Here is a 72,089-nt window from a genome sequence, read left to right as displayed (position 1 = left end):
AGATTTAAACACCAATGGAAAGGTCTTTTAACTTCTCTGAATTCCTCATTAAAATGCTGGTGTGATTTTCTGCAGCCACCTCAGCTAAGAGTAGCAGTCCAACAAAGAAGCACTGGAAGAGATTGGCATTGTATAATTCCCTTTGAAATGTGGCAAAGAGAGGAATAAATTTGGATCCCCCATCAAGAAAACTCGGAGCAGGAAAAGTATTTTCACCACTACCTGTTGCGGGAAGGGATTCTGTGATGACAGCTCTCCAGCAAGGAGCTGGTGGTGAGAATTCAACAAAAGACTGTAGTCTCAAAATGCTGCATGTATTTGTGGGTGCTGTTGTCTTCTTAAAAAACAACAACAACAAAACTTGCTTAAATGCAACATTTTCCCTAGCTGGGCCTTCCCCTTTTTAACACATGAGCTAGTCTGCCTTTGCCATCTGGTCAGATCTCTGGGAGCTGCAGAGAAAGGAGGGTAGGAGTGTCAGGGCCGTATATCTATGTGTATGATTATGAACAGGTTTATTTCAATTAAGGAATAATGAAAACCAATGGCCTGAAACTGAAGCCAGACAAAGTCATATTGGAAATAAGACACAAGTTTTTAAAAGGGAAAAGACTAACTTTTGGAAAATACCACTGTGGGGAATGTTGGTGTCTCCATCTCTGGACATCTTCAAATCAAACCAGGGCCCCAGTGCCAGATCGGTGTGCTGCACTCACAGAAGTCAGCCAAGCTCAACCTGCTGAGCCCAGCACAGGAGTAACTGTGTATGATTTAAAGACCCATGAAGTCAGACCATGTGATCCAGATCTAGCACATTCTCCTCACTTTTTGGATATGAGAAGCTTTTTAAGGAAAATAAGTGTATTTAGATACGTGCCAGCTTGAGATTGACAGGCTAGACTTTTACATCTGCTTGCTTTTACTAGATGTGTAGTGACATATTTAAGAGGTATAATAAATAGTTTTATTTCAAGTCTCCTAAAGTGTATGAGCTTCTGAAAACAGTTTCCCAAGGCTAGCATGCACCTGATTTGTAGAAGTGTTCTGAGGCAAATATAGTCAATTTGGTCATATTTTTATCACCTATTGTCGACTGCAACAGATTTCCTACATGGTCCTTGTGAAGCAATAGTACATCTACCACATGAAGAAGGCCCGAATCTGTTCTTGGATGCACAGTGTAGGACTGTGTGACACATTCAGGTGAACTGAAAGGGGTGGGACCATCTGCTGAGTATTAGGATGAAATTTTTAGTCACACAGACAGTTAATATTTCTTTCTCACACATGACCAGAAATATTTTACCTTTAGAAAATACCATCTGTTTTCAAAAGCTAAAAATAAAAAATCAGAGTTTGATATTCTCACAATGATTAGCCTGACATGAGTCCATGGTGGTACTGGATGGGCCAGATTTGGATGCAGTGTGGGTGACAGCTGTAAAAATCAGCCCTGGTACCAGAGAAAATACTTAAAGAGAGAAGAAAAAGAAAGTTGAAACCAACTGGAATTAGAAATATTGTTTCCCTAACATCCCTTGAAAAGAAATACCTGCCTATATCCCTATCTTGGAGGTGAAGTTTAAAAGTGTGTTCGATTTTATTTTGTTTAGAATATCTGGGATTCTGTTGTTGCTGTGTCTGAAAATCTGCATTAGATATTTTGTTGCATTTCAAAATCCATCAAACTTTCTAGATATTGCACAAATCTGCTTAGCTATACAAAGCTTTTTTAAAAGGATTAAATAATTTGATTATCTCTTGACTTTGGAAGGGCCATAAGATTTGCTTTCATTTAATAGAGATCTTAGGGTAAAAATGATAATTTTGTTATAGAATTAGGGAAGGGAATCAAATTGTGGTTAAGATGAATGTTCATGTTGACAGGTAGACATTGGGCCTGAAAAACCTTGTACTGCTTGTGAAATGGTGGTTTGGGTTGTTGCTGTTGTTGGTTTTTGGTTTGTTCATTTTTTTTTTTGTGGAGGAAAGAGTTAAGTTGCATCAGTGCTTATGATAAAAAACATCATATGTGGTAAATTATCACTGTGCAGTAAATAACCAAAGGGGAAGAAATCTGCAAGGCTCCACTCAGAATTTTTTTGGCCTTTATATATATTTCTGTCACAGAAGAAGTTGAAGCTGGTTGGGAAGCTGTGCTGGTAGGACATGTATGTGGAGGGGTAACCACTGGTGTGAGTCCAATAGATGCATCAGTCACAAGGGAAGGAGAATCCAACTGTGCAGCTGACGACATTAACCAAAGAGACTTTGGAAAAGAAAGGTCATCAAACTGTAACACTAAAAGGCACTGTAGTAAGAGTTTAAGAGCAGGTGTAGAGCAGAACGAGTGTAAGTGTATGCAGCTGAACGTCTGCTCATATAATTTTGTTCCACCTTCCCATTCAGATTCAGTAGCACAAAGCATTCACCATATCCTGGCCTAAAATACTGTGAAGAGCTCCTGTGCTTTGCTGAGCATTTGTGACCGGTTGTCTTAGAGGCTGAGCACATTTCAGTGGGGGATGAAGAGGTCCCTGTATACATTGGCCATGTATCAGCTGAAGTTTGTAAAACACTTTGGAATCCTTTGGGCTGTAAGTCCACATAATGTCAGGCCATTATCATGTTTGCTAGGAAAGCTAGATTTGCTGCCAAAAATGACAAAGTCCCCTTTAAACTTTGAAAGACTGTAGCTAGACTCTCCATTAAAATAGGGCAAGAACGAAGTAAAATGGGACTAACCAGTAATTTTTGTGTTGCCTTGGCACTGCCTCTTCTCCCTGTAGGCAGTGTTGATCCTATTCCTTTTCACCTTCTTCCTCTGGGTTCTCCAAAGTCCATGGCTATAATCATGAGGTGGACTTGGCAGCAGTGTATAGGACCTGGAATGTGTTTTTCCAGCAGCCGTGTCTGGCTTTGTGGCTGACTTCTTTGGCTGACGCCGCGGCTGGCTCTGCTGGCAGACACATCTTCTTTGGGGGCTGTTTTGGGTTCACAGGGCTGTCAGCTTACTTTCTGTTCTGCCCTGGATGCTTTTTTACTTGAGTCACACTTCCTTTCTTTTTTATTTCTTTCTTTTTTTTTTTTTTTTTGAGGACTATGTTTGTGGACAAACTTTCTATTATGGAAACACGTGATACAGCAAAAATCTTTCCATATTTCAGTGTTCTTGTAATTGTTTCCCTGGGAACCAAGTGTAAATGTGCACATTTACTCAGCTGCTACTGTACACGTGGTCATTTCCAAATAAAGCTGCTCAGCTTGGGACCTTCTTTAGCAATTTCTGTCACTGGTAATGTGGCAAATCTCAATTTCCATGACAAATAGTGCCCTATTGTGCCCTTCACTGAGATAAGGCCTGGATCTGCAAAGATATTTAGGTGACTAACCTTTATGTAGGTGCTTCATTTTCACTGACTCCTATTAAGTGCATTGCTTTTAAGGATGTGGGCATTAAGCCATGCAGACAGCTGCCACCAGCAGGTCGTGGTGGTGATGCCATCTTGTTGGGATGGATTCTCTCTCACAGTCCTGGATTTCCACCTTTTTACTCCTTTGTTGACTTGTTGCTCTGCTGAAGTTTTGATAGATTTCTGTGAGTAGTTTCACCAGGAGATGAGATAGTAAACTGAAAGACCCTCACTGGATCCTGATGAGAGTTCTCCACATTTTTTTTAAACTTTTTCTGATATTTTGAAATATATTTTCCATGATCAATTTTCTTCTTCTCTCTCACATCTTTCTTCCTCCTTTTCTTCTCACTTTTCTTTTTTTTACTTTCTAGATTCATTCCTCCTGGGATGGCCTGGAAAGTAAGAAAAAGAAAAGCTAAAAAGTAAGAACACTGTGAATACAAAAAATGCTTCAATTTGACAAAGAGGTTTCCGCTTTTTAGATATGCTTTGAATAGAGAATGTTGGTAGCTGCAATCTTAGTAAGTGGACTGAGGCAATAATTCTCAACCTATTTTCAAATTGTTTTTTGGAAAAAGGGGTTTCCCTTTCTGTGTTAGATACTCTTATTTTGCATTTTGGTGTCTGTACCCCTCTGCTGAATCTGTGAGCATGTACTCTAGGCTGTATCAGCACGCCAGCAAAGTTCCTTTGGCTTGTACCCACTGTTGGCTGTGGACCCTGGTTCCCAGCTGTAGAGGCACTTGTTTACTACTGGGCTTTTATTTTCTCAAATGAGACAGCTGTTGATATAATCTCCTTTCCTGCACTGTTGAGTAGCTAATTGACTAGCATGGAAGTCAACCCCCCTAAGGACTTCCGTAAGACCTTTGACACAGCCCCCCACAACATCCTTTTCTCTAAATTTGAGATATATGGATTTGATTGGTGGACTGTTTGATGGATGAGAAATTGGTTGGATGGTCACATTCAGGATGTAGTGGTCAACAGCTCAACGTCCAGGTGAAAATCAGTGAGGAATGGTGTCCCATGGGGGTCTGTACTGGGACCAGGACTGTTTCTTATCTCCATCAATGATATGGACATCTGGATTGAGTGCACCCTCAGCGAGTTTTCAGATGAACACCAGGCTGAGTGGCTGGGGGTGTTGGTGGATGAGAGGCTGGACATGAGCTGGCAACATGCACTTGTACCCTGTTGTACCCTGGGCTGCATCAAAAGAAGTATGACCAGCAGGTCAAGGGAACTGATTGTCTCCCTCTGCTCTGCTCCTGTGGGACCTCACCTGGAGTACCAAATCCAGCTCTGGGGCCTCCAACATAAGAAGGACCTGCTGGAGTGACTCCAGATCCAGGGCCGTGAAGACAGTCAGAAGACTGGAGCACATCTCCTAGGAAGACAGGCTGAGAGAGTTGGGGTTGTTAAGGCTGGAGGAGATAAGACACTGGGGAAACCTTATAGTGCCTTCCAGTACCTAAAGGAGCCCTACAAGAGAGCTGGAGAGGGACTTTTTACAAGGGCCTGTGGTAATAGCACAAGGTGGAATTGCTTTAAATTGAACGAGGGTCAATTTAGACTAGATATAAGGAAGGTATTTTTTACAGTGAGCATAGTGATGCACTGGAACAAGTTGCCCAGGGAGGTGGTACATGCCCTATCCCTTAAAATATTCAAGGCCAGGCTGGATGGCTCTGAGCAACCTGGTCTAGTAAAAGATGTCCCTGCTTATTGCAGGGGAACTAGATGACCTTCAAAAGTCCTTTCCAACCCAAACCGTTTCTTCCAACCCATTCTGTGTTCCTTATGTCCTTTATTTGGCTGAGCTTGGGTCTAATTATTTCCAAAGCAGATTTTTTTTTGAGGGGAATTTTCCCTGGAGTTCACCTAGAGTACATTTTTATCTTTTGCACCTTCTAATCCATCTCTAAAACACAGAAGCAAGACTAAGGGAATTAGTAAATAATGATAGGGCTTTGTGTAAGAGGAGTGGGAATATCAAGTTCCTCTTTTGCAAATAAATGGGAACTCCAGCTTTTTGACAAGGAACAAACTTTTGTTCTTACAACAGCAAGGCTGAGTAGCAAAGAAGTACAAAAGAACATTTCTGAAGCTGCATAGGAAAAGAAGAATCCCTGAATTCTGGATTACAAATGCAGAAGATACTGGTTTCCTGTTAGTAGTTCCAACTTTGTGTCCTAAACAATTGCGTAGGAACAATTTTGTTTGTTGGTTTGTTTTAAATGTGCAGTGCTACTTGTTTTATTATTTTGAAAAATATCTGACAGACAATATCTTCAGGAAGTGTTTATGAGGAAAGTTTCATAAGAGTGGTATTTTGTTTGCTCTAACATTTTAGACAAGTAGAGTTAATTGAGGTAAATGGTTATTTCAATTCATTGAATGACCACTTGTCTTTTGCATTTTGATTTATAAATATCATAAAGGAAGATATTATCAAGCAATAATGGCTGTCAAGCTCTCTTGCCAGCCCCAAATAGATATTTAATTTTTTCAGTGATTTCTCCAGTTTAGTCTCTAAGTTATTAGGAACAAGAAGACTCCTGCTGCTTTTCTTCAGATACTTATCTGTAATTAACAGAGCTCAATGTTAAGAACTTCCCCTAATATATTTATTTTCTGATTTTTAGTTACACCTTGTTCTAGCCTGGTTATTTCTTCCCTTGCTTGCTGTTTACACTCTTCAGATACTTGAAAGTGTTTAACATACGGGTTTTGTACATCGCGCCGCCAATCAAACATCATTCCTTTAATATCTCTTCATAAATCAAACCCTCCAGCTGTTCAATTATTTTTATGGTTTTTTTATTTTTTCCACATACCCATATTTTTGTTGCCTTTTTCTGGTATTAAAGTACCCAGAATTGTGCAGAGATTCCTGCATATAATCCCTCCAGAGGGAGGCTGAATCATTCACCATTCACTGGTACGGTATCTGTGACCACATACACAGCTAACTATGGACTTCAATTTGGGTTGCTCCCTTACCTCTGATAATTTAGTGCTTTGTAACATGTCTTTAATTCTGGTTAAATGAGAACAACATTTTGGTCTGTTTGAAAGCCTGAATTAATAAATTTATGGTATTTAGACATTTCAGAAGAGATGCTGTAAATTAATGATCACAGATTTTCATAATGACCGACTGCAAATAAGGACTGAATGTGATACTGCAATATCAGAGAGGGAGATCTAAATGCAGCAAATGTTTTAACATGGCACGTAGGAAAGAGATGTAGTATTCACATACACTGAAGGATAATTGGTAGTATTAATGATTCAGGAAAATATGTCTGGAAGGATCTAAGACATCACCTCATCCATTATCCTACCTAGGGGTAGGATGCACTATAGCTCTGTTGCTCCTGATGAGTTCATCTTTCCTATTATTATGTGTGTCCACTAGAGAGGCTGTAATCTACAGAAAATCTATTTCAGTATTTACAGAGTAATCCCACTAGAAGGCTTTTTCTATTTTTCAACCTGCATAATACTGATGTTTGATTAAAAGTTGCCCTTTTGCTTCTTGAAATGACAAAATTGATGAAATATGGGGCTGGGACCTGGGTCCACCTGTTCCTTGCAACAAAAAAAGAAGACATGAAAGAGATATCATTACTGTGTGGCCTGTCATTATTAATCTACTTCTGTAGTCACAAAATATTTGAGCAGCCATAATCAGTGCTCTTGAGAATGACTGTCTGGGAGTGAGATGCTGACAAGAAGAAGCACTATTAATTCAGCAAAAAGGCGTTATCCATGCCAGAGACCCAGATGCTGATAAAGCTGATTGCAGTAGTGCTGTGCTGATTTGCAGCATCTGAAGGTCTGTGATTTATGCAGACTGAGTTTGTTTGAAAAATACAGAACTGTGGTATAATTTTTGCACCAGCTCTTTACATGAGTACCCAAAGTTTCCTCTGAACTAACTAAACTTCACTTGTAAAATACTATCAATTAAAAACTGTTCTAACAGATGAAAATAACAGGGCAAGATGCAAAGCCTGCAAAACTACCCCAGAAGTACTGTAAGAAGTTCTTTCTATTTAAGTTATATTTAGAATGCTATATTATTTGGGGGGAAGGAGGGGGTAAGTACTTTGCAAGTGATTTGTAGCTTTATTAATACTTCAATTCCACATTCTAGGTAGTGTCAGGAAATGCAGGGAGACATCATAGAGAAAATGCTACCCAAGTCTAGAAAGTGTTTAGTGGCCTGGGAAATTGGCCAAATTAGATATTCAAAGCAAAATATAGCACATCTTTCAAAAGTCTCAGAAGTATTCCGGTTTCCATATAAGTATTACCATTTACAGGAAATGTAGTACAGACATACACATGGGTCATTCTTATCCAAAACCAGACTCATTTGATGAATAAGTAACAGTTTTAAAGTATGTACTCAATTTCTCAGGTATGAGGTGTTGTTATTGTAGAAATCAGATGTTCAAATAATTACATGCCATACCCTCTTGCCCTTTGCTGCTCATAAATAACCTTATATTAATATCTTCTGTGTGGATGAGCCTGGGATTTTTTTTCCAGATTATGTTCCCAGAAAACATACAAGAAACACTTCATGCTTCAGAGAAGGGTGCAATAGGTAAAAGAAATTCTTTGGAATTTGTCCCTATCAAGTAGGAATAAGGTCATTAAATATGTCAAGAGTGCGAGCCAATACCCTTCCTGATGTTCCTTCTAAAAATAACAACACAGGAAATCTAGTAAAATGGCACAACTCCATAACAGAAAATCACAATACACTGCCACGTAACCATGTAGGACTTGGTTTACACTACCTCACCTTAAGCACTCAGCTGAAATGCCTAAACAATGAGAAAAGTTCTTCAGGAAGTTATCTACAGAATATGGAAAGTGATGGACACAAGTAGAAGGCAATATAGGTCTTCGAGTCTAAACTGTAGTGTTAGTAGTCAAAAATTCTGCTTCCTTCCCCAAATCAAACCTGAATATATATTTAAATTAGAAAAAGTAATGCAATTTACCAACTAAACTAAAATGCACATCTTAGTAGTCTGCTTTAATCACACAGACTGAAACACTCCCACAGCCCTTTCCCAGTCAGCCTCACTGCAGGATATTTTGGAGAAAGGGATGTACAACAGACCTAAAAAGCAGTAAAATTAGACTCTGGGAAAAAAAACGAGGAAAGAAAACTTCAGAATCAAGATTTTTTATGCAAAGTGTCCTGTATCTTATATGATCCTTTCTCATTTAAATTGGGATCTAGTCATGTTAGCGATGGAATTCCTGATTTTTAAAGACGGCCTTTAGAACAGTATAGAAAATTGTTTTTACACTACTCAAATTGTTTGAAACCCACAACTAAGGATGTATGTTTTTCTATATTCTGGATTGTATATGTACATATAAAGTATATAATAATCTGTTATATCTTTCAAATACATTTCTGGTTTTGTAAGCCCATGCTGCCATTGAATTCTCCTATCTCCAGCATGGCATAGGAGATAGGAAGGAAACTAATAGTTAAAGCATCTCCTTCAACTAGGAACTTTTTCAAGGATAACTGTATGTAGCAGTACGTACTTTACTAAACTCTAATGCTTCACAGTGTCTCTATTTTACTGAAGTTTTCTTTTCTAAAAGTGATATTTCCCTCTTGTAACTGACCCCATCTAAATGTGGGTAGTGTATGCCTAAGCTAGTCAGCTTCATTTCCGTTTATATTTGATGGAAAAAAATGGGCATCCCCAGCGATGCAAATGCATCTGTGCCTGTCTTTTCCTAGAACAGAACCACAGAGTGGTGCAGGTTAGAAGCAAACTCTAGAGTTCATTTAAGCCAGTTCCTGGCTCAAAGACAAGCCAGTTGCTCAGGGCTTGTCCAGCCTGCTGTTTGAAAATCTCCTGGGAAGCCTATTCCAGTGTTTGATCAGCCTTGTGGTAAAAAGTTTTCTCCTTTTATGTGATCAGAATTTCTGACACAACTGAGCTCCAACTGGCTTCTCTTACATCTTATTTTGTGCCTATGGGCCTCTGAGGAGAGGCTCCCTCTGTCTTTCATATTCCCTTTCATGAGCTAGCTACAGGCAACAGTAAGGTCCACTCGAGCCTTCTGCTCAGAAAACTGAAAAAACCCAGTTCATGCAGCCTCTTCTTGTGCATCCTGGGGATTGGTCTCCTGCTCATCCTTCTGGCCCTCCACTGGGCTCACCCCAGCATGTCCATGTCTTTGTGGTACTGAGCAGCCTAAAACTGGGTGCACTACTCCAGGTGCAGTCTCACAAGGGCAAATAGAGACAAACATTTTGACTTACAGAAACAGTATTAATTCTTGCCAATACAGTTCAGTTGACCTTCTTTGCTGCAAAGGGACACTGCCAATTTGCATTCAGCATATCGTCCATCAGGATGCGCCAGTCCTTTTCTGCCAAGCTTTTCCAGACGCTTGAGCCCCAGCCCTTATTGCTGCCTGGAGCTATTCCCTCACAGATACATAACTTTGTTTGTGCCTTAGCCCCCATGAGGTTCCTATCAGTGCAATTCCTTCAGCTTGTCCAGGTCCCTCTGAACTGCAGCCTGCGCTCCTCCATGGTGCCTGGTATCACCTGCAAAGAGGCTGAGTGTCTTCAGTCATTAGTTAAGGCTGAACAGTATCAGCCTTGCTGCGGTCAAGATGTACAACACCTTTTGTTCTTCTGTTGTCCATTGAGCCTGTCAGTTCATCATGGAGATTTATGGGATTGGCTGGGCGTGATTTGCCCTTGCTAGATCCCCTTCACCTTCTTGCTTTTCATGTGATCGGCAACGGCTTCCCAGATTATTTGCTCCATAAAGTGCCTAGGGGTTGAAGTGAGGCTATTTGACTTAAGTCACTCTGCCTGCCCCTTCTGAGGAGGGGTGTGATGTTGACTTTTTTTTCCTCTGAGTGCAGTGACCTTTCAAAGATGACAGCTCTTTTTGGAATGATGTCAGAAAGCTCCCTCAGCACCCTTAGATGCAGCTGATCTGCTCCCATGGGTTGCATGTGCTCAGTTTGCTGAAGTTGTCCCTGACCCTGCCTTCCTCTACTGCAGATTCCAAGTCATTCCCATAGACTCTGCTGGTAGCCTTCAGGGGCTGCAATGCCTGGGACATATCTTCCCATTGAAAAATGAGGAGAAAAAAAGAGACGGAGTACCTTTGCCTTTTTCAAGCCTGTTGTCACTCAGTCCCTTACTCCATTGAGCAACATGCCCACATTCACATTAATCTTTTCCCCAGTGGACATATTGCTCTTCAGTAAATATAAAGACAGACCAGGCTGATTAGCTTAGTCTTCATTAATTTTCAAAAGCCTAGAAAACAATGACATCAATCGTATTTCAGCTCCAAATAAACCTCTGTTTTGTGAAGGATTGTTGCCATTACCAACCTGCACTGGGCTCTTGGCATGTTTGCAGTGGTTGATAGCTGCCTTCAGCAGCCCGGCAGGCTAGTGCCACCACATTGCACCAGAAGCAAGGGCTTTGATCAAGCATCAAAACCAGGGGTTCCAGGCTTTTATTCTTTGTTGTGTTCTGACTTGAATAATGGTTTTAATTACTTGAAGAGTGATTCATGGCAGTGGAACACAGCTCCATCATCAGTGCGGTCTCAAGCAGTTACTGAGCCTGTGATGATGTGGATCGCCAGAAGTCTTCCAGCTCTTTGGAGGTTCCTGATGGTGTGCAGAGGGATATGTGCTTGGCTGACTTGTCACATACAGCAGTTTTGTAAGTTTAACTTTTGACATGAAGTGGTGTTAAGTCAAATAAAGGTGTCAAATATTACATTTCTCTTATGAACTAGCACTAAAGGAAGGTGGTACAGAAGGTGCCTCTAACATATTTAGAAGCACTTAAGGGAAGTAATTCTGATGCTGTTCTGCAGTGCTCTTCTTTTTGGGGCAGTACAGGCAGATGTTATCTTTAGTGGTTCTTCCAATGCCCAGTGCCTCTTGAATGTTGGATGTGCTCTTGGATGCCTGATTTAGCTCATGTTTTAGACATAAAGTTAATGGCAAAAATCAAAACATGTGACTTAATCTGAACAGAGCAAAAGACAGTTTCTACCTTAAAACTCCTAAAGAGAATGTTCTAAATAATATTTGGGGGACTACAGTGAGGGGTGTCACAACAATAGTGAGTGGAAAAAGAAGTATTATTTATGAAAACGCAAAAATAAATTGGTGAAAAAGAAGGAAGAGGTTATCTCATTAACCTCTCTGCTTGTGCAGTTCTTCCACAATATCTGTTGTAATAACTATTCTAGGAGATGCTTGCCTGCCAAAAGAGCGGTGCTAGCGGCGTTTCCATGGAGCGTGCAACATGCTGAGGGTCTGCGCAGCTTCCAGTGAGGGTGAGCAATGGATTCCTGGTAACTTTAATGGCTTTTCAATCCAGGTCTAAAGCCTACAGTTAGCCCAAGACAACAATTAATTAAGACCTTCCTGTGCTTAAAGGCCCAGGTAGTAGTAGGCAGTGCCAGATTAGCAAGGCAAAAATTACTTTATAGATCTTTAGGCTGCTGTAAAGCTATTATAAACTAATCTTGGCTACTTGTGACCCTGAAGAGTACATCTGGCAGCAAGAGAGGAATGTGGTATTGATACTACACCCTCCAGCTGAAGAAGAGAAGGTGGCACACAGCCACTATTCCTGCTTTGAATTACCAAGTATTTCCCCTGAGGAAAGACCATCAGGAGAGCAAGACTGCTGGGTCTCTGGCTCTTTTGCACTGCTGAAGTGGCAAAAAGCAGCTGAGACAGACCTGAGAATTGAAATTACACAGCTCATTTTGTTAACATTCTAATACATTTTCTTCCTGTTTCTGAGCTATATGGAAAATGACAAAACTTTTATTGGCTTTAATTGCACAATATGTTAAATTATAACTAAGCACTCTTCATACATTAATTGCCCACAGCTTTCTGATGACATTAAGGACATTGAATAATTGTACAGGAGATGTGCATCTCTCATGAAATGGTTGATCTTCAATAAGTTTATTTCTTGCAATCATTCTGTAATTATTTTACACTAACTATATTTAAATTTAGTAGCATAAATCACAGAATACTAAATTATTATTTAAAACAATATTTTAAAATTCTAAACTGTGTAAGCTAATCCTACAGAAATATGTCTTTAATAATCAACTGGTATTTTTAAAAAAATGCAATTAGAATCTTATTAAATCTGAATTAAAAGCTTACATGCAAAACAATTTAAAAATAGATATTGAAACCTAAGAATTCACACTCTTCGGTGTTTGCTCCTATTACAATGCACACTTAAGAATTTAATAATTTTTTCCAGGTGGACAAAAACAAAAAGGGTTCAAATTTGTAGCTAGTTTCAGATTTTAAAGTAAACAGGCTATTTAAATGGAAGGACATGGTTTGCTGTGTTGTACCCATATGGGAACATTTAATATTAAACACATCATAAAAATGAGGGAGATTAACATTTTTAAGCAGCTTTGCGCCATTTGAAGGGAGGTTTTATTTTTATTTCAGGCACTGAACTGAGCTTGGTTTTTCCAACATGCAAATTCTGAGTCAGCGATAGACACGGTGAAGCAAAAGTGAGGACGCGGTGAGCAGGCGCTCCTTTTCAAAAGGTAAATCAAAGTGAAAAAATCTGTAGAGAACACAGGCTACGAGGGCATAAAGCATATCTAATGTGGCCCAGTCACTGGAGTGATGCTAAGTTCAATGCAACTGCTCAAGCCTAAAGCCATGGTTTGCTCTCCTTGCTTCTGTAGAAGGGTCAAAGTCCCAGCTCTTAGTTATTAGGAAGCAAATTTTTGGTCAATACTTCCAAACTGGGCTATTGTGAGGTACTTCTCTTACCGCGCCACATAATATGTTTATGCATTGGGAGCTGTGCTTGGCATTTCTTGCATCACATCCACAGGACAAAAGCAGAATTAGACATAGAAGCAGAGGGATTCCTGCAGAGACAGCAGCAACAGCAGCGTGTGAATTCTTCCTGGTATTGCACAGAGATGTGTAATATAGGATCTGTAGCTGGAGGCTGTACTTTTGAGCTCAGATATTTGATAGCTGATAGTTTTGCATACTGAGAGCTATCAGGATAACATAACAGCTATATGATGGTCATAATTTTACTGACTTTCCGTCACCGCTAAATATTTTTCAGGCTTTATGGGAATTTTTTCCATCTTTACTATATATTTAATGAGCACAGAAGTCTATCAAATGTCCATTGTTCTCAAAGGATTGCCTTTGGGAACTCAAGGGATGCTTGCTTGTTTTTTTTTTGTGGAAGGAAGATAATTAACTTATTGGAAGAAAACCAGGCACATTGTATACTTACAGTGTTTCCAACAGTTTGTGGTGGGTTTTCTGAAACATAAATTTTCTTCTCAGCTGCAGGATTGGATCATTGACTCCTGATGAAAATAGTGAAGTGACTGGAACATGGTTTTCTTTCTCTAGAAGGTTGTAATAACAAGACTGTATCATCATCTCTATGGCTTGTCTGTCTCACTTGATGTCTGAGGAAAGGGATGGTCTTGTGGCAATAAGAGGGAGGCATTATGAAGAAACACAGAGTGTCATTTGATCTTTCACATCCATCATGTAACAGCATATCCTCTGCACCTCTCTATGCCACCCTATGTGTAAAAGCCTGTAAATGTGTGCCAATGACTGGATGTCAATCATCTTGGGGACTTATTTTTTGGTTTAGTTGCAGAAGAATTGCTGAGCTACTAAAGCATATGGGAAGAAGCAAGTAGAAATGCCTGGGAAGAGAAGGGTCTCCATGACGTGGGAATTCACAGTCCTGCTAGGAAAGGGTGTAGGCTGGCCAAGAGTGGATGCCTGGCAGATGCACAGACTGTTCTGTGAAAGAGACCTCTCGGTAGTTTGAAATACTGCCATACCCACACGAGTTCGTATGCAGAACTGCACTGGGAAGACACTCTGAAAGCCTGAACCAGAGAGCTCCTCCTTTGCTGGGGGAACACTTGCTTTCCATTCTGGTCCCATTTAAGTGTTCTGTAGAAACTGCTGAAGTGAGTTAAGTATTAGCATAGAAAAGACTTGTCTAACATAGTCCCTTGTGCTTTTCATTGCCTTTTTGAGCTGTAACAATGGGTGGGTTTGAGGAACCTAGAGGAACACTTACTTCTGCTTTATAGAGGACTTACTTTCTAAGAAAGGATTCGTAAAAAGTGGTTTTCAGTCTTCTGTCTGGCCTCAGAATGCTGTTACCTTTATTAATGCAGATGCCCCAAGTGAAATATCTGCCTGCCTAGCAGCAGCTGATTAGGTTTAAGGACCTATTTGATCCTCCTTTCCACCTTTCAGAGCCTTTGATATATGCTCCAGATAAAGACTTAAAGCCCTACTGTTGTGCTCCTCCAGAGGTCAGGAAAGAGTCCTGTATCTAAATGGTTCACTAGATGATATGAATGTTCAGTTCTTATTCCTCGGTCTGTGGAAGCTCAAAGCCCCAAATATTGGATCAAGTCATCCTTATGGCAGTGCCATTGGGCAACCTTTGAAGAGTCTGCTCAAGGACCTCCAAATTGAATTTACTTTCCCTCTTTTCCAGATGTTCATAAACTCAAGTGACTACAAAAGAGTCTGGACAACCACCTTAGTCAGAGATGTCTCCTCTGTTTAATGCTGGGTAAGCAAAGTCCTGCTACAGGACCTCCTTGCTCCTCAAAATCTCAGCCTGAGTATGCCTCATGGTGTTTAGCTCTATTTGTTCCCTTTGCCCCTCTGCCCACTGTCCTGAGTGGTGGTAAATATCTTAAAGTCCCTGATGGTGCCTTCCTAGCTGGAAATAACTCTTTTCTGAAAGCCTCCTCTGGCTTTCTCTCTAAAGGATTAGCCACAAAATATGTGTATACGGGACTGGAGCCCAAATTCTACAGCCAGGCAAATGGTGGATGATTCTCATTCTGGAATATTTTATGCCAGGAGTCCTAGCAGAAATCTCAAATATTTATTCTTAAGAAGACAAGGTTTCTTAAGTTCATTAACTTACATTTCTCTGTAGTATCCATCTATATAACCTGTGACCCAAAACAATGACCAGAACTGAAAAAGTGGTGAAAGAGAGGAAGGTATTTATAGTTCATTATCATTATGATACAGAAAGATTTTAATTTAGTTAGATGGATGAGGCAAATGCATGTTACTTATAGGAGACAAAAATTCTAGTTGCTGCTTTATTGAAAGAAATATATGTGTATGTATCAGGCTCACTCTCAGTTTGGCAAACCTTGATTACTTTTAAAGTGTTTTCTGTATGATGGATGTTATCTGAATTTCTTAAATCTTTCACAGACCTTATGCTTAGAGCCTGGGTAAGTCAAAGGAGTGGATTTTCTTCGGCTGCAGGTCAGGTATTGTAGTTTTAGCACTGTGCTTATCATGCTCCTGTTTGCCCTTTCTCATCATCTTGCTGGCCCAGACCACTGGTGAACATGAGCTGCTTTTTCTCTTTTTGTGACCTTCTGATTTGCAGAGTTTTGTTATCCATAAACCGTAGTATGAGAGGGTTGTGAGAGAATGGGTTGGTCGCTTCACTCTCTCTTCATCATCTTACCCAGGGTGGATGGATCAGTATGACAAAGGCTATATAATGTCAGAACTTCTGAATTATTCAGGGTTTTCAGAGGCTTCCCTTTACTGTCTGAATTATTAATCTTGTTCATTTATGTCTTTAAAGAATGATGAAATTAAAAGTGGAGTATGAAAGCAGTGACATTCTTTTCATATTTTTCCAACTGCAGGTTTGATTCTGCTTCCTGATAGCTCTGTCTAAGTGTATATTTGTACTTCATCCTCAGAATTTCCTGTGGTTTGAAATTCTTTTGCTGACATGAAAACAGTTGTGATTTGAAAAACAGAACAGCTTTGAAACTGGTAATACATAAAGCAGTTGAACTTATTAATATGACTCAGAAACAGGATAGAAGTAAAAGGTGCCATTTCCTATGTGTAAATGGAAAACCTATGAAACTGAGGTCTGGGAATCTCTTGTGATTGCATTGGCAGACTGTGAAAGTAGCAGGATCCACTTATAGAGACTGACTTGAAGGACCTGAAGACAGATCCAGTGTCATCCCAGCAGTAAATCTATGTGAAGTTATTTTGTACAAGGAATTGCTATTTATGTAATGAAATAGCTCAATACTCCTTCAGAAACTGTCTCTTTGGAGCCTGTTGTTACCTTTAAAGGGACAGATGGCAGAAGGAGGAATATTCCCTCGCTTTTTAGTGGAACAGTCCTAGACATAAGAAACCTGTACTGAGTGTACATGGCAAGGTTTGGTAGTGGGAGGCTGCAGAGGTGGCTTCCGTGAGAAACTGCCAGAACTCCCCCCATGTCCAACAGAGCCAATGCCAGGCGGCTCCAGGACAGACCCACAGCTGGTCAAAGCTGAGCCCATCAGTGGTGGTGGCAGTGCCTCTGGGATAACAGACTTAAGAAGGGGGAAAAAAAACCTGTTCAACAATCTGGGAGAGAGGAGTGAGCATACGCGGGAGGAGCAGCTCTGCACACACCAAGGTCAGTGAAGAAGGAGGGGACAAGGTGTTCCAAGTGCTGGATCAGAGATTCTCCTGCAGCCTGTAGGGAAGGGCATAGTGAGGTAGCTCTTCCACTGCAGCCCATGGAGGGCCATGGGGGAGCAGAGATGCTCCTGCAGCCTGTGGAGGATCCCACACCAGAGCAGGTGGATGCCCAAAGGAGACCGTGACTCCACGGGAGGCCTGCACTGGAGCAGGGTCCTGGTAGGACCTGTGGACCTGTGGAGAGAGGACCCCACACTGGAGCAGCTTTGCTGGCAGGACTTGTGACCTCATGGGGGACCCACACTGTAGCAGCCTGTTCCTGAAGGACTGCACCTTGTGGAAGGTACTCATACTAGAGCAGTTAATGAAGAACTGTAGCCCACTGGAAGGACTCATGTTGGAGAAGATTGTGGAAGGATGTCTCCCATGGGAAGAACCCCACACTGGAGCAAATGAAGAGTATGAGGAGTCCTCCCTTTGATGTAACATATGATGAACTGACCACAACCCTCAGTCTTTGCCCCCCTGCACCACTATGGGGGAGGAAGTAGAAAAAATTGGGTGTGAAATTGAGCGCAGGAAGAAGGGAGAGGTGGGGAGAAGGTGTTTTAAATGTAGTTTTATTTCTCATTACCCTACTCTGACTTGATTGGTAATAAATTAATTTCCCCTAGCTGAGTCTGTTTTGTCCATTATAGTAACCGGTGAGTGATGCCTCCTTGCCCTTACCTCAATCCATGAGACTGTCATTATATTTTCTCTGTCCTGTCCAGCTGAGGAGGGAAAATGGTAGGGTGACTTTGGTAGGCACCTGACATCCAGCCAGGCTCAACCACTAGAAAATTGTATTACCTTGAATGTGGAAAGAATAAGCAGGTGGCAGGACCCCACAAAGACCTGAAATTTTCTCTGACCTCTGGTAAGTACCCCTTGGAAGCCCTTGTTCTCTGTCACAGACAGAGAAGAGATGGGACTGGAGACAGCTGAGGCCACGAGAAGCATCATAACTCAGAGCTCCTCCAGGAAGAGCTACCTCTTCTGCACTTGGGTCATGATGCACAGCCACTAAATGCTGATCTCTCTGGGGTTTGTTTTAGTGGGGAATGGGTATTTCCCTGTGTCTGTCATCTGCTTGGCACCCACACAGACATGCCTGGACTAAGTTGGTGATGAAGAAGCATAAGCTCCTCTCATTCTCCACTATCTTCCAGCTCCTCCACAAGTCCTCAGGGAGAGAAAGGGCAAAGGAGAAACCTAAGGTACTTAATGCTTTCTTTTCCCAAGATTTTAACAGTAAAACCAGTCACTCTCCAGGTACCCAGCCCCTTGAACTGGAAGACGGAAATGGGGAGCAGAATGAAGCCCCTATATCCAAGTGGAAATCATCAGCCACCTGCTATACCACTTAGACATGCACAAGCCTATGGGGCTGGATGGGATCCACCCAGAGGTACTGAGAAAGCTGATGGAAGAGCTCACCTGTCCACTTTCCATCATTTACCAGAAGCCCTGGCTCCCTGGGGAGGTCCCAGCTGACTGGAACTTAGCAAATGGGACACCCATCTACAAGATAGATTGGAAGGAGAATATAGGGATCTCTAGGACAGTCAGCCTCACCTCAGTGCTGGGGAAGGTCATGGGGGTGATCATCTTGAGTGCCATCACATGGCATGTGCAGAACAGCCAGAGGATCAGGCATAGCTAGCAGGGATTTGTGAAAGGCAGGTCCTGTTTGACTAACCTGATCTCCATTTATGACAAGGTGACCCACTTAGCTGAGGAGGGAAAGACTGTGGATATTGTATATCTGGACTTAAGTAAAGCCTTTTGCAGCATTTTTCACAGCATTCTTCTGGAGAAACTGGCTGCTCGTGGCTTGATGTGTACTGTTCAATGGATAAAATGGCTGGATGGCCAGGCCCAGACAGTGGTGGTGAATAATACGATACGGAGATAAATCCAGGTGGTGTACAGTCATAGGTGGTGTTCCCCAGGTCTCAGTATTGGGGCGAGTGCTCTTTAGTATCTTTATCAACAATTTGGACAAGAGGATCGAGTGCACCCTCAGTCAGTTCACAGGCAACCCCAAGCTGGGTAGGAGTGCTGATCTGCTGGATGGGAGAAAGGCTCTGCAGAGGAATCTGGACAGGCTGGAGAGATGGGCCAAAGCCAAGTGTGTGAGGTTCAAAGTACACAAGGCGAAGTGCTGGGTCCAGGGAGTGCTGGTTGACAGCTGCTGAACATGACCCAGCAGTGTGTCCAGGTGGCCAAGGAGGCCAATGGCATCTTGGCCTGTATCAGCAATAGTGTGGTCAGCAGGATCAGGGCAGTGATTGTCCCTCTGTAATTGGCACTGGTGAGGCCACACCTCAAGTGCTGTGTCCAGTTCTGGGTCCCCTCACTACAGTAAGGCCATTGAGGTGCTGGAGCAAGTCCAGAGAAGGGCAAAGAAGCTGGGAAAGGGTCTGGAGCACAAGTCCTCTGAGGAGTGGCTGAGGGAGCTGGGGTTGCTTAGCCTGGAGAAACGGAGATTCAGGGGGAACTGTATGGCTCAGTATAACTACCTGAAAGGAGGTTGTAGCCATGTGGATGTCGGTCTATTCTTCCAGATAACAAATGACAGGACAAATGGAAATAGCCTCAAGCTGCACCAAGGAAGGTTTAGGTTGGAAATTAGGAAAAATGTCTTTGCTGAAAGGGTTGTCAAATATTGGAACGGACTGCTGAGGGAAGTGGTTAAATCACCATCCCTGGAGGTATTTAAAAGATGTCTAGGTATGACTCTTTGGGACATGGTTTAGTGATGGGCTTGATTATCTTCAAGGTCTTTTTCAAGATAAACAATTCTGTGAGTCTATGATGCCATGATTTATGTCCAGAATGAAGCATTTCAGTATTGTGAAAGGAAACAGTGAATTGAAATGTAAACTTACAGCTGAATCCATTTGTTTCAAAACATATATTCACTGAAAAGTGCTTTTTAGGGGTGCTCCAAAGCTTAAAACATATTCAAGACATAAACATTTCCTAAATTTTAAACATTCCCCTTTTATGTGGGATCCTACAGAGCAGCAAATATGAAGACTCCTATTGTATTCTCACCTCTATTGGTGTCAGTCAAGTTCAAATCCATTGAACTTAAGGGATTTAAACTGATATAAAACTTGTTTGAGGACAGAAAAAGGCTTAAAGCTTAGTACTATGACAATCTAACTGAGAACCACAATACATTGAAACTGAGAGAAAATTCATGTTTTCAATAGTAAGGTACAAACATTGCAAAGGCAAACAGTGACAAACAGGCAATACTAATTAAGTTGTTAAATTTACAGAGAAAATGCAACTAACTCTCAGGGGAGTTAGGTTGCATGTTCTCCATTAATTGGAATACACACAGTTAAAACTAATAAACTAGCAAAGAAACAAACAAATAATTTATCAGTGCCATGACTATTTTGTGTATCATGGCAATCCCCCCAAAACTGTTTATTCCCTCACTGCTGCTGGCTTTTTACCTTCTGCATTATGTTCACAGCTTAATGAAAATTGCCTGCCCAGGTTTATTTCCCTAATGAAATGCATAAGGAATAGTAACACAAGTTTAGGACATGTATCGGTACAAAATATTAAAAATCACATCTTCTGCCCTCAGTGTCCACTTTTGTGCCTAAATATACATTATGTTGTTCTGTTACAGTGGCATCTGTTTTTCTGTGTCTTTGTTGTGCTCCACAAAATTTGTAGCATGGCGTTTGGTCGATGTCAGAGGATACACAGCTTTAATCATATAATTCTTTTGTGTTTGGATGATTCTAATTTTAAGATTGGATTAATCTCTCCCACCTTCCTTTTCTTGCTCTCTCTGTCTGTCCACCTTTGTTTCTTACCTGCTCCTTCATCCTTTTTCCTTCTGATGTTTTGTGTGTGATTTATTTATGCAAAATTTAACCTTAGAATCTCTGGTTTTTTCCCCAATGTGGTTTGGTACGGTGGGCGTAAAACTGGAAGATTTACATCTGTAGTTGTAGGTATGTGTCTGAGCTGAATAAAGTTTTTCTTAGTTTTCTTATTGAAAAAATGAGTTGAGTTTTCTTTAAATGGCCTCATACTTCTTATGGTAAACTTTTGCTGTTGGGGCATGGGGAAAGCTGGTGGTTTTGAACCATTCACTGTAACAAGAGGGTAGATATCTCTGTGTTCCTGTGTTGCCCCCATCAAGGGAATCTTTCTAGGTAGGGTTTCTCTCAGGGTAGCTTGTTGCAGCCTGGGGAAAGGTGACAACTGGGGAGAGTCAATCACGAGGAGGTCAGCGCCGTCTTTATCAAGTTGCCTCTGTGTTGGGGTGAAAATATTGTCATATACTGCCTTTAGAAGATCTTTAAACCTCATGTCCTGACGAGGCAAAGGGCTTCTGGTAATAATTCTGTTTTCCATCAGGGACCGTGCAGGTACTTTTCTTGTACTTGTCATTTCTTGGATGTTTGAAAAGGGAGGTTGCTGGTTTGCTGGTGTGGATGAGGATTTCTCATGGAGACATGGTTTTCTGGCCTCTGTCAAGTCTTCAAAATCATTCTGACTGTTCTGAGAGTCCAAAAGTGGCTGATAAATGGGCTCACATGGCATACTTTTGCTTGATGACTTAGGAGGCCCACAGTGGACCAACTCTCTGCCTGCAAACTTGGAAACTAAATAGAATATAGAACAAATCAGATCAGCTTCTCCTGGAATGGTATTTTCAAGAAAATAACATGCTAATATCACATCAGCTTCGTCCCATAATAAATCTGTATTTGTAAAGTCATAAATAAAAGTAAACCTTGACACAGAATGAAATTTTGCACTGATAATTTCAGGCAGATGGTGATCTGCAGGTAGGCAATTGTCAGTTTTTTGGTTGGGTGAACAGTCTTGAATGAGCCTCTCAGCACAAAGCTGTCTGGCTTAATTTTAGTGAGTACTACAGAATCAAGGAATAATAGAATAGTAGGGGTTGGAAGGAACCTTAAAGATCTTCTCATTCCAATCCCCATTCACCATTCTCTAGATCAGAGTTGCTCAGAGCTCCATCCTACTTGACCTTGAGTACTTAAAGGGTTGGAGCACCTACAGCTTCTCTGGACAACATACTCATTTATTCTTCTGGGGATATTTATCACATTGTTTTAAACATGGCACATAAGTAAATAGTTGTGGGGGTGCAATAACTTGAACAAGAATATATTCAGATATAGAGTTTGATTATTCAGTACTGTGCATCTTCTATATTTTTGAGACTGTGGAAAATGATGTCATGGATATGAGTACAACCCCTCACTGAGTATAGTGAAGTTGTGATACTTGCACCATGCTCACATTCATCCCGGGAATTTAAATAAATACCCTTTTTTACTCATAAATTTCTGTTCTTGGAAGTGCCTTAGAAGTACTAGTACTTCTAAGGGTGACTCAGAGATAAAATAACCTACACATGGACATGGAACAGTTACTTGTGATTAGTATCTGCAGAGCTTGCACTGGTCAGGTGTTTATCTGAAAATTATTTCACTTGATCAAGATTAAATCTATCACCAGATTTGGGCCTGGGAAAAAATTGCTCAAAATACTTGAAATTCAAAACAAAATGCAAAGATATTTCTATAGCATTTTCAGGGACTGTGTTCCCTTTTTTTCCTCAGACAGATACCCTTTTACCCTTTTGAACTGACATGTTGAGACTTATTTCAGAACAGTACCTTTTGAGAAGTTTTCTTGGTTTTCCAATGCAATTGTGATATCATCTTCTTGAATAGCATTTTGCATTGCCAGTGTTAGTACAGTAGAAAATGCCGTATTGCCATAATTTCTGAGGTTTTCCAGAGTGTCCTTTTCAGCCTTCTGGGAAATCTTAGTTTCTGACTCTTTATTCAGCTGTTTGTTGGGATTAATACTGTGTTTTTCTGCTTCATATTCCCTCTGTAAAATGATCAGACACCATTTGATTTGCAGGGAACAAAAAAAGCACCTCAAAATTTAAAAGAAATCCCTCTATAAGGTGTAATGGGAAATCTTGTTTTCACACAAGCCTTAGTTACACAGATCAACATTCCATCTGAACAGACCCTATGCCAGAGGTTCTTCCGGATACCCAGCTGTACATGGGCTGGCAGACCCTTCCCTTTACCACACAGGCTGTAGGGAGAAAGTTTTCATGAAAATCCACTGAATGCTAGAATGCCCATAGCACTTCCTTCGAGGCTTATGGCTCACGGAGTCTCCCAAGATGTGTAAGGAAGGTCAGGGTACCGCAGAGATCCTGCTGCAAAGCACAGACATTACAGAATGCTGTGAGCCACTCCCTGATCCAGAAGATTCATGTCATGCGACTGTTGCCGTTTGCTGTGAGGGCAAGTAGTCAGCATGAGACTAGAACACATCTGGGGAGGTTCTGCAGTGGAATTGCAGCAGGAAGATGTCCATGAAGCTGTGGTAACAGGACCATTCATCCCAACAGGAACATGGGCTTCAGGACTCACTGCTTGCTGCAGTGCTGCTTCCCTCACTCCTACAAGCATCTTCCGTGCACAAGGGATATGTTCTCATATGTAGGTCACTTGTAAATCAGCTATGATCCCAGTTTTCAGAGTCCTCACTGTGTAAGCCTCATGCACACTGAGTTTCAGTTATCAAAACCTTGTGAAAATGCAAGAGCTGCGAAATAAAATGTTAGATTTAAAACATATTTTTCACAAGGGGAGAACTTTGCAAAGCAAAGAATAGAAGAAATAAATCCCTTCCTACAGAACTAAGTCCTGTGATGAGCTGACTGCTCTGTGTGCTGCTTCTGTCATAGAACATCTCCTTTCAGGTCTGGCATGCCTGAAAAAGGAATTTCTGAAATGGAGTTTCTGAAACCAAGACAACTACCCACATGGATATTCCAGTGCAACATCCAGCTCTTTTTTGCTGCTTTCCATATAATCTCTGACAGGCCCACTTTGTCATTACACGGCTACCACTTCAAGGATTATCTGTAGTGAGTTTTGATCTTTTTACTGCCATCCCCACATAATACAAACTTCTTGCTTCCATTGGCAGAGAGGTAATTAATTTTACTATGGTGTATTCATCTTTTTCATGGTTTTCTCCTAATCTTTGCATTGCAAAGTACTGCCCTTGTGAAAAATATGTTTTTAATCTAACATGCCATTTTAAAATGTGGGTGCAATTTGTGGACAAAAGGCACTTTTGATAGCTTGAATGTATTTTGTGAGTTAGCAAAAATGTTTGGAAAAATTTTAAGGACCTCAAACCTCAGATTTGTGGGGTCACCGCATCCTTCCTACTTACCTGTAGTACCCAATCACAATTAGGGAAATTATTTTAAAATAAATTTTTTATTTATAAAAAGAAACAAAGTACGTTTAAGTTGACAACATATTGCTAAAACCACACTAGATCAATTGGGAATTTGAGATGTCATAAATATTTTAGGCTATGCAATCAAATAGTCTCCCAGGATTTTACACACTGCTAGTTAAGAAAACAAATTTTCATCTTACATTTTGCAAGCTGTCACCTTATATACAGTATATCGGAAAACTTGCCATGACTGGTTTTACTGCCGACCTCTTAAGAGCTAATTGGTTAAGCACCTGGGCAGGAAGCTTTTTGGCAGAAATGCTATTTTCTGCAAGGACCAGCTATAAAGTTCTGGATGGCAAATTGTAGTCATTAAGGCTCCCTCTTCTGCAGCAGAACACATAAAATGTAAATACATTGCTTGGAGAAACTACTATGCATAAAAGGACAGGCTGTGTTTTAAGTTTATCCAATGACTTATGGCTCAAATTTGAACATGGAAAGGATCTTATGCTTTTTTAAGGTTAAAGCTTTCAACAGACTTTTCTAATTGCAGCCAGAAAAATGAGAATCACATCTGTTTGCATCCAACAAAACTATTATTTGCATGTACAAACTTCTGTATACAAGGAGAGGGTGCAAATACAATGACTCACACTGTTTTTTCAAATGCAGGGGGTTTGTACATGAAAAGTAATTTCCACAGGCTTTTTCTTTCAGTTTTAGATTAGAATTTCTGCTGAAAAATTTTCCTCAGGAAATTGTATATTTCTTGGTATTGAAAAATGATGGCATATTCTGCTGCCTGGAATGGGTTGAATGCACTGTTTTGTGAATACATGTTTGAATTCCAAACAATGTCGTGGGCTGATTGTGTTGGTAGAATATTTTATTGCTTGTTATTCATAGGCATTATTATGAATGCAATTACTTTTCTGTTTGTGTTGATATTTGATATGCTTCATTCTTTTTGGACAGAATATTCAGAATAGCCAGATGCCAACTTTCTCTACAAGTCACTGAGAGGAAAGGAGGTTTCTAACTTGATCAAAAATACTGGAGTATTTTTTTACCATAAATTTGCTCCTTTATGGATATTAGCTCCCTGTAAATATCTCTTTTCATAGGCAGATAGAAATATGAAATAATCTTTATGGTCCTAGAAAGAAATAATGTAAATCAACAGCAATTAGTTTTCAGGTTTCTTCATTTTACCTGTGACTGTTACTTGTTACTTATCTGTTTCCATAATTTAGATTTGAATTTCCACTTATTTATATGCAAATTCTAATTTTTTTGCTTTAATTTTATACACACAAGCTGTCTTGTTGAGCTCAGTGAAACTATCCATATCCTTAAAGTTAAAGCAGATGCATACATTTGCAAGATCTGAAGAGCTGAAAGGATGTTATGTGATTTAAAGACAGATGACACACTGCTAGTAATAAATAGCAAATAGTTAGCTTTATACAGAATAGAGAGAATATCTATCAGTGCATTTTGAAATATCCTTGGCATAGTTTATAACACAAATATAAAATACCCATGCTGTTGCAATTAAGCTCTAGTAACATCAGGATCTCAACAAGAAGATGAATAAAAAGTGAGAAATTTCCCCCTTGCATTCAGTTAACAATCTTTACTCTTCTTCCTCAGTTTCAGCTCTCTGTGGCTGGGTGGTCAAAGAAGTGCATCACAGCCTGCCAAAGAGGTGGTTGAATTTGGCCTCTTTTAGACCAAAGCAGAGAATCCTTCCCGCAAGATAATCCCCTGCCAGCTGCCTCCTTCGAGAGCTGTGCCAGCACAGCATGGGCCAGTCTCCAGGGAAGCTGGGGGCTGCTCTTGGCTCTGCCTCTGCCCAAAAACGTCATGCCACCCGTGTGGGGCTCCGCCTTGGGATCGCATTCTTTTCTTTTCCCTATATACTTCACATATGCTTAGGGCTAAGTTTTGCCATTGTGCAAGTATGTGCATAAAGTAGCTCTAGCTGAAGAACAGGCCAGAGGATATTGGAAAAATAAGAGCATTGATTGAGTAAGAATGCCCAGCTTGATTTCTTAGCCAGCCTTCCTCTCTTTCTTCCCTTTTTTTGTGCAAATTCTTGCTGAGAAATATGAATATTATTGAATGTTGGAGAAACTGTTAAAAGGTGGTAGCACTAACAGTCATGATTTGAAAGAGCTCCTGGGGAGGAGTGATTGCAAAGGTTAATTATACAAAAGCCTGGAATAAGAAACAATCAAGAGACCAGTATTAACTGCAAAAAGTAGCAGAGCCTAACAACGAGCAAGGGAGAAATATTAATTTTCATAATAGAAAAGAATGTAAGAGGGAATAGAGGGAAAAAAATAAGAAACAAGTTTTGTAGCATGATTATCTGGGGAAAAACCAGTGAGATTACAGTCTGATAACAGAATGATCTCTAAACTGTGCTAGTAGCAGGCTTTGTGTTCATGAGTTTAAAGGTAGCATTTATGAACTTTGTACTGAGGGAAAAAGGGAAACAAACTTTTAATGACATGAAAAGATGGTATGAATTGGTCTGTTCTAATTTCCTAGTTTGTATGTCTTAGTAGCAGATACTGGAAGGTATTATTTGTGGTAGAATCCACTCTGCCAAATTTAGACATTTAGTTCGTGCCTGTATTTCAAGTTCTCAGCAAAGATGTCCTACTAAAAGTGAGTAGTTTCCCTGTGAAACCATCAAAGGGAGAATCTGTCTGCAAATTTAAGAACTTCCCACACTGATCATGCAAAAGTTTGCAGATCAGCATTGTTTTGTGGTGCAGAAGAAAGCACTACACACCTGGGAGTTATGTGGAAGGGGACATGGGGAAGGTGTAGAAATGGGGAGTTGGGATATGACACAACTGAACAGACCCCAAGGTGCATATCCAGTTTACATGCTTAGATGTGTCCCAGCTGGGTTTAGTCCAGCAAGGGAAGGGCAAAGTCCTGCTCCTGGGGAAGAGCAACCCCAGGCACCAGCATATGCTGGGGCCACCGGGCTGGAAAGCAGCTGGAGGTCCTGGTCAACACCAAGTTGGCCATGAGTCAGTAATATGGCCCTGCTGCAGAGAAGGCTGATGGTATCCTGGGCTGCAATAGGAGCAGTGTTGCCAGCAGGTCAAGGGAGGGGATGCTGCCCCTCTGCTCAGCCTTGGTGAGGCCACACCGGGAGTTCTGAGTCCAGGTCTGGCCTCCCCAGTACAAGAGAGACGTGGACATAATGTAGAGACTTCTGCACCACAGAGATGATTAAGAGAGTGGAGCACTCACAAGAGTTTCCCTCTGAACATCAAGAAACACTTTTTCACTGTGAGGGTGACCAAGCATGGTCACAAGGTACCCAGGGATGCTGGTGTTCATCCTTGGAGACCATCAAAAGCTGTCTGGACATGGTTCTGGGCAAGCATCTGTAGGTGGCCCTGCTTGAGCAGGGGGGTTAGATCAGACAGCTTCCAGAGATCCCTGCCAGACTCAGTCAGTCTGTGATGCTGTGATTTTGTGAAAGTCGTCACTGTTTTGAGCTGGAAACAGGTCATATTATTTTGAGTCACTACTGGTTTGGGTTTAAACCTTTAACTGAATAAATGTCAACACAGGGAAAGAAGATGTCACTCACTCCTTTGTTACACTCCCTCTCTTTTCCTCCTTGCTCTACCAAAAGTTTCAGTCTGCCTGGAAAATGTATTTACTAGGACTTCAAAACAATAATTTTTAGTGTATTGACTTACAATCAGAGCTGTTTTAAGGGTCTGTGCTTGAATTCAGCTTGACTCTCTGCCATAAGAGGGCATTTTGGATGTCAGGAGTGGCAGGAAGTATCACAGACCCTTAATCAGCTTGCAACTTTATGTACATGATCACTTCCCTCTTTCTCCCAGGTAGGATGCTGAAAGAGGTCATACAAAATGTGAAACACTATGACTTGCCTGGAAGGCTAGATTTCTGCTGGCTGTAAATCAGCTTGATATCCAGAGGTATTAGAAAGCTGGTCAATAGCCTTCACAATATGGGTCTTTCTGAGTGACTTATGATTTAGCAGATCCTGCTTAAAATTGTAATATGAAAAAATTCACATATGTGAAGAAAAGCCTCTTCTCCCTAAGCATGCACACACACACTCCCCAACTCATATTTTTGAGTTATGGCTCTGTCTGCAGACACTGCACAGACTGTTGCGACCTTGGGGCTGTGTGCTGGCATGGAGATCTGGATCTGCTCAAGCTCATCTGAATAATTTCTAGAGGAGTCAACTGGACCTTCTCAAAATACAGCTTCTCCAGGGCAAAGGCTTTGAATGGGAGGCTAATCGCTAATGTGTGTGTTTTTGTAGCTGAAACTTTTCCCATTGCACTTGTGTGTTAGAAGCTGGAATTTGGCTTCCTGTCTGCCTAGTTTCTGCCTGAAGCAAAATTTTTATGGCTGAGCTGTGAACCCCTTAGTGGAGACGGTTGTAAAAGAAAAGCTTACAGCCTTTTTGACTAATTGTGGCCTTACCAATGATTACCATAATTTTTTGAATTTATTTTTAAAATGTTTGTCCCCTCTGATCTCACTCCATGTCCCTGAGTGAGCTGGAGCTGGAGTGTGAGCATAGGATACAGGGGTAAAAGTATGAAAAAAAAAAAGATGCTGGGAAAAGATTTTACAACTTTCACAGCTTCCTACTCACCTCCCCAGACTTTGGATTAAACCCTCACAGACCAGTCAGAAAGGAAAAGGATGGCGAAGTCACTGAGATGCTAATGCTCCTTTTCCCAATGGAAAAGTAATCTTATATGTAAAACAAAATAATTCTCAATCCCATTACAACCAGCAGCTCATTTTAAAAATTCATTAGTCATAAAAAAGGTATATTTATCTCTGGGAATAAAAAAATCTCATAAATTAATCACTTCTGAGAATGCCAGAATGTAGGTTTCTTGAGACTGCACTTGGATCTGCAATTTCATGACTATTTTTTGATGAACTTCTCCCCATTCCTTGGACAACCACCTTTTTCATGTGTGCTATGTAGCTGCTGGATTGTTCCGTATAAGAATCCAGGGAGCCCTTTATGCCTCTCATGATCATAATATCTTACCTGAGCTCTTTTGTGGTCTTTCTGGTACCTGAGCAGTTTCTTCAGCAATAAGCAATAAGAAGCCATGGCAGGAGAGGGTCTGTTATTTGTTAAAGTGTTGATAACTTCTGAAAGACTGAACCCCATAATTTCTGTCATGTAGTTTAAAACAACAGGATTCAATTCACTGGGGCAAAATCTGAAATATTCGGAAAAATTATTTTAATACAAATGATGCGGCCAGGTACAATGTCAGAATTTACAGTAAGCAGACATTACACTTCGTGTGATGCAGCTGGAGTTGGCTAAGTTGATTTTACAGGCAAATTATGATACACAGTTGTGCAATAAGCTTCTTGTCTGGCTACGCTAACTTCACTGCCGGGCTGGGGCTCTGTTACTGCATCATTAAACATCCTATTGTTGATATAATTGATTACTCTGAAAGGACACCCACCAGGATTAAGCTTGAAAAATTAAAATATGGAAAACAGCATTTTCTCATTTTAATCAAATGTGTGTGTTTCAGTTCTCAGTACAGTAGTTAATCCTCAAACGGATTAACAGGGAGATAGTGTGTGTGCATGTACATAAGAAGACAGAAAAGTAGCAAAGGCAGGAAACTCTTGAAGGACAAAAAAGAACCAAAGAAAGTACAGTAGGATTCCAATTTTTATATAACTCAGATTGTGAAATAAAACATGTTTTGTTGTAATGATAATTGTTTTACTCATGGGCTTCTGTGAGTAGCAAAGTCCAGCAAAGGCATTACAGAAATACATCAGCCTTGGATTATGAGACTCCTAAGACATTTTTTCAAACTTCAGTATGAATGAGCACAGACATGTGAGGGAAGGAAGGAGGGCAAAGGTAAAAACAGTGGGCAACTCTCACAGAAATTGCAAGTAGATTTCTAACAGCTCTGGCTGTGACTGGCAGTGGATCACCATGGTAGGAGAACTTGCTAAGAGTCCTCTAGACACTGATGCAGATGGTGCAGATTACACAGGCCAAATTATTCTCTTTTTCAATTAGTGCGAAATACTGACTTTTACAGAACAATTTGGGAATGAAATATGTGATCGATTACTAGCTACTTTAATCAGTGAGTATGATGTAAAAGGTCCATCACTGAATTTAGGCATTTAAAGACATGCAAAGTATGCTTTGCAGCATCCCAATATGAAAGATGAATAACATCTTGAAAGTTGGCAATGTTTATGAGAAGTGTCATATTGCACATAACTATTTCAAACTTTTATAATAATCTCAAACCATAAAGTGCCCTGCTAAGAATAAATGGAGCATAGTTAAAACCAGTTACAAAGATGGGTGAGAATAAAAATCATTAGAATAACAAAAATTTCAGTGTAATATAAAAATATTTCTTCAGGTGGCATGGGAGACCTAGTTTTGTAGGAAAGGATTAGAAGGACACTGAAATTAGTGGCAGCTGTGAGGCATGTTAAGAACAAAATTATTGATACAATAGATATAAACAGTTATATAAGGATGTTTCCTCTTAAATAAAATTTATCCACAGTTAGAATGATTATGTGGTATTTTCTGAAGTAAAACTCTGTCATTTTGGAAGAGCCCATAGTAGATAACAAAAATCTTCTAAAACAAACAAACAAAATCCTAAAAACACTTCCCTCCCAAATCTGCAATCCAGAAATCCCAAGGTAGAAGATAGATGTCAAAACTGTTGCCTGTTCTCATAGGCAGCAGCATTCAGTATTTTCCTGGTGAAACCTTCATTCAACCATTTGCCTTTTACTGCTTCTTTGACTCCAGGCCTCTTAGCAGGGTCGGGCTCAAGTAGAGACTGCATGAATTGTATAGCTCCTGTGCAGTATTCCAGTAAAATGGCTTGTTTGCTAGTAATATTTCACTATCTGACCACTGCATATTTTTCCTGTTGCAGAAATGTGGTACTTGCCCTGCTTCAAGACATTGTAAGAGCCTCAGCTAAAATTCAGTCTCTAGGGCTTTTCTCTGAGTCTGCTGTGGTCCCATGGGGTGACACTTTTCCCCCAAGGGCAGGGTGGGCAGCAGTCGCCAAACCATGCTGAGATGCCTGCTAGGGACCTTTGGATGCTGCTGTAGATACAGTACTGGAACTCAGTTCCTAATTTGCTTGGTTTACCCCAGTGAATGCAGCCTATGGCATCAGCAGTAATCTCAGCATTGTGCCCACTCAGCATTTGATCAGGCGTCTGAGAAGGGGCACTTCCGTGCCAGCTGACTACACAGGGGTTATGTTCCTCACCCAAAGAAGCCAATTGCATCAATAAAACTGTCTGTAATGAGGTCTGGAGATGGACTTCTGTGCTCACATGATGTGTTGTGCTTTGGCTCCCTGGAGCTGGAGCCAAACATTCCTGTCCGTCAATCACTCAGCTCCAACACTGCATAAAGTCCCTGTCTTTTTTTTTTTCTTCTTGGGAAAACTTTACTGAATTCTTCCATATCCCTTGGGGAAGTTTTAAAGTGAACAAAAAGGCAAGTGAGCATTAAACTGGGAACATACTGCTCCTTTCACTTGTAATCTCCTTCAGAAGAATTTAGATCTAAAATATGCAAATCTAGTTTATTACTGCTCTCTCACTGAATTCCCAGTGGGCAAGAGAACAATGGAGTTACCCACAATCTTCCACTAACTGTGTGGGCTTTGTAGAAAAGCAGAGATAATGCATTTATTAGTAGAAGCCATAACAATAACATAAATAAGAAAAATTAGAAATATAATAATTGCAGCTATGGAAGGATTCTGCAAAAATGAAACTGCTATCTGGCAACTGATCTCCAAAGAAAGAGAAATGGGAGACTAATGTACAAACACTCTTGACAACTATGGTAGATATCCTTATTCCGTTTACTAGGGGAGAGAAAGAAATTGAATCATCACATTATCTTAATACTCCAGACTAGATCCAGCTAGCTTAGTCTGGAACTGTCTGCTGCTTTCCAGTGCTTGGCTGCAGGCAGCCACTGAAGCTCATCCTGGTTCCTAGGATCATTCTTGCCTCACATCATAGCCATGCTTCTCAAAACCATGGGGAGATCTGAACTCTTGCTGGTAGATAGCTGGGCAAAACATGTCTCACTCTGCTCTGCTTTCTGACTTGGTCAGTGAAGACTTACCATAACAGCTGTGAGAAGGGGCCCGAGCCTGTGACAGTCAACAGAGAAGATGCTACTCCAGGTGGAGAGAAAATGGGGATTAAAGCCAGAGGTGTATAAGAATTGTTGTAAAGCAGCAGAATTTTTAACTCTGAGGAAGTAAACGTTGTACTGCTGACTGAGAGCGTATATACACCAACAGGAATTCTGGGGTTTAGAGCCATGGTTTGTAATTCAGGCTAGAATTTCTGAGAACTATCTTTCCCAGTTGTCCTAAAAGACTTCACTGACTGCACCTCATTAAAGATTGTCAGTAAAATTAACTGAAAAATGTTACATTTCAGTTCTTTGTCTCGAAAAATATGAATGGACTCTTCGCAAAAATAGCCCTCCCATGTCTTTAATAATCTCAGTGTTGTCGGCCCTGTCAGTAGCCAAAAGATAAGGTCTCCAGGAAAAAATATCTAAGGTTTAGATAACTTATTTGTGGGAAAAACAGGAAAGAATGCCTGGCTGTGACACACAGCATGGGACATACTAAACACGGCAGTGTTCTCATTTATTGCAGAGCTACTCCACTTACGTAAAAGCAATGTACTTTTTATTCCCCCTGTAAATGAAAACCAAGAATAATGGCCTTTTGAAGAGACAACGTTATTTTTCTTGTAGCCTGAGACAAAGAGATATTGCCATAGCCTCAAAAAAGTTATTTCTAAATGCAAACAGAGCAACTGGAAAAGGTACATCTTAATTTCCAAAAGGCTGAGTTATTGTTAAATTCACATTATTACATGGGTTAAAACTTTTTTGCATTGATATTCTTTATAAAGACTGAACTGCTTTACCAGTGGAAATATCTGATGGAACAGGGCTGATTTCTCCAATTAACATCTTTTGATGTAGTTGCTTGATATTGAAAGGTTCCACTGTGAAGGGTAATGTGCCCGTTAGCATAGCAAACATGCTCACACCTCTGTCAAAAGAAAAGACAAACATCAGAGCTCCATATGATGCTAATAAGTACTTATTTAAAAATCTCACAAAGCTATGAGTCAGTTTTCAGAGAGTTGCCTTCAGCATCACAAATGAGGTAACAGATCACCTCTAAGCAGAAATTCGTACTGAATACACATTTTATGCCTTTTTTTCTTTGCTTAAATGCCATTTTATCTAGAAAAGAATGGTGTGGGAAGTGTGTATAAAATAGAGTGTACAGTGAGTGACTGGAAAGCCTGTGGTGTTGAAAGTGGAGACCTGCTGTTTATTTTAAAAATAAGCTAATTGGAGTGACAGTGTAATGTACCCAGCCCATCAGAATAAAGCATTTTGCTTTGGAGGCTGAGTGACAACACAGAACTGGGACTGATGCAATAGATCTTGTTCCAAGTAGTAATTAAGTTCTTCTTGCTTTGCTCAAATTGCTAAATTAGGTGTGACTTATGCCCAGAAGGCATTCATTTGGTAACAGCTTGCTGTTGGCTAAAGACTTAAAACTTTAACTCTTGCGAAAGACTAACAGTCTGCTAGCAGCGACCAGCAAACTTTGTGAAGGTTTGCCATTCAGTCTGGAGAAGTACCAACATTTGGAAAACTTGCTTAGCTGTCCTGAGTTTGTGGACAGGGAGGTTTCCTTGAACACTCTCCATGGTACTTCCTTGCTCCAGCTGAACTGCACTGCCACAGCAGCACTGTTCTTCACCATAGAATGAATCATTGAATCATTGAATCATCGAATGGCCTGGGTTGGAAGGAATCTTAAAGATCATGCAGTTCCAATCACTCTGCTGAGGGCAGTGACACCTTTCTCTAGACCAGGTTGTTCAGAGTTCCCTCCGACTGTCCTTTACCATTTCTCTACTGAGCTCAGCAGAGATACTAATTTTAGGAATTCAGGCAACTCTAATTTAATTGGCGTGGTTGGTACACTAGTGCAAATGATATCTGTGAAGCAAATCTGTGATGTGCTCAACTATGATTTTTATTAATGTGTTCCAACAGTTGAAAAACCATGAGATGGAGCTGCACACAGTTATAGCTAGTAAACACTAACACACTTGGTAGTTAATTGTAGATGCAATCTGATGGCATGTTTAACTTGGAAATTTGTTAGCCATACAAATTGCTTCTCCTCTGTCCTATTGAACTACCTGGATTTGTTTGACTACAACAGCTGTTTCCTCAATTCAGCTGGTGCATGAAAGCCAATCACTTTGCAGTCCTTCAAAGAACCTTTAAAATCTTCTGCACAGAAGTCATGATAGGCAAACAGGCACTGCAGTTCACTGTTGCATCTCAGGAGTCTTGGCTGTATTGCAGTTGGATCTGGTTGGGTTTGTGAGTGTCCTTTTGGCTGACTGGCTCTCTGGTTCCTGTTGTAACGACTCCTTGTCGGTCCTGCTGCATAAAGTCAGTCTTTCTGCACTACACTGAAATCTTTTGATTCTAGGTCTAGTCAATCTGCAGTCGTTTACTTATTTTGTGACACCAGAAGTAACTTATCTTTTTAACTAATACTTTAGTCCATCAGAATTCCCTTTCCCATTATGATAATATGAACAATTCCAATATAAATTTTAAATATGCTTTATGCCTGAGGTGCAGAACCTGTGTTAAACAGCAAGTGCCATATATAAGTTTATATAGACCTTGACCTGTTATTTGCTGTTTATTAACATAGTGAGCTCAGTAAATGGTTCTAAGATTACTGCTTTGCCCTCATTCAGATACCTGAAATGTGAAATCAGTATTATCCTATTTAAGTGCTGACAGCATCCTCTAGACCTGATTAATCTGTGCTATGTTTACATAAATTCAGAGTAGCACTCTTGAAAATCAGACATACATTGAAGTAATTTGGTGGCATGTGTCCCTTCATCCTTAACTTTGTGTACCATTTATACCCTGTAAATTTAGAAGAAGCTGAGGTATAGGAGTCATCGTTAGATGAAACCCCAAATATATAGTATGTCTGCCAGAGCAGGTCTTGAGAGGAGTAATATACTTTATATAACTATGTGCATATAAATCCTTTTTATCTTTTGAGCATATAGGAAAACTAATTTTCTGCTTTAGGCACCTGAACCAGATGCCTGTATGTAGGTACCAGCAATCCTGTAGAGCAAACTAAAACATTTTATCCTTTGTGAACACACAGTTTAGTAAAGACTGCTGAGAACTCCTCAAGGAGACTCCTCATTCTCACAGATGGACAGGCAAGAGTGACATCCCAGTTCAGAGCAGCTGTGTACATCCAGGCCTTCCTTTCCTTTTTGCAGGTGTTCTGAACGAAGTGGTTTAGATCAAATGCAGCATTATGTGTTGAACACAATCATAGAATGGCTTCGGTTGGAAGTGACATTAAACACCATCTTGTTCCAACCCTCTGCCATTGGCAGGGACAACTTCCACTAGACCAGGTTGCCCAAGGCCCCATCCAGCTTGGCCTTGAACACTTCCACAGATGGGGCATCTACAACTCTTCTAGACAACCTGTTCTAGAAACATAACATTAACATCCTTTAAATGGGTATGCTTGTGGGGTGTGATGGGAGGTGGGGCTTCTAAACCAAAAAGTGCTATTACTCTTAGAAATCTTGTGAGCTATTTGAAATCCATGGGACTTTATCATTGGCTTCAATAGCTGGATCTTTATTCTAACACTTGTCAGTCAGGTCACTGCAAGGAATTATGGTTGTAACTGTAAATAAGTGGGAGGAGTCTGGATGAAGGTGCATTTGATGAGCCACTTTTTTTTTTTCATCTTAATGCTCTAGGCAAAGATTCAGTTCAGTCTGTATTTCTGTATTATTCATGCTCACTTGCCATACCCTGAATCATACCTGCTGGAAATTGGCTTATAAAATGTCTCCTAGGTGGAGACACAGACATCTGGTTACTATGAAAAAGCTGAGGAGAAGGTGATACACTTGCATGCATATATATATATATATATATATATATATATATAAACATACATGCATACAGAAAAACATGAACTGCCTTTGGACAAATGATGGACATGGAGAGCTGTTCTCCTGTCCAGATCCATGAAGATTAAAGAATACGAAGATCAACTTAATATATTATCGTTTTACCAGCTCCACTTAGAAAAATAATGTAAATACCCCCATAACCTGACTGCTAGAACTGCAAACTGGAAATGCATTTGAAAAGTCTGAGATACTTTATGTGAGAAACTGCTCTTCTCCTGGCAGCTTCTGCACTCTTGCTTGTTACAGGAGATGTATCCTGTAGATGTAATAAAAAAGGAAAATGGAGTCCGTGAAGGTTTGTGCCACCTATGATGGAAAATAACTCCACATTATTATCATAATTCAGTATAAAGGGCCTTGCTAAGGTATGGGTGGAGATCTCATAGCTCTGTTATAGCCACATCTTTGGCCTGTGTGTCCTTCAGACTCAGTTTTTCTGTATAGATTTCTTCTTTTGGCAAAATACGTCTTAGACAGAAAATGGCCATTTGTCAGTCCAAGGCTTTCACGGAGTCTGATTTTGACAGAAGGTACTCAGCTATCAGCTGAAACTGCCTGCCAGGACAGGAAGGCAGGGGGGTTCATTTGAGGGGATTGATATGTACAAGTTATTTCTCTGACTTCTCAGGACAGGTTCCTATATGCAGATACCCTACCTTCTGCTGCTTTCTCTTGGCACAGGGTTTCTTCAGAATAGCATGTGTATTGATTATGCCCTTTTTTTTCCTCCAGTGTCTTGAAATGGAGGCACATTTCTAAATACTCAATTTTTTTTTTCTGGCAACCCTTCCCTCATATATTTCTGCTTTTGCCTTTAATGCCCCAAAGCTGAATGCCACCAACCCATTTATATCAGAGTCTTATCTAAACCATTCAGTGCTGAGAGTGTTTCAATAAGTACATTTTTAGATCTACTTACATGGACCAGACATCCACCTTTGGACCATATTTCTTATGAGCAAGCAGTTCTGGGGCAGCATAAGCTGGACTTCCGCACTGGGTATGTAACAGCTCCTGGGAGAGACCCTCAAACCTTGCAGTATTGCTCAGTCCAAAATCTAATGGTCACAAAGGCAAAGAAGCTTTAGTCTCTTTTTAAACTACTTTAAATTTACCAGTTGTCCAAAAATAGGAGAAATAGTTGTAGCATCTATTGATGTCTCAGCTGTGGATGCCAATTTGGGTTTGAATTAACATGCCATGAATTAGCAGAGAACTTAGAGTAAAGTTACCCAGCCATGGACCTGGTTTAGTTGATTTTGGCTTAACTATTTTGTTTTGCCCTTGTTGAGTGCATGAGCTTAACAACACAGCTACATTAGCTTGGCTTAATGAGCTATGACATTGGGCTCAGCTCCGTGGGCTTTAGCCCATGGTAAATGTGGGGGGAAAAGTGCTAACTTAAGCCTTTTTCTCTGTGTATGTGCATGTGTGCAAGAGGGAGGAAAGAGAAAGGTGTGATTGTAAAGGACTGGCTGGCTATAAAACAGGGGTGAAGAGTTGGTACCTTTTTTTCTCAGAGGTGTTAAGCTTTTAAAAGTTTGGGAAACACTGGGTTAAACATGTGGCTTCTCTAAGATTTAGCATCCCTTGTGGGGATTTTTCTGTGAGGTTCCCATAGAATAAGATTAATGTTTCTCTGAGATGTGTTAACTGCTTGGTGCAAATTCTCTCATTTTTATAAATGTTTGCTTCACAGCCCTAGCAAGATTTCTATTAGTGACCAAAACAGTCTTTTCTTTTTAAACACATACCAAATGATAAGGTCTCTAGTGGAAGTAATGACTCCACACAAACTAATGTGTCTGTACCTGTGTTTCACCCCAGAAGATTTATTTCTTTGTCTACAAATCACTTCTGCTAGGAACAGCTTTCTACACGTAAAAGCTGTAATTGTTTCTTGCTTCTCCAGCAATACACAAGGGAAAACAATAGGCAAAATTGTTTTCCTTGTTCTCTTAAAGGTATGTTTCAGTTAAAGTTCAAACAAACAGGCTGTTAAGTTATAATTCATAACTTTTATTTATTCTAAAAGCTCAAATATGTTTATTGAATAATCACAAGCTCACTCATCAAGTATGGTGTTTGAATAGTAGCTGAACTGTCACTGGAAGCTGCACACACACAGAAAAAGCAGAAAACAAGTTTCTCAGATAGCGGTGCACCTACCAATGATTTTGATGTTGTTGTTCTCATCAAGAAGAAAATTTTCAATTTTTAGGTCCCTGAAATTAAGACAGAAAGCAAACTTTAGGATGCCTGATGTCCCAGCTAAACATTTGCAGATAGTTTTTGACAAAATTTAATTGAAATTATAACAGTAGTTCTGCAAAGCTCTGCCTACAATTGTAACAAGATCCTTATTCCTTCCTGAAGTTTTCAGTCAGGAAAATGGAAACTTTCAGTATTTCAGGGAATATTTTATGAATATACATTTTAAATAGACTATTAATTTTAGGAATCATCTGTTCTACGAATTTAACTTTTTTTAATGAATTGCATTTATTTCTTCTTTTGAGTAAAAAAGTTGTGCATATTGGACCAGAGTTCTTTTGGCTTTTTTGAAGTACTGAGCACTGCAGAATATTTCTTATTTCTCTGCGAGTAAATCGTGCCGGGGAGATGTGAAGAATGAGAGGGGAACAGGAAAGTGAGACTTGCCTTGCTTGTTTAAGAGGGGAGATGTACCAAAGCTGTGTTGGAGACAGATACTGTGAAAGTGGAGACATGTTCAGTGATGTTTGTGAAAACAGGGTCAACCAGTATCAGCTGGCCCCTGCAAGGAGGATGTAATCCAAGCTGCAAGAAAAATGTTGGCTCAGGTACTTGTGTGAACATTTACATATTTCCAAATTAAAAGCACAAGCCAGAATAATGCCCCACTGTGGGGAGTGCCAGAAGTGGCAATCAAAATCTTTTTCATCACAGAGGAGTCCTCAGACAGTGTAATTTCAGAGTTGGGAGCCAGTTGAAGAGCCTGCAATGCTTTGCTAAGTCCTGTCAAAGTCTGCTGCTGGGGGCTTCCCTCGGCTCTACAGGGGCCATGAGAGGGACAGAACAGGTTTCAGAAACAACTCCAGGAACATGAATTTTTCTCCCACCTGCTCTGAAGTTATAAAGCTCTTTTGTCAGCTCTTAGAGAGACCTTGGAGAGCACAGGAGGACAAAGTAGAAGGAGTGATGGGAACAAGGAACAAGGGCTGGATGGATTGGTGCTGCATGAACAGCACTGCATTGCTGCAGGGGATCGAGTCTGGAGGTGGTCATGATGGGTGGGTTGAGGTGAACATCCTTTTAACTCTGTGGCTCTGGATGGGACAGCATTACATTCAAAACCCTCTGCTGCCCCAGGCCGAGAATGGGAATGGTTTTGATGATATCTCTTTAATAAGTTTTATTCGAATAGCATGTTTCTTGGAGTGGAAAATTAGCCAGTGCCCAAAAGCTGGGAGGTAGATTTAAGGTAAGTTTGTTCATAGCCTGCCTGTGTCATAACTCTGCACTGAAATGCTGCAGTTTAAAACTATTTGTGTTTCAGGCTACTGCAAATCTGACATTTCTATCAGATTTAGCACCCCACAGTACACTCTGATGACTTTTACTCACTGCCATTAAATAATGTTATATTAGATTGCTACAACCACTGTTCTATAGGCTGAGCTGACTGCTCGCAGAGTTATTAAAAATGTAGACTTTCTTGCCTGAAATACCTGATAATGGTCACTATGAAAGTTTATGTAATGTCAGAAGTTATCTTACATCAAAGCTACATCATGTTCTTTTCTTTCCCAAAAGAAACTTTCCAAGGAATGTTGTAAATTTAAGTAACACTGTGATTTTTTTCCCCCTCATTCCCATGGGTACTTCAGAGAGAGAGAGCCTAGAGGGCAGCTTGTGATGCTTCTCCAGGACTTGGTTCAGTAGGGATTCAAAGGCATATATGACATTTTTATATGAGAGAAGGGAAAATATCCAGGAAAAACAGCCAGGAAAAATTAGGAACTGTACATACAAGCCAGTTACTGCCACCTCACAAGCGCCAGCTGTAGGGGTTGGTAGCTGACTGTGCGCATGCGCTATCCCAATCCAGTTGCAAGGCGATGGGATTTAGCTTGCACGTCTTTATTGGCGGTTTCTAAGCTCAGATGCATTACCTCACCACTTGGCCGTGTCCAGAGCAGGCATAGGGATAGTAAGCAGAACTCAGCTGATGAATGTTAGCTTGTGGAGCTGTTGAGCCAGATCTTGTGCCTGAGCCTCCTTATATCTGGCACAGCAAAATGCTGGGAGAACAAGTGAGTCAATACTCCATCTTCTGGGTCATTTTGGCAACTATGGCAAAAGATCAGCCATGATCTTGCATGGAGAAGAAAGGTTACTACCTTTACTGTGAAATGTAGACTCAAACTTAATTTAACCTGTAAGGATTTGTTGGATCAGTGCTGATTTTAGTGATGAATTGGAGAAGTAAAGCTTAAGAAACCAAATAGCTGTCTGAACATAGTGTCGAATTTCTGTTGAGATATATCAATTTGGACTAAAAACAGTTACAAATTTAGCCAGTTTTTCATCAAGTACGTTATTAAGGAGGTAGAAGATACTGTTTTTCTGAGATATATGCAGGGTTAAAAATCAGGAATGCCCATAAGACACTTTCGAGAAAAGTAAATTAAATTAGGACATTCCTAAGTGATGAGCTTAGGGATGAGACTTTACAATCACCAGACACCTCCATTCTTGGCATAGACCCAAGCATTGGCAACAATTATCCAGCTCATGAACGTATAATTGGTGACGTTCTACCAGGATCTTCCCCAGGGATCAGCAGCTGTTCCCAACAGGCAGCTTGGGAACCCTCCTTTCCTTGGGCTAAAGCAATGCAAGGAGTTGAGTTTTGCTTAGATGAGAAAACCAGACTGGATTTGTGAGGTAACTTTCCTACTTCTTTGCTCATCTTTCTGGAAACATTGATGCCTTCTTTTCAGAAGAGGATACACCCACAATTATCCTTGTTGGTTTAATCTCTGAAGTGAGTTGTAATAAATCACTGCAGCTGGAGCTGAGCAGGGAAGCCCGTCCAGATCCTTCTCAATCTTCTTCTGGTAAGAGGTCAAGGCTATAGGTCTGAATCTCAAAGCTAGCAGCAGGTCACGAGTTGAAGTACTGCTGACTGAACCTACCCCTGTGATTGGAATCCTGCCAGACCATGCAACTTCATAAACCCTACAACAAAGTGCTGGAGAGCCAGGAATGAATTTTCCCTTGGTTAGGGTAGTTTGATAGTAAATCAAGTCACCAGGGGAGCTCATGTCACTTTGTACCTGGCTACTCTCAGAGTGTGCAGCAAAATTCTTCTCTCTCACTAAGCTCTTCTGGCAAAGCATGAATGATGGAAGAAGAAAGAAGTCGGGCAAGAAGTCAGGCTACTCTCATGCTCACTGTGAAGAATTATTCCAAACAAAAAGATGGGAACAGGACTTGAGAAATTAATGGTGAATGTTGTCATGGGAAGAACATAAATGTTATGATTGTAAGCACTGAAGAAATGCTGTAAAATAGATTACTTAGGGAACCAGCAAGGCAGGGATGCCAGCCTGGACTAAATGGGTGAAGCCCCTTGGGTTTATTTTCTGGTGTTTTTTGGTTTTGTTGTTCGTTTAAAATCTGTAGGTCAGATACTAACTATTCCTTTCTTGTTCATTCCTTATTAATTGAAAAATCCAATATAATGAAGTGCTGGATTGCAAGCATTTCAAGTCACAAAGCACTTGTAAATGCTGAGGCATCACATTTACAGCTTATTTGTTTCATGGTTGCTGTAACAATGGAGTCAACTGGATTACTTGTTAGGTCCTGTGGGCTTTCTTGGTGAGTGCACTTACCACTTAAAATTAAGAATCTGATTGACTGTGAATCATTAAGTTAAACAGAAAAACGGTGGGAAAAACTGCTTCTTGCCTATTCTTCCACCTAACATAGAAGTCTTACACTGCTGCTCTTGGCATGTGTGCCAAGATCCCTGACAGAGGGGATGATCAGCTCTCCCTGCATGGGCTGCTGAGGTTCCTCTAGCAGTGACACCACGTATGATCTGCCCTTGTAATGCAAAAGCCAACATGGAGGGTCATCAACCTGTCACAGACCCAGATCTGTGGGTCCTGTCGTCTCGACAAGCCACGGGCTGTGATTCCTCAGTTTTCTGTTCTGAGTGATGTATGGTTATTTCAATATGTTGTGGTTAACCAAAGGACAATATTTATATATGTAGCCACACTAAAATACTTGAATGAGTTCATGACATTTGTCATGAACTAATTCTGAGAAAATTGTGGTAAAGTATTGGTTTGTTGTGCTCATCAGCTCTTGTCCCTGGGACAAGTATCTTTGCCACTTTACTGCGCAAGGAGTTCATAACAACTTATAATAGTAATAACCACTACTGAGAATAAAATGCTTCATTAATATGAGCTGAGAGTACATAGTCTTCTTTGAAATTCCTGTTTTTATTAGGGAAAAATAAAGACATTCTCTTGGTGAAGAAGAACACTCTATGTTCTTGAACACTTTCTTTTCTTACTGTTTGAAAGAGGAGAAACATCTTACCTGTGAACAATCCCCTGGCAATGCAGGTGCTCTACTGCAGACAGAATTTGCCTGGTGTATCTCCTTACATCCTCTTCCACCAGCCTCTTTCTGTCACAAATTCTGTCCAGGAGGTCCCCACCAAGGCACAGCTCCATCACCATGTAATAGGAGTTGTCAGTCTCCAAGGTCTCATATAGCTGAACAACATTGGGGTGCTTAATCATCTGGTGTATCCGAGGTCCACGCTTCATGTTTTTTAAAACATAGTAATCCTGCTTGGCTTTCCTCTTGTCAATGACTTTTATGGCTACCTAAATGGCAGGATATTTGCAAATTAGCAACAAGCTTTGCAACCAGGATTAGTTTTCAGAAGGATATGGAGTAAGCTCTCATGGGGGAGAGGCTTTTTTTGACATGGTGTTGATAATCAGTACCACAGAGGGAGAGGTTCCTGATGGAAGAATCTGCTTTTTATTTCTCTTGAAGGGCAAAACAAGACGGCTGAAGTCTGTCATATCTGTCCCTCTCACTGCATTAATAAAGAGGCACGTATGAAATATTCTGAAATGCAAAAATCCCTACATGCTTGACTGATAACTGCGTCTGAAACACACCGCAATTTTTTTCCAACATGCTCCCTTCTGACTTAGTCTAAAAGCCATTCCAGGTACTGGCTATTATGGGCTGAGATTGGACTCTTTGCAGTTTGGGGAGCTATTCAGACAGTGAAGCTACTGAAGCCACAAGAGAAGTAAAATTCAAAAAGTTACTTGAGAGCAACCCACCTTTCCACACTTGCATCTAGTGGTATATTATTTTATCCCAACTGAACTAGAGATAACAGATGCTATGTGTGTCCTGCCATATAAATATTTGCTGTTGGAGCAGCTAATTTTCACTAAGTGCTGTCCATAACTTTAAAGTTCAGATGCAAGGCACTAATTGCTCAATGAGGATTATTAGGCAAAGCAGATTGGAAATTGTCTTTATGCCAGCATCCTTCTCTCTTTCAGAAGGAGGATATCTCTGTTGTCTATATTTTATAATTGTGAAAATAGTTGCACTCAATACGTATTCACACATGTGATTGATTATACATGAGCAATAAACTAAATTTATGAGGTTAATTTATGAGGATAAGGTTCAGAGGATAATTCACTGAGTAGATTGTGGTTTTCAGATTAAATGGTCTGAAATTTTCTGCTGTAAATTAGTGTGAGGTTACTTGTGATTCCTAGTGTATGTTACCCTCTTCTTATGAGCTTACCTTCTCCCCCGTGGGGATGTGCAGTCCCTCCATCACCTTGGCAAAGGAGCCCTTGTTGATCATTTTGCCTACTAGGTAATTCCCGACTTGTTTGGAGTGAGGGAATGTCTTCCCAGTCTCTTGGGGTATCTTGTTAAATGAAGAAGGTATTTTTATACCCTTTAACTTTTTCTCCCATTCTGGTAATATCTCGTCCAAGTTGCCATTATCTGTCATTTTGTCATCCAAGCCTGCTTTCATTGCCCTGGGCATCCCTGGAGAGCTGGACATGTATTGCTACTTTCCAGACGTAGCTTCTGATTCACGGCAGATCCAGGCATTAGGTCTGAACATCTCGTGGTGCAAGTGACATCCTGCTGATCACAGAGCAACTAACCCTTTTCCCCTGAGACTCTGGGTTTGTCAACTGATCCCTAGTTTGGGCACACGGATCTGCTCAAGCACAACCAAGTGGTAGATTATTAACCTAACCTGATATGTGATGCCAGTTAATGCCCCAGACCTGCCAAGCCAGATGACAGATAATCCCAGCCTTAGCCTGGAATATAAGGCTCTCTTCCTCCTACAACAGTTTCCTAAACACATGTCCAGTGTAAGTTGCACCAAATTAAACTGAGTCACAGTTTTCCTGACTCACATATGGCTGGTGTGCAAGGACACAAGTTTACTCTAAAAACACTGTGGTAGCATGAATGCAAAGCTGAGTTATGTACCTGATGCTGTGCAAGCATTTATATATTTGCTGTGTAAAACATATAACTATTCATGCCCTTGTAGCACATTTAAGTACTGATCTGAGTCTAGATCTCACAGAGGTCTTTTGCATTTCTTGGGATGTAATTCTTGTCTCTGTCCGGTGGGGACTCTGCATGTCTATGTATATGTGTGTGTGAGCTTTTTCCTCTGTACAGCAATGACTGATTAAAAAACCAAAAAAAAAGAGGCTTTTTCTTTCCGACAGCTGTTGTCTATCTATATCTGTCTTCATCACCTGGGTTCTTTCCAAAGTCATGAAGAGAGAAAAGAGCTTTTCCAAAGAGTGCTTTCACATACCTGCAATTTGAGATGGGAGTTGCCATCTTTCTCCACTGACTACAATGTTTGGGACCCAAAGCCCTTCCCAGAACTTAGTACGATGACAAATCCTCTCTCCACCCTTCATCACTTGGAGTTGAAAAATAAGTGTCCTGCTTGCCTGATTTGACTTGTGAAGCTTACTAAGGGCAAAAATTTCCCAGGATGAGTGAAAATTAGAAGGAATTTAAAAAATAGTGTTTATATTCCCAAATGGATTTACTGTATGCTTTGCAGTTCAAACTTTCCTGGGTGAGTTCAGTGCATTGCCATCTATATGCAGCTTCTTGCAGGCACAGGGCAAACACTTGTCTTTTAGTGTTTAAGTAAAAGATAAAGTCCCACTAAGTTGAACAGGTTGTCACACTTCGAGATATATCTGCTGCCCAGCTGGAATGGGACTTAGGTTCCTTTTAGCTATTCATTACAGAAAGCCTGAAACAAATGAGACTTTTTTTTAAAGGGAAGAACAAGGAAATTGTCCCTGATTTGTGCTTGCTATTTGCTCTGTCTCTTTCCTGTCTTCCTAAACCACTGTTCCTACAAAGACCAGGACAATAAAAGTGAGTGGAACCACTGTATAGAACAGAAACCCCATGTTTCTGGCACATTTCAGAAGAAAGGAAAAAACTTCTTAAAAAATATAACAAACATTTAAAACATGATAGCTAGCTAACCTAACTATTGCTATTTTTGGGGAAAGTCCCAGCCCGACACCTTTAAAAATGTTGAAATCAAAAAGCTTCCAAATACCGTTCAAAGTTGGGGTTTTTTTGGCACAGTGGAGGATTTAAGAAAGGGTGGTAAGGCAGAAGGAGCATAAGAGAGTCCATCTCTGTGTTAGGGAGTCAATGGCTACTGGTCACAAGCCAAATGAAGCTGAAATGCTGGATGAGAAGGGAGCCACCCTCCAATGCTAGTTGTGTCTCTGCTCTGTGGTTTAGCTGTTATGTGATGTGCTGCATTGCAACGTGAAAAAAGTGTGAGGAGAGACCAAACAGAGCAGATCTCTGACAGAAGAAAGGTGCCAATAAGGAATAATCTCCAGCCAGGAGCAGGGGTTAGCACCATAGAAGGAATGGCAACCTTAGTGGCTTCAAAAATCAAACAGTCTTCCTCCCCAAACAAGCACTGTGGAGTAACCACCTTGCACTCATTTGGGGGTGTGGTGGGAGGGGAGACAGTTCTGCTTCCTTGAGAAATGCAACAAACCAAACCAAAACAACAAACCTGCAGATCTGAATAAGGTCTCCAGTTCTGCTATCAACAAGTGAAAAAAATTTTTTTGTATAAATTGGAGACTAGCTCCATGTTTAAGAAGAAAACTTTTACTTTATCACTCCATATTCTTACTACCTTCTAGGGAAATTGAAGAGTGTTTCTCATGATACCTGTGCTACTGATCCAAAAAACATGAGGCCATGTGGGTGCAAGAGGCCACTTTATGCTAATGCCAGGCTCGTTAAACAGCCTCATTGGGTTTAGCAGAAATTAAACAGCACAAGCAGGAATTTGTCACTTTGCAGCCACCATCTTGGATTTCCTTCTGTGAAGAAAAATCCTGCCTGCAGCTCTTTCCAGTCTTCTTGTTTTACATTAGAGATGAGGCAATGTGGTCCTGGCTTCTGGACTTGACTATTACGGGATGGAGCCTTGGCTTGATGAAAGGCTGGGGTTTATTTCTTTGAGGAATTATTTTTGAATTCCTAATTTATACTCTCCTGAATGCTGTCAGTTTTGTAAGATCTAGTGTGAGATTTTTCAAAAGGGCCAAAAAGTCAGATCCTTAGAGCTGTGAAGTCCCTCTGAATTGACTCAAGAGTTCCCCCAAAACCTGGATTTTTGGGATTGCAGAGCATATGCCCTACCTAGGGATAGGCTTTCCACAGGCACTGAGGGCATGCCAGCTTTGTGGTGTCTGTGTTGCTGATCAGGAGTGATGCTGCAGTGGGCTGGGAAACACGGATCATTAGTCAGGGGGCAGCATCCCACTGGAGACAGGTCTGGTTAACTGGGAGGCAGCATCCTGCTCGCAGGACAAAGTCAGCATCTCCTGCATCAGCATTGTCACAGAGATGTACCAGCATGCACAGAACTAATGGGAGCATTTTCCAAGAGTGGTGCTTTAATGCTCACATATTCTTTGGTGCTTTGGCAATGATCCCCACTTTCTTGACTTCCTACTTTCCCACTGACTGGTGCTGTCTGCTGCTTGAGGTATTAATGGTGCTGGCTTAGGTCCTGAGCTTGGCCCACTGTGAAGGTCTTGAAGGTTGTGAACCGTTTGTATTTCCACGCGGCTTATGTTACCTGGCTGTAGGATGTAGGCTCAGCAGCTCCTTCTAAGACTGAAAGCTTTTCAGGTTTCATGCTGAGAAGTGGGGATTTCCTTTTCTGAGAAGATGGTGGCATCTAAATGTGGTGAATGGAGCAAATAAGGGGAAAAAAATTGGTTTGAAGACATGGTAGGAGGAATTTAATCTAAATAGCAACCTCACAGTCTGTATCGTAATAACTCTTAGGTCCTGGAACCACTTCAGTCTGCGTTTTACAATGTACCTAAGATATGCCCTTATTGCACTGTAACACCTGCCATATTGTAAGTTATTTCTGACTCCTCATACACTTTTTGGCAGCCGTGGAGTTTACTTTAGAAGTTACTGCATGTGCAAGTTCAGCAGCTTTTCTGCAGGATTTACTTACTGCCATGTGTTAAGGAGTTAAGAAAGCATGCACTCAAGGGCAGGTCACACTCTCCTCCCAGAATGAAGTAAATCAGAGATTGCTCTCTTTGAGAGTCCTAGTACTTCCTTAGTCAAAGAAGTGTCTGTTCTTCACCACCAAAAGACCAGTGGAATCAGAAACATATGGTCTGTTATTTTCTCTGAATCAATCTGGTCCAGCATTCACACAAGTGAATGGGAATTTTTCTTTTGTCTTCAGGGCTTTGATCAAGCTGTTAAAGTGCAAAAGACTTTATTCTCCATAACATATTAAATTTTAGTTCATGTAAGAGTATTTCCAAGATGTCACGTGTGAACATATTTCACTACACCATCCATACCACCACTAAATTTACATCTGATTCTGCATGGATTCCTTAGGCTGGTGGTTAAATTTAAAGATGAATAGGTTTACTTTGCAGATAGTCTGTCTTCTGCAATGCCATATATGCTTACCAGATTTGCAAAAACTTTCTCATTCATGTTGATACTTCTTTTAAGATCATTTTCCATTTCTAGGAAAGAAGTCCTGCATATTTTATTAATTGTCCATGAGTACTGGTTCATGGTATATTTTAGATGAACTATTTATGTCAGACATGTATTTTCTCCAAGTATGGGTGGCTGTTTTTCAAATATATTGACAACTTTGGTCTAGCAATCCTTACTTTATTCCTTGAGATAGCCTTACGTTTTCATTCATGTTTCACTATTGTGTCAGGTTCTTCTATGTGTACATGAATACAAAATCCAAAAAGCATCCCCAAGCCTTTGGGCAAGGCCGAAACCAGGTACCTGGAGTTGAGCATGTCAGGTGAAGCCTGACCTATCAGAAACACATCCCAGCTCCACCACTTGCCCACTCGAGGGCTTCGTGTGCCAAAGGTGGTTGCTGTTGACTATTTGCAACAGTATTTACAACTGTATCTTTCAAACCCTATGGATACCCACAGCTTTTATCCTTAAATTCAACATATTCTTCAGTGTTATGCTCTGATGAGAAGTACTAGTCCTTCAGTTGCCTGTGGATCAGGAATGGCAGAAGTATCTCTGCAATCTACTTCCAATTTGGTTTGAAGGGAACAGTGATGGTAGAAGCAAGAGTAATTTCTCAAACTCAAATCAGATTTGGCATCTGCCGCCAAAAGTGCCTATAGATTATAATAATCTTTTGGAAATTGAACTGAGACATTCTGCTCTTTTCACTAAGGTATTAAAAATGTGTGGTCAGAGGCATGAAGTGGACTCAGATTGCTGATAGAAGTGAAGAGTTTCAAAGATTTTGCTGAAACTGGAGTTCTTTTCTTTTTTTCAGCTATATCAATTTTTTCCCCTGTTATTTCAATTTACTTTTTACTCCCCAAATAATAAGCATTTAGAGCAGATTGTGAAGAGCTGGGTCTGTTGAGGCATTTTTTTTTGTGATTGGGACAAAATACCAAGGTGGCTGCACATACTATAGCACCTGCATTGTTTTACTTGCTTACCTATAGCCTGATGAAGGGAAGGACAAAATTATTATGCATTCAGAAATGGGGTATTGCTAGGGTTATTGACTTACTTTTTGACCTCTGGTGTTTCCAACTGACTTTGGTGGAATAAAGTTCAAGAATAAGACATGGTAACTTGATCATTTACAGTTAGGTGTCCCCATGGGGGCCAGTAAAGGGGATCTCTTGGTTAGGTTTAGGCACTTAGTGGTGTTTTAATTGCCCATGGATATCCTGTCAGCTTTCAGATCCTGCTTAAGACAGACAAGGTTATCCCCAGGGCTCATCTGCCAGCCCCAGGGGCGTGTCTTGGATACCATGCAGTGTCTCAAGTGACACTAGACAACTATGCTAGACAATGGGACTGATCTTTCAGTGCCTAGATAAGGATGAAATTAATCACTGCTGAGGTTTCTCCAAGTGTACCAGGATCTCCATGGAGTACAGCAGGAACTCTGAGCCTCTTCTTGAGTGATTTCCCTGGAGGAAATTTGATCTCAGGCAGTAACCACTCCTCAGTGCGCTATGTGGGTGTGTAAGATAATCCTTTGCCCTTGATAGCCTGCTAATTTAAAGGTGGATTTTTATCACTGCAGCATCATGAAGTTTTACATGTAACATTATGATTGTCAGCAGCTTGATGACTTCAGGAGATGAAGTTGTATTGCTGTGGCAATTCACTGATTAGATAAAGTCAGATCTCATTATTGCCTTTCTCCATTCATGTCTTTTGGAAAAGGATAGTTATGTTCTTTTTTTGTGAGTTTGTGTTTATTGAACTCAGGGGAAATCAACAGTATCAAACTGTAACTCTTAATGAACTGAACTTAGAATGAACTCCCTTTTTTTTTTGGTCAGTTTTTAGTTGCTTGTTTTATATTCACTTAACTGCTCTGAATATAAGAAAGTGATACTATTATTGTCTGGAGCCTGTTGTAATCAGCAATTTTTTTTCTCCCCTAAAATTCTCAGTATAGATCTAACATTGTCCTCGCTCAAGTAAATGAAAAACTACCTCTCACTGAAATGGGAGCAGAATCATGGCAATAAATAGTCCTGAAATCCCACTGAAGATGGGCGGAGATCATACCATTTTTCCTGATAGACTTTAATGCAAACATATGTTGGACTTCTAATTAATAATGATCATTGGACACCAAGAGAAGGGTGGACAATTACAAAAAAAAAATTTTTTTAGACATTTTGCTAGTGTTCAGAGGTTTAATATACTGCTGGCAGAAAAGAGGCAAATGGGAGCCATTAGTTCATGTTATTGCAAGATTTCTCCTTGGTTTCCTGCTCTCTGAGTCCTCACCATCCAGAGATTTCAGGCATGCAGGAGTAGGAGTGGTGCCCTCTGTCCAGCACCCAAGATTAGTGACATACTGAACATGTAAAGGTCACAAATTGTGCAAGATCAATGCATGTTTTTGTGATGTCAAGAATACAAATAATTATATGACAGTAACCATGTTCTTGGCTGTCCATCTGCTGCTGAGTTCTGTATCGAATTGCATCTTCTGTTTGTTGAATTGTAGTTTGCAAGAAATACAATATGCTGTTTACATGTTTCTTTTCTACAGTGGCATTGTTTTCAGGCCAGATGGCCACCATTTGCATGGTCACTGAGCACAGGGAAGAATGAAAGCTGCAGAGATCTTTGCCTTTGCAAGCTCCACAACTTCTGCAAGGGTGAGTTCCCTTCTGTGATCTTGCAAATTGAGAGATCATGCTTGGGTGATAGCCAAGCTCCCATAGTGGTATGATTTTTTAACCTAGCTGGAGTCTAGTCCCCTTTACCTGGCTGAAGGGTAAGAAAATAGGAGAAAGGATGTATCCCTTGATCTTACTGACACCTTGTTCCTGCAATGGGAAAAGAGTGCACATCTTTTGTGTTTTCTTCTTACCGGGGGGTTAATCAGTCTTGAGGGAGACAGCTCTTATTTGACACCTGTCCTTGCTCCGAGATGAGAAAAGCAGAGATGCCAATACTGTCTGGGTGATTTGGGGAAAACATAATACCCCAAATAACAGCATGAGGCCTTCATAGCATAATCGAAGCTCTCTATGAAAGTTGTGGAAGACTCAGCCTTAGTGGAAATCTCCATCCTTTATCCTCACATGTCTCTTTCACAGGATCCCTTGTACCGTGCTGTAAGATTCACATGCATGGATTTGTAATCTCTGAACAGCACTAAAATGGTAAAAATAAAGGAAAAAAAAGGGAGAATGTTTACCCATGTATTACATGGGTTGTCTCCTTAACACCTTTCCATTAAACTGATTGGGGTTTTGATTTTAAAAGTAAGAATAAGGACTACAGACCATGTTTACATGCAAGTTATTTATTTCTTTCAATGAACATCTGCAGATTTTGTGCTAACAAAGTGAACAATGTGAATGGACTGGAGAGCAAGGCCTATTGTGCAAACCTGTTGACAAGCTGTCAGGTTTAAACTGATCTGGAATTTTTTTATACCATCACAATACAGTGAGAATACGACAGGGATGCTGGTTTCCAGAAATAGTTACAAGAAAGAAGAGAAGCTAAACCCCTTTTTTTTTCGAAAGAACCCATGCAGAATGAAGTTTGTACTGACTTCAGGTCCTCATCCCTCTGTGGATCAATAAATTAAGTAGCACATCAATACCAGATAGCAAATGAATCTCTGCAAAGGAGAGCTTCCCGCTGTGAGTTTCTGTCTTGCCATGAGAAGTGTTTGATCTGGGTGTGCTGTTGGAAAAAAAAGGGCTATTTCACCATCTTTGAGGATTTTTGATTTACTAGCTACAACTGATGGGATACCTGTTTCTCAGACTTAATCTGAGATGGTGTGTTTTTATTAATTTATTCCTTCGTTAGAGGGTTTGCTTTTTGGTGGAGAATAACACACTAGGTAAATATTTGGAGTACTTGACTGGTCTTTGAACAGGCATTGCTAAGCTGGCAGCCAAAAGGCAGATGCGGGCAGAGCAATGACTCCTGCAAGCCTTCCTTGCACTAGCAGTGTTTGCCAGGGCCAGACTGCTAAATCAATACTGGATGCAGGATTTTGGAAATGGTTAATACTCCTCATGCCTCACTGGACGGACCCCTCTGCACGGCCTCAAGGCGAGCCGGGGAGCTCTGCTGGGCGTGCGGGGCTCCCTGCCGGGCCATGGGCAGCAGGGTCTCCGGCGTCAAACTGCAGCACAACATTTTACACACAGCACGGTGAGTCCCCACTGATTTATATTAGGAATACAGCCTGGGAAATGTCTGCTGCGGGGTGGAGGTGCCTAGTGTTTCGTGCATATGCGTGTGGTTTTGCCTGCTGAAACACCTTTCCTCCGTGTATCCGGAGCTGTGTTGTGTCCCCGGCCGCTCCCTGGGAGTAATCCCCTGGGCTGTGGGGCTTCCTTGGGGTCTGAGCTGCCACAAGAGGGAGCGCAGCGGCGGGGAGGGCGTGGGGACACAGCACACCCGGCAGCCGAGGGCAAACCTTACAGGACAGTGAGGCAGCGGCGGGTGAAGCCCACAACCTCTTCTAGAAGGGTAATTTTGCATGCTACATCTGCCAGACAAATAATATGTGCATGTAACACATGCAGCAGAGCTGCTTATAAATCAGATAATTAAAGATGTAGCTGACTATGATGTCTTGAAGGAAGCTTAGTACTGGGCAGTGACTTTTATTTACAATTTAACAGTTAAACGTCTTATACTGCATAAACCTTGAAATGGCTTGATTATAAAATGTGTTTTGGAAAGTCCATGTGCCTTCCCCACAGAGTGCTAAACCTGGTGAAAAATGGGTAGCATCAATAAACACCAAAACCTTGTACCAATAAATGTGTTCCCTTCATTACTCAAAGAGCCCAGAGCTATGGAGGTATAAAGGGCCCCATTCTCCCCTACAGGGGAATAACACATGCAGGGTAGAGGAAACTCAATGAATTTCAGCATGCTGCTTCCTGCTCATTTCTCCATAGGAGGGGGGTGGCTAAGCACTCAGGGCTTGCATCCTCCATGGAACAAAATAAATATCTGCCTCCCTAGCTTATGGATGGACCATCTTTTCTGGTTAGTTGTCCTACAGACTGTTTTTGCAGTCGTCATTAGGTACTCCTCACAAAACATCAGGCAAATAAGCTGAGTGTTCCAGCCTTGCCGTTAGCACAAGAGGGGTGGCAGCTCTGTGTCCATGCAGCACTCCAGGCACCCTGGCAGACCTTCACACCAGCACAGTATTTGGCTGTAAATTGCAGCCTTTGAGCTCTTGCAGTCCTAACAGGTATTGTGAGGCCTGCTATGTTTTTGAATAAAATAAAATTGCATTGTTGCCATAAAGTTATGCCGGATGGGTTTAACCCTCCCTATATTATGTGTGCTTTATGCCTATTTAGAGAAAATATACAAAGACAGGGGATGTGTAATTTCACTCGAGTATCTAAAGAAACCTGTTCATCTGGTGCAGATGAGGTATAGTGGCATTTATTGATTCATATCACTACAGCAACATCTACCTTCTTCAGCCCACAAATTGAGTTTGGGGACTGCCCCAGACCCAACCCTGTGCACATGAAGGTGTCTGATGGTGATGCCTTAGGTTTTGGCTTTTCTGTTTTTCAAGTCCTGTACTGCCTAGTGTGTGGCTCTGAGGTTTCTTGTGGCCTGCTGGCTGCTGTTCTCTCATGCTGGTTAGACATAACAAACCTCTCAAGGACACCAGGCCCCAAAATGTGTAAACTAAAAGCTTCCAAGAGGGGGGAAAACTTGGGGAAATTACATCATGAACTGAAGTTATAATTGGACAATTAACCCTGATATGCAAATGAACCAAACTTATAAAAGTGTGAAGAACTCGTGACATGGGGTCCATCTTGGGTGTAGCCTTTGGCCTGCCCAGGGTGTACCTTTCAAGGCCCTTCAAATAAATACCTACCTTTATTCCCTTTTTCTTGTCTAGTCTCTGTTTTTAAGTGGCCATCTCAGGTATCAGTGGGAGGCAGATGTTGGCTCTTTGGGGGGAAAAGGAGAAGACTGACCATTCAGTCCATGATTTTCTCTCTGGTTTGAGTGTATGTGTGTGGGGGGCATGTTAGCCTTTTCCACCCTCTCCTCCTCCCTCTTGTGCTCTGCAAGGATGGATTCATGAAAGACCATGGTAAAATTGTGCTACACTACAGTGACTGAGTTCCCAAATGCCATTTTTTGCAGCAAAATTTCTTCCTTCAGTTGGCCCATATCTCAGTTTGAGCCTAAGAGACATCTTTTTCCAGACTTTGAATCAGATCCAGAGATGGATATATACATTTTCTGTGTATGTATGTTGAATGCTTTAAAGTATCTGCAAAGTTATGACAATTTTATTCTTTTTAGATTATTCCCTTTAGGTGAGTCTTTTTTAACTGATGTATATCTTGAATAAGGATTTTCCCCTGCATCTTTACTCTTGGTCTGGAAGAAGAAGTTGAATTTGCTTCAGTGTCTGGTGTTTTATTTTCTTTAATAAGCTTTCTCTTTTGCACCTGGCTTTCTCAAGCATAAATCCCAAACAAAGCATGAAGGCAGAAGTGCTCCCCTCCACATCTCTGTGCAATCTCTCTAAAAAGGCAAAGTGGGAGCCTCCCCAGACATGACAGTTGTTGCAGATGCATTGCCCCTGTGTGGCAGATGAGAGAATAAACAACATGTGGGAGCAGCAAAATGCTGCTCCGATGCTGTAGCAATGAGCACAGGATAAGACACCCTGCAAAACAAAATAGACTTTTCTCCCTAATCTCTTTTAAATGCCTTAAAATTGCATTTATTTCAGGTGCATTTCCTTAACTCTTGCTTTCACTATGTTGTTCTCAAAGATTTAAGCCACTGTATCTGAGCACAGACCCCATGCAGTTCCTCGGATAATCAGAAAGATGCTTATCCTGAAAATTCAGCTGAGCTGCTGAATTTCATGAACTGGCTTTTCCTTTTCCATACCGGGGGTTGTTTTCCCTCTAGCATAGTGGCAGCCAGCAGCTCCTAGCCATAGCTCATGTTTGTTCCCAAAATATGCCAGGAGATACTCTGCAGGCCCCACACTGCCTCTGGCCTGAGCCCCCCACCCATGCCAGGAGGCTGCTCCATCCCGAGCACACTGTAGTGGCTGTTTGATCCAGGCAGGAGACACCTTCTCCTGTAAGCACTTCAGCATAAGTGTGCTACCTCCGGGAAAGGTGCTTTTGTTGCTAAATATCTGACAAAGCTCAAAGAACTTATAATTTTGGACTCCTAACCTACTCTGTTAGTGAATGCACAAGTTGTTATTTTCCCTTGCTGTAGACAGCTGTAACAGTTATAACAACTTTGTTCTTTTGTTTTTCCCACTTGGAGAAATCCTCATTACCTAAACATCACCTCTGACCTTCTTTTATACTTTCAGCATGCATTTTATTAACTCCTTTTTCATATGGGGCACGTGGTGTCTGCCACTTGGTACAAAGAAGACAAAGTTTGCACTTCTGGGGCAAAGAGTGACAGTGAGAAAGCTGGCTCCTTCCCAACAGTTCATACAAAAAACCCTAAAAAATTGTGGGGATGGGTGAATTAAATCTGTTCATATGCAGTCAGAATTTCTTTGGGCTCCCTGCTGGAGCAAACCTATTGCACTTAATGGGATTCAGCTAGGAAGAGTGGAGTGCATCCTTCTCCCACCCCCTGCACGCACTTTATGCAGCGATGATAAATTTCAATCAGTTGCCTGAGGAATTTATTTTCACAGCACCTCTTTACTTCCCAGGCTAAGAAACAAGGCATCCAGCCCTTCTCTGCCAGTAACACTGGAGGTTTTGCATTTATTATACATTTGGTGAAACAGTATGCGACAGTGAAAATTTACTAGATGTTGCAGAAAGAAGCAAGGGAAAGTTAAAGCACAGCCTAGAAATAAAAAATGAGTACTGTTTGCATGTACTTTTATTGATTTCTGACAGCCACGCTATTTTCAGGGACAACAGAAGGGAAAAGAATTTCAGTCTTTGAATGGATGAGTGATATACTACCCTCTCCTTTTTAACTAGTCTTATATATTTATTTTTTTGTGCTAGTGTGTGCATGTGCAGAAGAGTGTCTACCTAATTGGCCTCAAGAGGGGATTAAACTAAATAAAATCACAGCCCACAGGGGGCCTCTAAATATGGAATTTTAATTTGAAAATTTTTGTGGGTTCCAGTGTAATTCAAGCTTTTCAAACTTTATTAGTGCGCAGTCGTTTGTGCAGCTTGCAAAGTTCCCATCTCGGCGAGTTTGATACGCCCGCCCCTGCTGGAGCAGAAGACAGAGCGCTCCCTTCAGCCGGGAAACACACTCAGTGACACAACAAAAGCCCTACTGTAAATAAAACACATGCTCCGAGCAGCGACAGGAGGCGGCAGAAAATGGCAAGGCGCGCCCAGGCAGCGATGCCACTTGAAAGAGGCACTGAAGAGAGGCAATGACAGTCAGCAAACATCTCTGCTCTGCCTGCACCGGAGGCACTGGGAGCAGATAGGAGTAAATACCAGCGATTTTACATGTTTGCTTGCAGTAAAAGTCACAATATGCAGCTTGGTGCAACTAATTGCTGTGGAAGGAGAACGAACCAATAGTGCTCGTTGCTGTGAAACTGTTAATGGAGAACTTATGGAGAGAAAGTCCAAGTTCTCTCGTCCAAATTGGAATGTGAAAGAAATCTGTTGGAAGGTGATGACAGAAATGAAGTAAAACAGTTGTTTCCTGATCCATGTGCCAGATGTGTCACATACTGTGATAAATAAGATCTGCATCTTACACTCCAGAAATTGGGGAATATTACAAGCGTTTATTATAGTGAGGTACAAAAAAATATACTTGAAATGCTTTGTTTCTCCTGGCACCAAGCAGTGAGAAGTTATTGCACAATGCCTGGAGCTGCTAATTCTTTTGTTTAGGTTCAATCCAACACAGCCTATTAAAAGCTTAAATTCAATTTTATTGTTAAGGTATTTATTAACTGATTATGAAAAGACATTAAAGGGCTCATAATTAAACTACTAAATTGTTCCTTACCTTGATGAATCCTCCATTTTCCAAGACTGACTTCCATAGTATAAAATATCAGGGTTTTATTTTAGAGAAGAATGCTGCTCACAGGAAAACCCCAGCTTTCACTTCAGCTCTTGAGTTGATCCCAGGCTGCCTTGCTGCTGTTCATAAGCCCAGAATATCATGGCAGACAGCCTAATGCATTGATGGCATTTCTTGGGAAGACTGCTCTGTAGCTTTGTGGCATGTTGTCACACATTTGCAGAAATAGCTGCATGTTGATGTTGGATAACCCAGTCTTATTACTCAGGAAAAAAGTCTCATTGACTTTTGGCCCATATGCTTTTGAAACTGCGTGCTGTGAACAGCTTGCTAGCCCTGCTGAGACTGAGGGCACGTGCTTCCAGGCAAAGCAGATACCCAGAATAAGATGCAGTTCCCCCGAATTCAAAGCCTGGGAAGACAGTGGAAGCTGAGTGTCTGGATCTCCCACAGCAGCTTGGCGTAAGACCTCAAAGAATCTGCTGACCCTCCAAGTCAATGTTTTTATATAGGCCACTGCACTGTGGCTTCATCCAGATGACTGATGTTTGGGTGGAGTGAGATGCATGCAGGAGGCAGACAAGGGATTTGAGTCTCTTTGTGGAAATTGCTCTATTCTTCAGAAAGATCATATGTCCAGCACCTGCACCAGGGATACAGGGTGACTGGGTTGTCCTCCCAGAGGTCTCACAGTTCTCAGCTCACTCTGGCTGCCTGTGTCCTCGCATAGCTCACCTGCAGAGCTGAAATACTCCTTTCACACAAACTCCATCAGGAGGCTTTTGCAATGAGACCAGACAGAAAATACACATCTGATTATCACAAATAGATACGAAAGCTTGAAACCCCTCATAGGTGTGATTTGGGTGAACCTCTGCAATCCCAGGAACCTGATGATGAACAGTAATTCCCAGAATATGTGAGCTGTTTTTAAAAGAGAAAACCAGTAAGCTAGTCTGTCCCACTTTGATGATGTGACATCACCTATGACCTTTACTCACATTTCAGAGAAAAAGATCTCTGCATCAGTTTTATAATTCTTGGAAAAAAAATTGTTCATAGGTTATGTCTTTGCTGCTGGATGAGTGCTTGCTTACCCCATGGTAAAACCCCAATTCAGAGCAGCACAGGTAGCTTTCACTTTGAGATAGGTCTTTCACTCCTCCTGGGATTTGCCTTCATTAGTCATATGCTCTTTTGCCCTCCCTTCCCTGAAATTTCCCAGTGAGATACTGAATTTAGCAACCCCATTGGAAAAACCACCCTTTATTTTTGGCAGAGAAGTTGCAGCTGTAAGTGTTTATGGGAAATAAAGATATCTGATTAGGGTTTTTTTTACACACTAAGCTGCATACCCTCTGGTAACCTTATTATTTGTTATACTGTTGGAGGCTGTGGAAGAATGAAAAGACTGTAGTTTCTCAGCAGCACAGCTAGAGCTGGCTCACTTTTGAAAATACAGCGATGCTGTTGCTTTTCAAAAATACTTTACTGAAGAAAGTGATACTGTTTTTGACAAAACCAGGCACAGCCTTACAGAAAGGGCGAGTTAGGAGCCTCAGCAAAATGTTATTTTCATCCAGAGTCATATTTACCCTTAGGGGACACATTAGAAAAGACAATGGACAGTGGGCCACACTGACAGCTTATTTGAGAAAATAAATGAAAGAAATAAAGCTTCCCATGCTTTTGTGAAGCTGACACAAAGAGAGCTGACAAAGGTCAGTACTTCACGGCTTTGCAAATGGCAAAACTATCGATTGCCCTGACTTGTCATGGAAAGTGCAAACACCTATCGTGCAGGCTGAGTGTATGAAAAAAGAGATGATACTGCAGTGAATAGTCAGTGATGAACGTGGTGTGTAACACGTGATGCACATTGCCTAAGCCATTGAGCAGATCTCCTTGAGGAAGGGAATATTTGTGAGTTGTTTCTTTATACAGTGTATGATTTGTTTCTCCTAAATAGAGAACCTAATACCTAATGAGTTTAATCTAGCCACTTTTCCAACTTCACAGGAAGCTAAATTCCTTAGGTTCTCTCCCCCTGAGCCTGAAGGATTTCGGAGCAATGAATGTTGGTGGCCAGAAATACCAGTTCTGGGAAGGGGATGCTCATCTGCCCCCCCACACCATCCCAGAAGTCTGTTGTGACTCAGAGGGGATTGGAGAAGAGCCTCAGCTCCACCTCGGGTCTTGGCGGAGTCCAAGCATGGAGATGCAGTGGGGACGAAAGGAGCTCCATCCACTCCCTGGGACAAGGACCAAAACCTGAAACTGTAACACACTCAAGTCAGAATCCAAAGGACTCGATGCACTGGATTCCTTCCAGTGTAACCAGTGACACTGATTCCAGTCAGGTTCACAGAGAATCTGTGCCACAGGGTTCACAGGTAACAACTGGAATGATTTATGTTTTCAAAGTTTACACCGTGGTTTTCTTGGTCTAGCACAGATTTGGTCTAGCACAGATGGTCTAGCACTGCCAAATAAAGTACATTCCTAACTCTGGTTAGATAACCCAACTTTGCTCTTTCAATCTGATTTCACTGGGAAAACAACATGACTAGGGTTTTAGGCAATGCCTGTGTCTTAACACCAGGTTTATACAGGAGACTGAAGCAGCTCGCTCAGACTGTGGTGGCTTTGGGAGTCTTTTCACCTAAGTCAGGTAAAATGGAGCAGAAATCTCTAGGGACAAGAAAACTTGTCAGATCTCTCCAGAATTCTGTTATTTACAGAGTTGTAAACAACTGTATGGCTCAGTGGCCATACAGTCAAGGCAGTGCCTACGGCTGCAAGAGGTGCCCAGTGTGACACAGGGATGGATGTGGGACCCCATCCAGTCGGGAGAATACCTGGAGTAGCTTTCCTTCTGAACCCATGCCAAGATTTGTCCATTCATATTTCGCAGTTTGCACTGCTCTTTCCATTTAGGAAATAAAAGCTGGTCTTGCCTTTGCAAAGAGAGCACTGAATATGGTTTGAGGGACCCCTCAGTGAGAGGAGAGCAGTGTGGGGCGCAGGCAAAGTGCAGTGGATCTTGTGCAAGCTTGGGCCTGCCACCAGCCCGGCTGAAGAAATGTGTGCTGGCAGCTCCTGTCCATGCGTGTTACTGACTGACAGATAGTGATGGAGGCAGAAAAATGTCAAAAGTGTCAGAAAAGTCAATATTATTAAGACCTTGCTCCCCTTGCTTCCCTGTTCTGAGTAGTTTCTTGAGTATGACCAATTACATTCTTTTTTTATGACCAGTCAGAAAAGTGGTTTTTATTAGCTGGTTTGCTCAATGATTCAAATCATTGAATAGACTTCATTTCAGCCTCATTTGAGTTGGAGGAAAGCATACAAGGATTTTTGCTGGCTTAAATTAGTGGAACTGCCCCTTTGGCTGAATGACAGGGCCCTCGCCTTGCAGAGCACAGCTCCAGCCCCGTCTCTGACTTTTGCCTGTAAATTAGTTTGTGAAGTGGTGTTTATTGCTACATTGGGAGGTTAAGACAGCCTAATTGTATGTTTGTACAGGAGAAAACATCACGCCAGAGCCTTAAGCAATTATTCTTTCCATGTCCTTTCACTGTTTAATCTTGACACTGTTCAGAGGGGAAAGGAGACAATTTGTCTTCACCCTACAGCCAATTAGCAGTAAAAGTGCAGAATGGCTAATGCAATATCCACTGAAGTGCCATCATCCATTCATCAAGATAAGATCCTGAAATAACATGCATCTAGAACCCCTTGTTGGGAATTGTTCTGAGTCCAAGCCTCATCACAGCCAAGGATACCTCTGTGAATTACAACCAGTGTGTGGTTTCAACATCTGACAGTTCTCAGCACCTCTCCTCCTATTTTTTCTCTCCAGTGGCCATCTTCTCTTTATGGAAAAGCTATTCTCCAGAGGGCAAGTCTTTTTAACAGACCATTGCTCACTGAAATGTTTTGTCTTTTCTAAACAGCTATGGTGAGTCACAGGGAATTACCTTTCTTTTGCAAGGAGGACATGCCAAATATAAGCCAGGGATGTTGTGTCTCCTCTGAGTTGACTAAAAAGCATGACACAGCAAAAGTAGTCCTTTGATATGAAAGCCACTTTGCCAGAAAGAAGAAATCTCTCTTTTGGACTATATAATTTATGGAAGTGACAAATCTCTTAAAACCATCCAGGTCTTGAGCCCCACATTTACTTGCAAGGATCCTACAGACAGGCAGACCCATGGTAAACGATGGACACCAGTGGAGTTCTGGTCAGGTACACATGATCTGTATTTGGTTCTGGATGCCCAGGATTCAGTTTCCTTGAGAGTGTCTGCAGGCAGGTTCTCTAGTGGTTTTTTTGGTTTTTTTTTTTTTTTTTTTTTTTTTTTTGGTTGTTGTTGTTGTTCACAAAAAACTTCTCTTAAAAGTTATAAAAACCCCACCACATCTGTCTTCCCTGGGGCCAGCTCAAGAGGGCCTCAACTATTTTTCATTGGATGCTTAGCTATATGCAGTAAGAACAATTTTGCTCCAATTTTGCTTTCAGTTGGCAGGGCATAAGTTTTCTGGGCTCTTGCTCAAGAGTGATCTAGTCCTATATGTTTTAAGAGGTTGAGTTCAGCCCCTGACTGTTGGTATAGGTAATTTTATTGCATCAGGAATGGGCACGACCCCTAATTTCACTGATCACTAAATCCTTAGTGTGCTTCATCATCCTGACCTATTTAGGTGGACCAAACAAAATTTTCCCTCAAAGATGCTGAGTTTCGATACAGGAAAACTACACTTTTTCAAAGAGGCTTTATTTGCTGAATGAAATAGAAGGGAGGTGCCAAGAACATTTTAATCAAATGCTCATTACAGAGAGGATCCAAGAAAAAAAGCTCTGCCTGCCCTATTCCTTTCCAAGTCAACAGACAATTTTGAAGGCTTCAGCATCTTTGTAGCTATGTATACATGCACAAGATGTCCTTAAGCTTCCGACGAAGGATAAGGTGGAGGAGGCTAGTGGTTAGCAGGATGGGAACAGGACTGCATTGTTGGACAGATCTGGGAAACATTAGACTGTTCCAAAAGCTTCAGTTCTGACCTTTCTTCGGGGGGGGAGGGGAGGGGAGAAAGTACTTTCTGTAAAAACCCTTAGATCTTTAGCTTCTCAGAGAACTTTTCTTTTGCCAAGTAACACAGTCACATTCCATACGTCTCTGCCAGAGGGTATGTCCCAGCCCGAAGTGCTAATAAAATGGGGAGTGTAAATCTGGATAGGATGCTCATGCCAACCTTGCGGATGTGAGAGGACGAGAGACAGGCTTTAAAAGCATCACTGACTTAAGAAGGCGCTTGTGGGTGCTGCAGTGCATGTGGAAACTCTGCTTCCCAGGTACCCCAGGGACAGCAGAAATGACATCACAATGATGTCGTGCTCATCCTGAGCTTCCCTAATGTTAATCGCAGCAGCATCTGCCTCAGAGGAGCATTTCTGAGAGAAAGGTGTAAAAAATATGACACTTTCTAACTCTAGTCAGAGTGGGGAGTTTCAAGCAGCGGAGCACGGATGCTGTGTCCCCTGGGGCCTGAACCAACTTCTCTTCTAGGTGTCTGACATGTACCACAGTGTGTGTTTTTCCTCTCTTTCATTTGCCTTATTGAGGACGGCATGGGTTACAGCTGTTTAAAAAATATCTGAGCAGGTTATTATGGGAAAGGACAGAAGAAGTTCTTGCTGCCCAAATGCAAAACTCAGATGGTTTTCTTTGCAAGGGTGAAGATCATTAGTGGTTTTCTTCCTGGGCTGTTTTTGGGGAGTGGAGGCATCTTTGGTGTGAGAGAGCTAGCAGAATGGGCAGTTGGGGATTTTGAGGAGCTGACTGCAGCTCTGGCACTGATTCCCTCTGAAACTTAGCTAAAAATTTCAAACTGGAGTCTCTGGAAGGTCAATAATAATAAGTAATAGGGCTGGCCAGAAAACAAGAATTCTGTTTAGTGAAAAATGTTGCGGTTTCAAAATTTGTTTTCATTCCAATGCAGAAAGAATATGAGATCTTTCTTCCTTTTTTTCTTTTTCAAGGGTGAGAGGAGAAAATAAAACAATAGGCATATTAAAAAAAGAGCTTAGTAGTCTAGTAGGATAGGGCAATGGTTCAGATGAGGGACTTGACCTGACATCTCCCCATCCAAGGTGAGGTGGGGGATCTTGGCTTTACAAAGGTGGTTTCCCCACAGAGTAATTCTATCCCAGAGAATAAAAATTTTCTTGACAACTTTTTCATTGAAACATTTGTGTCTCCTTAAAAAGTTTTAATACTATGACTTTATTTTTCATATTTAGAAAGAGATTTGGGTTATTTCTTGATCATTTCTAATAGCTCCTTGCAAACGTATTTTTATTATTTATAACAAATGCCAGATGCAGAGACAGTCCTTAATCTCACAGACATTATCCAAATGCTTGTTGAAATTAGGGGAGATACAGAACAGCAACATTGAATATTTTGCCATTTACATATAAGGTTGTTAAAAATTCTGGTTGTGTGTCTTGTTCTGCAACTTCAGACAGTTAGAAATACAGGTCTTAGCATCTCTGACTTCACCTCTGCCACCTTTGAAATGCTGATGGTAATACAAGGATCTTTTCCCAGCTGACATAGACATCGATAAGTTCATTTAAAATCTGCACAGCTCTATAAATATGAATAAGAACATGCAGTCTTAACTGCAGTTTTGAATACCTCACCTCAAATACCTTCTGTGGACACGACAGAGGTGTAATCAAAGATACTGACAAGCAAATTTATCAGAGGAGCACTGCAGACTGTCCAGACCAACCCAGCCCAAACAAAGGTCTGGTTGACAGGCCAGCTAGTGACCGTTCTCAGTTTTGGACATGGTACAACAACACAAGGTTGGTTTTAAATAGTCTTCTTTTTTTTTTTTTTTTTTTTTTTTTTGAAACATTTTACCCAAATTTTTCATGTGAAAGCTCTGGAGGGTTCTCCTAGGTAAAGTGAGCCAGTGTGAAGTACAATGGGGATGAGGTGCAGCTGTAGCTACTACTTCACTTGTTATAGCTAATACCCAGTGCTTAAGCCATGCTACAGGAGATGAGATTGCAATTGCAGAAAACTCACACAAGAAACAAGAAACAGACTTTTCTGCAAAGCACTGCAGACATTAGACTGACAGATGCAGCCTGTGAACTTGTAAAGTAATTTCAAAATTCAACTGGGGCTTTCCAAAGCAAAATAAAATTTCTGTAGGCAAAGTAGATTTAGCACCTATTCTTGCATAGCTGTGAGTCTCCTTAGCTACCACTGAAACCAATTCAACTTAAAATAAAATATGAGACTCTTGAGTTCTGCACTGACTAATTCTCAGATTGCAAGCTTTTTAGCCCAGCAGAAAAAAATCCTTGACAGGCCTGTCAATTCCCTTCATAGGGAGTGTGAGATGCCACCTCGTATTTTTGTAATATAGCAGAGACTCTAGTGAGTTAATCCTTAAAAAACAACCTCCAAAGTGGCTCAAATGGGTTGAAGTAGGAAGATGGGATTAAAACAGTCAAATTTAGGTTTATAAAGGCAACTAAATATGAGAATCCACGATTTTTCATCTTGAAATGCAGCATGCTCTGAGCTGCTTTACTTGGTGATGTCAAGGTTCAGAATTGGTTTACAGGACACAGGATTTACTCTCTGATCTTTCTTGAGGAGGCCCAACATGTGTTTTTCCCAACATGAGCATTTCCCCAGCTGCTTGGGGACAGGCCTTGGTTCAGCCCTCTGCTTAGACCTGAGAACAGAAACATACATCTCTTCTTCTGCTGGGGAAGAAAGCAACCATAGGTAAAATAAAGTGAATATTATTATTTTATAACATAAAAGATTTGGGGAAAAAAGTCAATGTGTATCTTTTACGTTAGGAAATTCCTTGACATTTTATGGGTATTGCAGAAACAGAAGCAGCTGGTCCATGATGCAAGATGCACAATTATGCTGTTGAATATGGGAATTACATAGAATAATACCTGGACCACAAGCAACAATTGTTGCATTAATACTGTGCTGTACTGAATTCATCCTATTCAGCAGCTGAAGATGGCCTAGCTGGTATTTAGACCATGCTGCTATGTTAGGTTTAGGTGCACATCATGATTATAACTTTCATACCATCATTGGTTCAGACATCTAACAAATGGATGATTTGAACTGTTAATGCTGCAAAGAAATAAGCCAAAGAGCTAGGAAAAATCACTACATTTAAGGCAACCCCCCTCCCCCCAAATACCTGTTTTAAGGCCTGGATCTGTGTGCCATATGGAAAGTGAGTGTAACTGGGAGACTGGGAGGGAGCTGCAGGGGATGGGTGGCCTCAGGCAAAAAGCTCTCACAAACTTCTTGTGACATTATTCTTGCTCCCTGTCTCATAAATACGGTCAGCAATGTCAGACAAATAAATACATGTATCCATGTGATAGTAGAGCTATGCCTTGGGCCATACCTTACAGGTTTGACAAAGCTCTCAGAAATAAACAAAAAAATCTGCCACAATGCTTTTCATAAACACAGAAAAGTAACTGAATGTTCTCTGCAGGGGTAGGGATCTATTGAGGGAGGATACTTACCCCAGGAAACAGAAGATTTGGCTGTTGCCACAGATCCTTTTTCCCAAGATTAAAAATAACACAGAGGAAGAGTTTGTGGAACCAGCTCCTGAGACATCAGGTTTTCGGAATTTGGAATCAAAAAATTATTCTTTTGGCCCATGTTTGGTGAAAACAGTGGAAAGACTAGATTTATTTGAAAGAGAAATTAAAAAAACATGAGCAGTAATAAAAAATAGTACTGTCTATGACAGTAGAACAATTTATAATTGGGGGTCAAGTATCCTATTAGTTTGGGGCTATTTCTCTTTAAATAGAAGACCAGTCACAAAGGATTCCTGAGAGATGATATAATCTGAAACTATATTGGAAAAAAGTTTGCTCCTCTCTTAAATTACCAGGGCCTTTTGTATCCTAGTAAAATACTTTATTACTTGATCTGGCTCTAGAGAAACAGTGATTCCATAACAAACCTTTCCCAAGACTTTAATTATTTCCTTTTTATATCCTGAAAAAGGACTAGGTCACTTCTGAAGGCCACAGAAAGAGTATGATTTTTTTTTCCCTGAGCAAACTAACAAAAAACAAAGGAATGTTTCTTCATCTCACAATACCAAATTGAAGTTAGGTTGCTAAGTACTAAGAGTGCAATAGTTCTGCTCCCAGAAACACGCCTCAGATTATATTTCAAAGAATCATCTGACAATCTTCCAGTGAATCTCTTAAAAACAGCCCTGCCCCAACACAACTGTGAATCTTCTTTGTCACTTTAAAAATAAGGAGGGCTTTCAAATGAAAACCCATGTGGCTTGTGAATCATTGAGCTGCTTCTATAAAGGCCCTGACATTTGAAGTTTCGGTGATGGACCCACTTGTACATCACAGGGCATGTTCATGCTTTCAAGAGACTGAGGGAAGACCTCATTGCAGTTACAACTTCCTCGTGAGGGGAAGAGGAGGGGCAAGCACTGATCTCTTGTCCTTGGCGCCCAGTGACAGGACCCAAGGGAATGGCCTGAAGCTGTGTCAGGGAAGGCTTAGGTTGGATTTTAGCAAAAGGTTCTTCACCCAGAGAGTGGCTGGGCACTGGAACAGGGTCCCCAGAGTGGTAGTCACAGCACCAAGCCTGGCAGAGCTCAAGAAGCATTTGGACAATGTTCTCGGGCACACGGTGTGACTCTTGGGCATGGTGCTGTGCAGGGCCAGGAGTCGGATTCAATGATCCTTGTGGGTCCCTTCCAACTCAGCATTTCCTGTGATTCTGTGAAATATCTGACAGTGCTTGACTAGTTCCCCCTACGATAGCCCGTTACAGATATTGCCCCCTGAAATCTGCCTGCTGACATGGGGACTGAACACAGCGCAGCCAGTGAAAGCTAGAAAGATGTGCAAAAATCTTTGTTACCTTGAACAACAAACAGGCATCTCAGGGCCCTCCTGTTTGTAACTCTACTGAGTCTTTTTTGTAACAGAAAACTAGAACTTAATTAATTAAACATCTCAATTGCCTTCCTTCCTTCCTTCCTTCCTTCCTTCCTTCCTTCCTTCCTTCCTTCCTTCCTTCCTTCCTTCCTTCCTTCCTTCCTTCCTTCCTTCCTTCCTTCCTTCCTTCCTTCCTTCCTTCCTTCCTTCCTTCCTTCCTTCCTTCCGAATTCCTTCCTTCCTTCCGAATTCCTTCCTTCCGAATTCCTTCCTTCCTTCCTTCCTTCCTTCCTTCCTTCCTTCCTTCCTTCCTTCCTTCCTTCCTTCCTTCCTTCCTTCCTTCCTTCCTTCCGAATTCCTTCCTTCCTTGCTTCCTTCCTTCCTTCCTTCCTTCCTTCCTTGCTTCCTTCCTTCCTTCCTTCCTCTGCTAATTCCTCTCTTGATAGTGAACTGAAAAGCATTTGCTTATCTACAATATATGATTTCTGTACATGCAGGTCGTGATTTACTTCCCCAAGAAGAAAAGGAAAAAAGAAAAACCACAAGCCATGCCAGTCTCATTAAATATATTAAAAAATAACCATCTTCAACATCCTACTTCCTCTGTCACTGCCTTATATTTCAGGGCATTCAAAACCTGTTGGTTATAGAAACACCCTGAGTAATATGTGGTCCCTGATTGACTGCATGGGTAGAATTCAATCATGGTCTTCTACTGACATGGGGAGCCACCAGGGTACAACTTGAGGTTTTATGAACGGAAGAAAAGCTCCAAGATTGAATTATAACCCTGTTATTCAATCTGAGAATATATTTTGTTATTTATAGCATACAGAAAATTCATATAGATTTATTTCAGGTGAAAAATGACAAATCAGAGCAACAAAATAATCACTTCTAATTTCAAATGAAAAATCTGTGGAATAAGTACAGACAGAAGGATTAATGTGCATATGATGCAAGATTATTGGGGTGTGATTGGGAGGGTTGAGGATGGTTTACAAGGAAATTAAAGGGAAAATTTAACTGGAAAATAAGCACTTTCTGTGGAAGGTATTAGATGACCAACTACTATAACTAGTCCTAAAACCATAGTAACAAAACCCAAACAGAAAGACAGATTTCACCAATGGCTTCTCCCTTCCAAGCCACCTCAGGTCTGTTTTACTTTCAAGTGTGTTGTTTATATAGTTGTCAGTGGCAGTACCCTTCAATATCTCCTGTACTTGTTGCTCTAGGAGTAGTTGCAAGTCTGGTTATGCCAAGGGGTCTAGAATTTCAAGGGAAAGCCAACAAAGCACTGGTCTGACAGGCAGAAACTCTTACAGACTTCTGACAACATGAACTCATATGTATTTTTTTTCTTTGTTTCTTTCTGAGTGTTTAATGGTGGGAAGAAAAAAAGAAGTCAAGTGGTCATTACTGGTTATTATTGGTTAGTTGCAAGCGCTTTTATAGCCACTGGTGATTCTTGGTTATTGATTCTCAGGCATGTGAAGCCTGATTCTTCAATGGACCAATTTAAACTTTTCTGGGGTGGCTTTGCAATGTGTTTACCTGATCCTGCTCTCCCACCATCTTTTCAATACTTTGAGCCTCATTTCCTATATAACAGTTAATAAAAACAAACTGGCAAGAAACGATCTTTCCAAATTTATGAAACTGTTGTCTTGCTGTTATTTCACTTGTTTTCTTTTTTCTTCTTTTTTATTTTTTTTTCTTTTTGCCCCAGGTTTTACTTGCCTGTCAAACTCATCGAGTACAAACATTTTTGAATTTTAGAAACCTAAGTTCACACAGTAATTGGAAGAACAGTCCCATAATTTCAAACTCCAGGGGGAATCTATGTTGGAGCACAACAGCAAAAAGAAACCCTCGGGTGAAAGAAGAAACCTGGTCAAAATAAAATCACAGGTCATTGATTGAAAATGTAGATGTGATTATTTCTAATATGCAATGAAGGAAGGCAATTAGAAGAAACTGTGTACATTTCTGGAGCCTAACTGAGTAGTCATTTTTAGAGTGATGAAGATTTATAGAAGATCCGGCTTAAAGAAATAAATGCAAGTATTATGGGACCCTATTCTTTAAGTTATCCTTTAGGCATGTGCTTAATGTTACATTTCTGGGTTTAACTAGTGAATAGAGCTGAAGGGCTCCCTGATGACTGTTTTTACTCCTTCCATGCCACCCTGAACAACTGCATCTTTCTCAGTGGGAGCGTTGCTCTCACAGAAAGCCAACCTTATTAGCAGCTGGTGTGTTTATTGCTCTGACCAGGAAAGCTGAAAAAACAAGTGTGGTCTAGTGTTTCCCTTGGCAGTGCCTTGTTGGGAATACTGACATTACTTATTCATAACCTGTCAGGCTAACATCGGTTCTCTTCTCAGTGCTTCACGTGGCTTCTCAGTCATCTCTGCCACAGATAACCAGTCTCTTAGAAATAAAATGGGCATAGCTAGTTGAACAGAAACTCAGTCGTTCACAGTTTAATGCTCTCTCACTCTCTGCTAAATTCTCTGCTAGTGCTGTAATCCCTATGAAAAATCCTGAGAACTCACACCTAGATGGGAAAGATAGCCAGCACTAAAAACATTCAGGATCTATATATCACATTTAGTACTTTGGATTCTGCCTAATAGCAACAGCAAGCTGAGCAGTCTTCAGGGAAGTGATAGAGTTGCCCCATGCTGCTGCTTCTGGATGAGGGGCAGATCCGGCCCCACTCCCCCCCAACAGCTGTGGGCACGCAGTGCAAGCACCAGTGCTGAACATTGACAGTGGGCGTTGCTGGCAGCCGGCCTGAGCACAGCAAGAGCCACCTGAAAGGCAAAAAGGTGAAAACACTTTCCCAGCACTCTGTGCCATGGGTGCCAGAACAGGAGGTGCAGGAATATAAAATACTCCTGTGTTTGGTGGTTTTGGAGTGGGTGACATTCAGCATCGTGAATGGTCAATATTGCCATCACATCTTCTAAGACTGGAAAGTGAACACTTGCCGGTGCCCCAGGGCTTTCTGTACTGCTCAGGCTGCTCCTGTGACACCCTAGGTACCAGCTGGCTGCCCTTCTCCTGCACAGCCTCCCGTGTTCTCTGCATAATGGCTGCCTCTGCTGCCCAAAGACATGGTACAGTGAGCGAAAGGGCTGGGTCCCTCCTCCCACCCCACGGGCAAGATGGGCAGTACTGTGCGTGACCAGGCTGCCAGCAGCTGGGGGTCTCTGCTCCTGAGCTGTGATGTGTGGGACTGTACCCATCATGCCTTTAATTTTCTCCCAATCCAGGCTCTGATGTTTGAGGATGCCTGAACGAGGTAGGAAGTGTTAAGAATCACTCTGTATTTCCTGTACTCAGGAAAGCTAGGGATGTTTTATCCCTCATGATCTCTATCTTTGCTATGTGCAGCTTCTCATCCCCAGTCCCTGCTCTGCAGCAGGTAGTTACGAGGTGTTTCCCTGCCTGCAGGCAGTTCAGGATACATTTTCTCTGGCAGAAAGAGGTAACAAAAGCAGTTCCTGGCTGCTCTCTTCTACTCCCCATTCGCAACTTGTTGTCCTGGCAGTGGGGCTGGCCTGGGGGAGCCATGCTGTAACCAAAATAACAATAACAATCCAGGTTAAAAAAATTACCAACACATCTTTTCCGGGAGAAGGTCATTTTTGTTTTCAGTCTAAAACACGCGTAGTCCCCACATGCATACTTGCCTTTTCAGGTAAGGGTTGGCAAACGGGATGCAGAAATGAACAGTTGCACGTAGAGGGAAGAAGGAAAAATGTGACCTCACTGCCAAAGGAAGCATATCATGCATCAGCTTGGCTACTGAAATTAGACAGAGCAAGTCCTCGCCAATGTGCTCGCCAGGTCTGACTCAAGCCCAAACAAAGGCAGCAGCCCTGGCTCTCCCTGTTCTAGGCTCTATTTTCACATCCCTGAAAAATAAATAACATAACACATACTTCCTACAGAAGGTAGCCAAGGACTTTTCCACACTGCACTGCACATTGTCATATAATCTTCACATTCAAGGAAAACTATTCCTCTTTTTTCAATATGTGAAATATATCTAGCATATCCATAGATGGGGGCAACAATTAGGAAGTGCATTCCTATTTGTGAATTACCCAGAGGTCCTGTCACACTGGCTGTCATATATAAAGTAAAAGCTTGGAAATTCAATTTAAAGCTCTGAGTTTATTCATTGGCGTAATTCCCCTCCTGCTTGGCAGGACCAGGATTTCACCCAAAGCATTGCTAATACCCAATTAATCAGCTGACACAAAGTAAACAAATTCAGAACCTTCCGAGCACAGGAAAGCAAAATGCCACAAGAATAAAAATTTATAGTGGTCAAGCTCTCTGTGGAGCAG

The 72,089-nt window shown here is 41.2% G+C and overlaps 2 protein-coding genes across 2 annotated transcripts; both read right to left on the bottom strand.

The window, feature by feature from the left end:
• Positions 1 to 17,647: 17,647 nt before the first annotated feature.
• LOC116442218 lies at positions 17,648 to 29,599 on the bottom strand. The gene is made up of 3 exons (XM_032104987.1): positions 29,425 to 29,599; positions 22,730 to 22,949; positions 17,648 to 21,682 (listed from the first exon to the last, which is right to left on the bottom strand). The coding sequence occupies exons 1-3, from the start codon at positions 29,560 to 29,562 to the stop codon at positions 20,931 to 20,933; spliced, it is 1,110 nt and encodes a 369-aa protein (XP_031960878.1). The 5' UTR covers positions 29,563 to 29,599; the 3' UTR covers positions 17,648 to 20,930.
• A 7,807-nt stretch (positions 29,600 to 37,406) lies between these two features.
• LOC116441682 (hormonally up-regulated neu tumor-associated kinase homolog) lies at positions 37,407 to 44,625 on the bottom strand. Its single transcript, XM_032103872.1, has 4 exons — positions 44,374 to 44,625; positions 43,125 to 43,417; positions 38,691 to 38,746; positions 37,407 to 37,579 (listed from the first exon to the last, which is right to left on the bottom strand). The coding sequence occupies exons 1-4, from the start codon at positions 44,623 to 44,625 to the stop codon at positions 37,437 to 37,439; spliced, it is 744 nt and encodes a 247-aa protein (XP_031959763.1). The 3' UTR covers positions 37,407 to 37,436.
• Between the last annotated feature and the right edge of the window lie 27,464 nt (positions 44,626 to 72,089).

Source organism: Corvus moneduloides, chromosome 3, assembly GCF_009650955.1.
Source record: "Corvus moneduloides isolate bCorMon1 chromosome 3, bCorMon1.pri, whole genome shotgun sequence".
NCBI lineage: Eukaryota > Metazoa > Chordata > Aves > Passeriformes > Corvidae > Corvus > Corvus moneduloides.
The sequence above is the reverse complement of the archived record's forward strand: the minus strand, read 5'-3'. Positions and strand labels throughout refer to the sequence as shown.

Coding starts and splice junctions, on each gene's coding strand:
- LOC116442218 (XM_032104987.1), bottom strand. CDS start 29,562: ATGACAGAAATTATGGGGTTCAGTCTTTCAGAAGTTATCAACACTTTA. Junction 22,950..29,424: donor AAGACCACAAAAGAGCTCAG/GTAAGATATTAT, acceptor ATCATTTTACAG/AGGGAATATGAAGCAGAAAA. Junction 21,683..22,729: donor CCAAGAAAACTTCTCAAAAG/GTACTGTTCTGA, acceptor TATTCTATTTAG/TTTCCAAGTTTGCAGGCAGA.
- LOC116441682 (XM_032103872.1), bottom strand. CDS start 44,625: ATGCCCAGGGCAATGAAAGCAGGCTTGGATGACAAAATGACAGATAAT. Junction 43,418..44,373: donor ACATCCCCACGGGGGAGAAG/GTAAGCTCATAA, acceptor CCTGCCATTTAG/GTAGCCATAAAAGTCATTGA. Junction 37,580..38,690: donor CAACAACATCAAAATCATTG/GTAGGTGCACCG, acceptor TGTGACCATTAG/ATTTTGGACTGAGCAATACT.